Genomic DNA, 72,089 nt, shown 5'->3' on the forward strand with positions numbered 1-72,089 from the left:
CTTAGGGGAAGAAACCTTCATAGGGACATGACGGGAAGACAACCAGACCAAATCCCCAACCCGAAGCCGGGAACCAACACACCGACGACGGTTAGCAAAACGCTGAGCCCCCTCCTGAGACAACACCAAATTGTCAACAACATGAGCCCAAATTTGCTGCAACCTGTCAACCACAGAGTCCACCCCAGGACAATCAGAAGGCTCAACCTGCCCCGAAGAAAAACGAGGATGAAAACCAGAGTTACAAAAGAAGGGTGAAACCAATGTAGCAGAACTAGCCCGATTATTAAGGGCAAACTCGGCCAATGGCAAGAAAGCCACCCAATCATTCTGATCAGCAGACACAAAGCATCTCAAATAAGTTTCCAAAGTCTGATTAGTTCGCTTGGTTTGGCCATTTGTCTGAGGATGAAATGCGGAAGAAAAAGACAAATCAATGCCCAGCCTAGCACAAAAGGCCCGCCAAAACCTAGAAACAAACTGGGAACCTCTATTGGACACAATATTCTCCGGAATGCCATGCAAACGAACCACATGCTGAAAAAACAACGGAACCAAATCAGAAGAGGAAGGCAATTTAGGCAAAGGCACCAAATGAACCATCTTAGAAAACCGGTCACAAACCACCCAGATAACTGACATCCTCTGGGAAACCGGAAGATCCGAAATAAAATCCATAGAAATATGCGTCCAAGGCCTCTCAGGGACCGGCAAAGGCAAAAGCAACCCACTAGTGCGGGAACAGCAAGGCTTGGCCCGCGCACATGTCCCACAGGACTGCACAAAAGAATGCACATCCCGTGATAAAGAAGGCCACCAAAAGGACCTACCAACCAAATCTCTGGTACCAAAAATCCCAGGATGACCAGCTAAAACAGAACAATGAACCTCCGAAATCACTTTACTAGTCCATCTGTCAGGAACAAACAATTTCCCCACTGGACAGCGGTCAGGTTTATCAGCCTGAAATTCCTGAAGAACCCGTCGTAAATCAGGGGAGATGGCAGAAAGAATCACCCCTTCTTTCAGAATACCGACCGGCTCAAGAACCCCAGGAGAATCAGGCAAAAAACTCCTAGAGAGGGCATCAGCCTTAACATTCTTAGAACCCAGAAGATACGATACCACAAAATCAAAACGGGAGAAAAACAGGGACCATCGGGCCTGTCTAGGATTCAGCCGTTTGGCAGACTCAAGATAAATCAGATTCTTATGATCGGTCAAGACCACAATACGGTGCTTGTCCCCCTCAAGCCAATGTCGCCACTCCTCAAATGCCCACTTCATAGCCAACAACTCACGATTGCCGACATCATAATTGCGTTCCGCAGGCGAAAACTTTCGTGAAAAGAAGGCACACGGTTTCATCAAGGAACCATCAGAATTCCTCTGAGACAAAACGGCCCCTGCCCCTATCTCAGAAGCGTCCACCTCAACCTGAAAAGGAAGAGAAACATCTGGCTGACGCAACACAGGGGCAGAAGTAAATCGGCGTTTAAGCTCCTGAAAGGCAGAAACAGCCGCTGAGGACCAATTCGTCACATCAGCGCCTTTCTTTGTCAAATCGGTCAGGGGTTTAACCACACTAGAGAAGTTAGCAATGAAACGGCGATAAAAATTAGCAAAACCCAAAAATTTCTGAAGGCTCTTCACGGATGTGGGCTCAATCCAATCATGAATGGCCTGAACCTTAACCGGATCCATTTCTATAGATGAGGGAGAAAAAATGAAGCCCAAACAAGAAATCTTCTGTACTCCAAAGAGGCACTTAGACCCCAAACAAACAAGGCATTATCACGAAGGATCTGAAATACCATCCTGACTTGTTTCACATGAGACTCCCAATCATCTGAAAAAATCAAAATATCATCCAAATAAACAATCATGAATTTATCAAGATAATTCCGAAATATATCATGCACGAAGGACTGAAACACAGATGGAGCATTAGAGAGTCCGAATGGCATCACAAGGTATTCAAAATGGCCTTCGGGCGTATTAAACGCAGTTTTCCATTCGTCACCCTGCTTAATACGAACAAGTTTATATGCCCCTCGAAGGTCAGTCTTAGTAAACCAACTAGCCCCCTTAATCCTAGCAAACAGATCAGAAAGCAAAGGCAAAGGGTATTGGAATTTGACCGTGATCTTATTCAAGGGGTGATAATCAATACAGGGTCTCAAGGAGCCATCTTTTTTGGCAACAAAAAAAAAACCTGCTCCCAATGGTGAAGAAGATGGCCGAATATGCCCCTTCTCCAAGGACTCCTTAAAATAGCTCCGCATGGCGGTATGTTCTGGCACAGACAGGTTGAAAAGTCGGCCCTTAGGGAACTTACAGCCTGGAATCAAGTCAATAGCACAATCACAATCCCTATGCGGTGGAAGGGAACTGGACTTGGGCTCATTGAATACATCCTGGAAATCTGACAAAAACTCAGGAATAAAAGCCCCTCAATACTCCTCAAAGGAATAGGACTCTGCAAAGGCTGCAAGGGGAAACCACAACGCCTGGTAAATTCTAAGTTCATTAAATTTAGAGCGGCGCCTGAATCCACAAATGCCATGACAGAAAATGACGATAATGAGCAGATCAGGGTCCCAGATAACAGAAATTTAGGTTGTACAGTACTGATGGTAACAGAACTAGCGATTCTCTTAGTACGCTTAGGGCAATCAGAAATAACATGAGCAGAATCGCCGCAGTAAAAACACAACCTATTCTGACGTCTGAATCCTTGTCGTTCAGCTCTAGACACAATCCTATCACACTGCATAGGCTCAGGACTCCGCTCGGAAGACAATGCCATAGTGTGCACAACTCTGCGCTCGCGCAAGCGCCGATCAATCTGAATGGCCAGAGACATAGAATCACTCAGACCAGCAGACGTGGGGAACCCCACCATAACATCTTTAACGGATTCAGAAAGACCCTTTCTGAAGATTGCCGCCAAGGCATCCTCATTCCATTTAGTCAGTACAGACCATTTTCTAAACTTCTGGCAATATGATTCTGCCGCTTCTTGACCCTGAGACAGGGCCAACAAGGTCTTCTCAGCATGATCCACTGAATTAGGTTCGTCATACAATAACCCAAGCACCTGAAAAAAGTTGTCTACATTAAGCAACGCCGGATTCCCAGGTTCCAGGGCAAATGCCCAATCCTGGGGGTCACCACGCAGCAGAGATATAACAATTTTAACCTGCTGGATGGGATCACCAGAGGAACGTGGTTTCAAAGCAAAAAACAGTTTACAGTTATTTTTAAAGCTCAGAAATTTGGACCTATCCCCAAAAAACAAATCAGGAGTTGGAATTCTAGGCTCTAAAACCGGAGTCTGAACGATATAATCGGAAATACCCTGTACTCTAGCAGCAAGTTGATCCACACGAGAAGCCAATCCCTGAACATCCATATCAGCGCCGAACTCCTGAGCCACCCAGAGGTAAAGAGGGAAGGAAAAAAAAAACAAAAACAACACAACAGACTACAGAAAAAAAAATGGCTCAGCACTTTCCTTCCTTTCTTCTGAGATGCGGATAACTCATTGTTGGCCAGTTGTACTGTTATGAACTGGTGGCCTAGGAGCAGCATGAGATGTACTCTGGAGAAGGTGGTATCTGTACTGACCGCAGATCCTGAACTTAACACCGCAACTAGAAGTAGCCGTGGAATGTACCTGTCACTCCCTAGACATCTCGACACAGCCGGAGGACTAATTACCCCTAGAGATAGAAAGGGGAAAACTATCTTGCCTCAGAGAAAATCCCCCACAAAGGATAGACAGCCCCCCACAAATATTGACTGTGAGAAGAGAGGGAAATATCAGACGCAGACTGAAATCAGGATTTAGCAAAGGAGGCCAATTCTAGCTAAATAGAAAGAATAGGACAGAGTACTATGCGGTCAGTATTAAAACACTAGAAAATATCCACCACAGAAAATACAAAACTCCACAACTAACTAAAGGCATGGAGGGTATATCTGCATCTCCAGAGATACCAGCTTGGTTAAACCAATCCTTATACAGACCAAGCTGGACAAGACAAAACATGGAAGGTAACTAGAACGATCAGGCCCACAGCATGTGGACTGTAGAAAACAAGCCAGCACTTATCTTGGTTGAAATGATCAGCAAGAAAGAGAGACCAGGCAGGGAAGTGAATCCTCCAGGAAACAATGGACAACTGGCACTGACTAAAGGGTGAAGCAAGACTAAATAGCCCAGTCAAAATTGCAAAAAGTGAACACACCTGATCTGCGATTCAGAGACAGCAGCGCTACCACTTACAACCACCGGAGGGAGCCCAAGAGCAGAATTCACAACACTGTACTGTCAGAGTCTGTTCCAGGATCTGAATTCAGCCCTATCTGTGACTCCTTGTCAGTATCCGTTCTGCCCAAGGATCCAGAACCTGCACAGTCTGAACTGAATCCATATCCTGTCCTGCCAAGTGACTCAGATCCAAGTTCGTGTCAGCGTACCTGACCCTAGGGGTCCACAGCTGTAGTACAAGGAACTGCCTAGGAGTGGTACCTGGCGGGTACTTGCAACCCAAGCCTGACTCCACCATAAAGAGCTCCAGTGAACACCAGGTAGCCACTTAGCTATGCTCCTTCCTAGGTAACAACAGCCCTGTGGCATAGCGGGTCGAAGAACCACGTGCATCACCTGCAGGTGTGACAGGTTCTACAAAGCCCCAATCTCATATACAGAGCCCTGTTCTTGGGATAAATGGGGATCCCATAGCAACCGGTAGAATAACAGATCCCATACTACTCATGAAGGGCTCAGGTGATGATCCAGAGCACCAGTCAGTGAAGAGGGGAACTCTCTGACGCTGAACCTTGTTTTTAGGATGCTGAGCAGGATGGCACCACATGGCACCACAGATGCGGAGGGCTCAATTCAGGGCCAATTCTAGCTTTCCTACTGATTAAAGCAAAAATTTAAATGGCAGTCCTCCACACAGTGTAATATGCACCTGCAGTGTATAAACACAATTCTGCAATCGTTTTCTGTGATTTGATCTTTACAACGTTCTTCATGTTGTGAACAATAAACTGTCAACGTGAAATAAGATCTTGGGGTGTTTAAAAAGAGATATAAAATCCTGCAATCAGAATGTGATATTACCCTTCTATAAATCACGTGAAAGGCCACATCTGGAATATGGGATCCAGTTTTGAGCTACACATTTTAGTGATGCAGGTTGTTCCCCTTACAGGATCTTTAGCTTTGCTGATCATATGGATAATGATTAATATGACCCCCTCACATTGTGTCACACTCTATTAGAAGAGAGGGTTAATGTTACACAACTTCTATCAGAATATGATCGTTATTTTGGCTGTGAAGTTATGGATGCCTATTAGAACAATGGATGAAGTTAGAGCCAGAAGCATGTAGAGAAAGGCCTCAATCAGATGTCAGAGATTTTTCTCATATGCAAAAAGAAGAGTATTTTTTTTTATCAAAGTTTCATCAGAGTTCGCTCAGTGTGTTAGTTTTTATCACCATTATTTTATCAAGAATTTTTGAAAAAGGATAAAAGAAGATGTAGATTTCTCATATTTTCCCTATCAAACAATCTTTGAAAAGTGGAGATCACACACAGGACATTTCTGTGCGGCCCAATTTTTTTCACAGATCCATGGACTTGCATTGGTGAATGCAGGTAGAATTAGGCTACTTTCACACTAGTGTCGGTACGGGTCCGTCGCTATGCGTCGGCGCGACGTACCGCTGCACGTAGTGAAATTTATGCAAGACGTGGGTATCTGCTGCCCAGTTTAAAGTCCGGGGAGGAGGCGGCGGAGTTTCAGCGGCACATGCGAGGTAGAAAATGGCGGATGCGACCTACGAAAAAACGTTCACTTGAATATTTTTCGTGCCGACGGTCCGCCAAAACTCGACGCATCCAGTGCACGACGGACGTGACGTATGGCCATACGTCGCGATCCGTCGGCAATACAAGTCTATGGGAAAAAAACGCATCCTGCGGACACATTTGCAGGATCCATTTTTTTCCCAAAACGACGGATTGCGACGTACGTCACACGACGCTAGTGTCAAAGAGGCCTAGGGAGTCAGGAAAAAAAAAAGGCACAAAACTAGACAAAAAACCAGACACAAAGACAAAGATTAATTAAACATAATTTTAACAAAACCTTTGCAATCATAATGTTGCCACAAACATTATAAGACCCTTGGCGTGTCAACTGCGAAAAAAAAAACTGATCGAAGGCAGAACTTTTTCTATCATTTATTTTGTTTTTATTTGTAATCAGGTTATAGGTTTTATACACAGATATAGAATTATAGCGTTTTGTTTTATTAATAATTGCAAGATGACATTGAATGTTTCATACATAAGTAGTCTAGTTACATCTAACATCAAACAGTACAGTATAACAATACACTCCTGCTCGGAGGCAAGTGACCAACCTAAAAGGTAAATAGCAATGTTCCAGATAGGAATAAAAGAACAGTTGCCAAGCTTGCCACCATGGGGTATGCACCTGAAAAAGAAAAGATAATACTATAAGAGAAGATTATAAAGATATTCCACAAAATAAATAAATATATACATCACTATAATCTGAGTAGATATTCACATGGAAATGTTAATAGGATACACCAAACAAGTGTGAATGTGCAACTGTGTGTCAATAACTGCCTCCTGGACATCTGTCAAGTCAGCAGTCTTCCCCATGATTGTGGAGCCTACTGAAACAGACTAAGGGACCTTTTTAAATGCTTAGGAAGCCTTTGCAGGTGTTTTTTGTTAATTATTCTAAACTAGACTGTGGCCCGATTCTAATGCATCGGGTATTCTAGAATATGCATGTCCCCGTAGTATATGGACAATGATGATTCCAGAATTTGCGGCAGACTGTGCCCGTCGCTGATTGGTCAAGGCAACCTTTATGACATCATCGTCGCCATGGCAACCATTATGACATCTACGTCGATACTGTGCCCGTCGCTGATTGGTCGAGGCGAATTAGCGGCAGACTGTGCCCGTCGCTGATTGGTCGAGGCAACCTTTATGACATCATCGTCGCCATGCTGTGCCCGTCGCTGATTGGTTGAGGCCTGGCGGCCTCGACCAATCAGAGACGAGGGATTTCCATTATGACATCTACGTCGATACTGTGCCCGTCGCTGATTGGTCGAGGCGAATTAGCGGCAGACTGTGCCCGTCGCTGATTGGTCGAGGCAACCTTTATGACATCATCGTCGCCATGCTGTGCCCGTCGCTGATTGGTCGAGGCCTGGCGGCCTCGACCAATCAGAGACGAGGGATTTCCATTATGACATCTACGTCGATACTGTGCCCGTCGCTGATTGGTCGAGGCCCTGGCGGCCTCGACCAATCAGAGACGCGGGATTTCCAGGACAGACAGACAGAAAAACCCTTAGACAATTATATATATAGACTAGATTGTGGCCCGATTCTAACGCATCGGGTATTCTAGAATATGCATGTCCCTGTAGCATATGGACAATGATGATTCCAGAATTTGTGGCAGACTGTGCCCGTCGCTGATTGGTCGAGGCAACCTTTATGACATCATTGTCGCCATGGCAACCATTATGACATCTACGTCGATACTGTGCCCGTCGCTGATTGGTCGAGGCCTGGCTGCCTCGACCAATCAGAGACGCGGGATTTCCAGGACAGACAGACAGACAGACAGACAGACAGACAGACGGAAAAACCCTTAGACAATTATATATATAGATTACTGAGATAATGACTTTTGGGTTTTCATTGCCTGTAAGCCATAATCATCAACATTAACAGAAATAGACACATGAAATAGATCACTCTGTTTGCAATGACTCTATAGAATATATGAGTTTCACTTTTTGTATTGAAGATCTGAAATATATTAACTTTTTGATGATATTCTAATTTTGTGAGAAGCGCCTGTATATATGTACAATGTATATGTGAGCTTCTAATCAGTGCTGGGGGCATGGTTGGACACAGATATGATACTATTGAAACAACAGCACACAGCCTAATAAGTGACAGATCACTGAATTCAGTGTCCCAGCCCCCTGGTGTCCTCAGATTACATCACAAACACCTGGTGACAGATTCCCTTTAATATATTTGTGTTCAATAAATACATTTATCTATGCTGTTACCCTATTATTATATAGCAGTGTTCAAGCTGAAGTGTCTATACTATAGGAACATGGGAAGTAACAATAGTACAATGTTGCTGTGTTACATAGGTATAGCTACTGCATCTCACATTAGGTGATATCTCTGCACTGAAACTATACTGCCAAGACACATGGTTGCTGATTGAATTGTCTATAAATTAGTGGACAATTTGCAAAAATGTCAAATTTTCTTCAGCTGAAGACTTTGAAATTTCCAAAGAGCATGCAAACTACAGCAACATGTGCAGTCCAGGTGATGTGTTGCAGTACAGTGCTGAATGCAGAGAATAGGAAGAATCTGCTGGAAGCACCAGAACACAATACATATGAGGACCTTTGTTGCATAACAAGGATTCTCATGACAAAATCAAGAAGGGATTAATTCCCCACGTCCTTTTAATGTTGCGATCAATATTGATCATGGTTTTCAAAAGGTCAAATGGCTGAGATCAGAGATTTCTCTGATCTTCACCATTGGAGCAGGCCTAAGACTGTGTATTACAGTCATTGGTCGTGGTTGTGACGGCATAGGCTGACTACTGGAGTCCATGTGATCAGCATGACAGGTATGCATCTCATGGCATGGCAACTGCCTCCTATTTCTGATGAGTATTAGGCTAGGTTCACACTTATACTGTGCTCTCTGCTGAGCACTATGTTGGGGTTTCTTTTGGTGTTCCCAAAAAACAGGATTCTGATGGTAACCCTGACCGCTGTTCCCTTTTATGATGCCTCCGGAGTCACTATCGACACCATTTCATCTTGGCAGTATTCGTCTTTTTCAGACATGCACAAAAATGTGACCTAACACTTTTTTGTTCATGTGTGAAAAAGAAGAATACTGCCAGGACGGAATTCAATGTCCAAAGTGACTTTAATGGCTTCATTTAAATTAATAACTCAGGGTTCCTGTAGGAATGCTATTTTTTGGGAAATCGAACAGAAACCATGACATAGTGCTCAGCAGGGTGCGCTGCAGGAATGTGAATAGGTAAAGAAGTGGGCTGTCACCATATGATTCACAACCCATTTATTAGTCCTTGTGTGGAAAAATGTCAGTCCAAGCCACACAAAAGGAGCTACGGGTGATCACCCAGGGAAAATGTGAAAATAGATAATGTAGCGGAATAGAAAGAAAAGGGTCACACTCACCGGTGCATGAAATTCTTCTTTATTTCATTGACTTAACAGGTATCGGGGGGATAGAACACATCAAGGACGATGGCTATTTCTCACCAAATGGAGCTTCAACGAGTCCTTACAAGTGAATGCGACCCTTTCCTTTCTAATCTGCTGCATTATCGGTATGAATGTGAACCTTGCCTTGCAGTAGGACAGTGTTCCCCAACTCCGGTTCTCAAAAGCCACCAAATGGTCATATTTTCAGGATTTCCTTAGTATTGCCGAAGTGATTGAATTCTTGCCTTTCCAGGTGATGCAATTATCACCTGGGCAATACTAAGGAGATCCTGAAGACATGACCTGTTGGTGGCTCTTGAGGACCTGAGTTGGGCAACACTGCCTTAGGACGTATTGGAACCGTAAATATCAGACCATGGTAAATTTTTAGTATCAATGTTCTAATATGATTGTTGATCTTTATCTTTGTGGTTAGTAAAAAAGTGATGTTGATAACCCTGCCTAGAACGTCACTTTTTATGAAGGATACCAGCAGTACCACCACCATTGTTTATTGCTATATGCCTTTACGAAGGTGAATATTTTCCCAATAGACAAGTTGGAAAATTAATTTTCAGTACTTACCTGCTCCGCTGTTGAGAGTGGTAACATCTGCCAAAACAAGGAAATGTTTGTTAGAGAAAATAAAATGGGGTCATCTTCAATCTAGAACAGACATCTGAGACCACCGGACTGATTTTAGGAACATTTTCCGTGTAAGCCCCAGTAGTCCTTAAGCGCTAGTAGGGGCCCAACAATGAAAAGAAAAGGCAGACCCCAGTAATAGGTGTAACACAAGGTGTCGTGGGAAACAGGTACTACTAAAAGAAAAGAGTAAGGGGTCTCCCACCTCGAAGGAAATTAGAGATGACTGTAGACAATGGAAGAGGAGAGGTGGAACTTGAACATGGTCTTATATCAGTGTTCTCCAAATCCAGTCCTCAAGAGCCACCAACAGGTCATGTTTTCAGGATTTCCTTAGTATTGCACAGGTGATTGAATGCTTGTCTGTCCAGGTGATACAGTTATCACCTGTGCAATACTAAGGAAATCCTGAAAACATGACCTGTTGGGGGCTCTTGAGGACCGGAGTTGGGGAACAATGTCTTATATCATCAGATGAATTTTACTGTGTTAGGTGGATGTCTACTAGGTGCTTGCATTCAGTCTAACTTGCTTTCCACTGTCTGTTTTATGGTAAATCAGTCTTTACTAAAAGAGATGCTAAGACAGATTACAAGAAGTGCAGGGCAGGTCAATCATCATGAAAGGCAGGTTTTTAATCGGCTCATACACAGAATCTTTGCTTGCAGCTACAGGATTTCGCCTGTGTTAAATGTGAGTCAAACAATCCAGACTCTAGAGCAGGCGTGGGGAATCTTTTTTTTCTGCCAAGGGCCATTTGGATATTTATACCATCCTTCGGGGGCTGTACAAATATCATTCTAACTCCGCCCACAAAGAACATCTTGACGCTGGCACTGGTGTCACTCAGGACTAATCTTTCATTGCATGCGCCTCAGTGCTGAGTAGTGAACACTACAAGTGCATGCTCACAGAGCAAGAAAAAATTAAGGGCAGGCAGATATCAAAATATAGCTGCTCCGCCCCAAAGTTCTACGGTCCCCAGGAATATGGCTGGGGGCCAGATAAAAGGTAATCGAGGGTCATAAATGACCCACGGGTCGGAGGCTCTCCACCCCTGCTCTAGAGAATAAACTCTATAATGTCTCCTTTACCATTATTCTACTTTAGCTGCATCACTTTTATCATGTATATGTTACAGGCTCTCTCACCTTTGTATATTTGCTCACAGTTATGTGCAGTGTGCCAGTTTTGTAATACTTGCAGATGAGTGATTTCTCATAACTTATGACCTATTCAGCTTCCATAGCATTTTATTGGTGGAACAGGAGCCAATAGTATGGGTGGAAAGTATAGGGGGCATTACTACATGTTGGAGGCACAAAAGAAGCATTATCACAGGTTGGAGGCACAAGAGAGGGTGTATTATTACTGGTTGGAGGCACGGATAATTCATTATTACAGTTTGCAGGAACAGAGGGGGTATTATTATAAGTTGGGGGCACAGAGACATCTTTGTAGGCCTTCAGGGTCTTAACGGAGAACCGTCAGCGAGTGGGGGCGCCATGTCGAACTTAGGGTGCCAACCTCCGCTGTGAGGTAGGGTAAGTAAGGGAGAGATCACCCCCTCACCATATTAGCCTCTATCCTTTTTTAGTATTGTTTATATTGTTAAGATATACTATTTGGGCTGTTATTGTCTCCTGACCCTATAATATGGGTAATTTTACTTAGGAATATTAAAAGTTATATTTTAGGGTATATGTTTTGCTCTTTTTTGGTCTAAATGTAATTTAACCTCCGGTAATCATTTTGTTTGGTACAAGATTGAAGCCACTGAGGACACATTGTTACAGTTAAGAGGCATTTTTTTCAGGTTGGGGGCACAGAAGAGGAATTATTACTAATGGGATGCACAGAGGGGACATTATTACCAGTTGAAAAAACACAGGGGGCATTAGGTTGGAAAAAGAGAGGAGGTATTATTATAGGTTGATGTCATTGAGGAGACATTATTACAGTTGAGAGGAAAAGAGGAGTCATTGTTAGGGGTTGCAGGTACAGAGAAGGAATTATTAGTGATTGGGTGCAAAAAGGGGCATAATTATCAGTTGGAGGAACAGAGGGGGCATTATTGTAGGTTGGGCGCCCAGAAGAGGCATTGTTACAGGTTGGAGGAAAAGGGGAGGAATTATTACTGGTGTGATGCGCAAAGGGGGCATTATTACCGGTTGGACGAACAGAAGGGGCATTTTTGTATGTTGAGGCACAAAGGAGGCAATTTTACAGGTTGGAGGCGCAGAGAAAGCATTATTACTGGTGAGATATATGGAAGGGCATTATTACAGTTTAAGTAATAACATTAATAATAAAAAACAACAGTAGAGAAGAAGTATTTTTATAAATGTCGGCTTCTTATTGGCCAATGCATGTTGGGAAGTAAGGTAAACAAAGTGCCTGTATGTTGAGCGTGGGCAGACTGCTCACACTGCTCACTCCCTCACCATAGAGTGGATGACGGGAGAAATGTGACACCATGAGGGGGAGATAAACAGGGTAGGAGCAGAAACAGTTTGACATTGCCCCAAGTCAAGTTCTGAATGTTACCAATAACTTTTGTCTGTCACCTAAATTAAAAACACTATCTGCTAATAAAATATACAAACCTTGTCTAATTATAGGGCCCACAACCAAACGGGCATCAGAGGTAACGCTTTCAGAGGTGCTCACAGCTTTCGCACCAGCGCAAACCTAAAAAACAAAAACATTTGAAGCTAGCGTAAAAGCTGCAACAATCACTCATTTTATTCACAGATCAGGTTGTTGTTTTAGTATTTCATCAGTATTTTGAGGCCAAAGCCATGAATGACCCCAATAGAGAAGAAAAAAAGAAAAAAATATAATCAATTTGTGCCACTCCTAGTTTTTGGCTTAGAAATAATTTTCAAATATTGACAAAAATACTGATGTGTGTATATGGCCTAACATGAAGGGATGATCTCATTAAAGGGATTATCCAGGCAATATTCCACCTAATCTTACATTGGGCATGGAGTGATGTTAATGCACCCCGGGCTACATGGTTTCGAAGGCAAAAGTTGGACCGCTGTAGGACTTGGGCTTTTTCCAAAAAATAGGGTCCAAGTGCAATACTCATCGAGCAGCCATGCATGTATTTGCATCTCCAAAACCCGAAATTAGAGTGAGAGAGTATGACTGGGCAACCCTGTTTTTTCTCTAAATACAGACCCTGCAGGGGATTTGGTATTCCATGTAAGCCTGGTTTCAAAACACTCCCCCACAACGCGATGGGTTGTCATGGGATGACAAGATTGAAGACCAAGATTGCTGTGATCTTGGTCCTCCAATGAAGCCCAGCCTATAGGCTTCATAGGTGAATACCATTCTCAGTATATACTGCAGTATTGTGGCATAAAATACAAGTGATCGAATTTCTGAAAATTCAAGACCTGTAAGGTGACTAAAAAATTGTTACATACATTGAAGAATTACAGATCCATCAAGTTCAACCTTCCCAAAAAATTTTCATCACTTAAATAATAAAAAAAAATAGGAATAAAAAAGGTAAAAAAGAAATCTAGACAAGGAATTGCCATAATCATGCTGACCTGGAGAACCATGCTGCCGATTAGTTTTTATCACACAATGAACAATAAAAAAATTAAATAAAAAAAAAAATGGCGGAATTGCAGGTTTTTTATCACCATTTCCACCCACTTTGATTATTTGTCCATTTTCTGCTATATTGAATGGTACTTGAATAGTGTAATTAAAAAATAAGCCCTCATAAGGCTATATCAATGGAAAATTACAAAAATTTACGGCTCTGGAAAGTTAGGAAAATAAAAAAAGCGCAAAAAAATTAATTTGCCCAATGGGTTATAGAGTCCCACTTTTTTACAAATCTATTCTTTTGTCCCTTCAAATGTGAAAGTCACCTGTGAGATCTTCTCGCACATTTTTTTGTTGTTTCATGTAATTGATGCATAAACTAAAGTAGCGAGTAATAGCAATACTAAACTTACCGGTGCGCAGGTCTTATCACAGATATGAATATCACAATACAGATACACAACATTTGAATCCTTTAGATATCCAAAAAGCTGAACAGAAAATTGTGCATTCACAGATTCTCCATTTTTTATCACATTAATAGTAGAATCTTGCTTGCTGGGACAGCTGGAAGAAAAGAGCACGAGCCAATTTGGAGTCATTCAGGTATCAGTATAAGGCACAAATTCAGGGAGTTTAAGGGGTAAAATTTCTCCATGTGGAGAGCACCGAGTTGATGTATGGAGATTTATAGGCCATGCAATGTTCCTCTGGGAATTTAAGTATGCAACTGACCTCTCCTGAGAGGAAGAGGAACACTAGCACCACTTATTGGATGATGCAATCCTAAAAGTCAATATTGAACCTTGTCACATGACTTAGGACTTAAAGCCAAATCAGAAGCTCTATTTACAGGCACGTGTTTCGGGGTGTTTCCCCCTCATTAGTGCAAAGCAGGAGAGCTGATTTGACTGGGTGAGAAGTTTCTGATGGGGGGTCTATCTCCTTATAGAGAGTGCCAAGCAGTGTCAGGCTGGTCCATAAGAGCACCAGCCTACCCACTGACACACAAATGGGTGAATATACCCGATCAGTATCTAATTTTGGAGCTAATCACATTCCACTAAGATCTCTTTTCTGTGAGATGTCTCACAATTACCACATTAGATCTTATTGACAATGCTTCCATACTTACCAGCTAAAGTGTTGGTAACATAAAGATTTTTTAAGATCAGCCCACAAGTAACGCCTCTAAGAATCCCAAATTATATAAAACCACCCCTTTCTGGGAGATATTTATATAAACAAAATTTGCCTGGGTGTTTCTAAAGTTTTTGGGACAGTTCGTGGATCTAAGGGGTAAGGTTTCTCCTTGTGGAGAGTGACATGCCATGTCTGGCACACCAGTATGAGGAGACCTAAAGGCCTTGCATGCTCCTCTGGAAAATTAAATGTGCAAATTATCTCTTCAGAGAGGAAGAGGACTAGAACTCTAGTGCCAAGTATTGGAAGTACCTAGAAGGGACAATTTGTGCAATTTTGGAAGTGTTGTATCTATGTACGTCCTATATGTACAATGATGACAACGATAGGTAAAAGTAGACGTGCATATGATCGCTATGGGTGACGGAGAGTCCTCCGAATAATATCTTCTTATTGGGCCATAGAATCCCAGTCTGGCATATATAATCTATGGAAACCATTGTGACACATCAACAGAGAAGCCTCCTGTATACTAATGAAATACATGAAATACATACCTCTCCTTAATTATGTCGTATTTAGATGTGGCGTTCGCTGAGGCTGCGGCATAGCAATTTGTTATCTGCACTGCATATTGAGAAATGTCTCCGATTTTCAGCATAATTCCTATAAACAGATTGGTCTTAGATGTCAGCAGAACCTCAGATCCTTCATAGGGCGTTGTGTATGCTGAGTCTTTATAAAGAGCCATAGCCACCTCCAGCTTTCCTGTACCTTGAATTTCCACAATGACTGAGCTGTAACGATAAGTAAAGTCTGAGTTATGGCACTAGAATATTTGTTGGGTGACAGAGATACAACTTCAAATTCCTAGCCCAAATGCAAAAATTCTGTAACAAGTCCCTCATCTACCATTTATAAAATTGTCTTCTTGTGTGATAAAAGGGCCATTGGGCACCTTCACGCACCATGATCTGGGTGTCACCGCTATCTATACACCTGATTGTTTTACCCAGAATGGTTATGTCTGTATAATGATTTTTATGGGATGTGACAACATTTATAAAAGATTGCAGAGCAAAATCTCACAATGCAGAAAACCTATAGACAAAAGTGAGTTAAATGTTAGATGCCAAGTGTGAAAAGTTTTGGAATGATGGAAGACAGACATACAAGCGCATGGACAGATCAATTGGATTGACCACTGTGGTAGCTAACAGAAACAGCTACCACAATGAAAAAGATAAAGATTTGTGTACATATATATATATTGTATATACATATTTACCTTGCAAATGGATTCAGCGCTGTTTCGAGGGACAGCCGCATGTCTAGTGGATATGCACAGGAGTAGCTAATGCCGAGCACATCTTCTCCACCAAGTGATGAGTTTGTGTCCATGGACAGGAAAATGGTGTTTTTATAAGTTACATATGTGCTGTTTTTCTGTATAAAAAAACAAAAAACAATATTGGTATTTGATTTTTTGGGCCATTGGTTGCATAGTCCTCACAAGTAGAAATTAATTTGAGCTTACATGTGAATTCAGCAAATTGCAACATTCACCAGGAACCCAAATCCCATGCCCATACCCATCTGATATTCACTCTTCACGTATAAAAACAAATGCCGTACTTATACAAAAAACAGATTGCATATGGATGACAATACAGATGGAAAAATTGCCTGATTTTTCTGAATGAAAATTGGACTAATTTTTTTTAGACGGTTGTGTGTACGTAGCTTTACAGATGTGTATTCTCATGCAAATAAGTAGGGTTTAGTCTGCATCTAGTTACATTTCCCAAAGTGAAAAGCCATTGATCGACAATGAGGGTTAAAGGGTTTTTTTCTCAAGGTCTTGAATAAGTAAAATTGTTAAGTGATTGTAAAAACAAACAACTTTGCAATTTATTTTGTAAAAATTTTCTCTATTCTCAATTTTTTTGCATACCATTTACTGCTTAGGTTAGCAGCCACAGCTGCAGTTGATCAGTGGTGGCCAGGCTCCTCGGCAAGAAGCACAGTGCTTACAAGCTTATCAGAGTTTGGTCAGAGTGTGAGAATAGTGTGTTCTGATTATCTAGGATGAGGAGAAGATGGAGAAAAAGATTTCTCCATCTTCTCCATTCTGTGAGGCCGTGAAAATCGGACTGCATTCCCATGTCATCCGAATGTGTCCGATGTTTCCCACCCACTCATTGACTTGCAGGGCCAAGTGTGACCTGAATATTGGATCGAACTCAGTCATTTTCTTCCTTGGACAAACACTGTCCAAGGAAAAAAATTGAACATGTGCATGGCCCCATAGACTAACATTGGTCCGGGCACAATTCCATATTTTGTCGGATCACACTCAGACCAAAAATACGATTGTCTGCATCTGCTCTTAGATTTCAGTCATGGAGATAGACTTCAGATTTTAATGCTAATTTTTGAATAGAGCCTTAGACTCCATTGACTTCTGTGTTTTTTTCCAGATCTTTTTAGACTCCATTGATCTATGGGAGAGAGGCCATTCTGGAGACAGCCTGCACAGGTATCAAGAGAAAATAGTCATCGGGGTGAATAGTGTTGCGGTGTCAAGCAACCCCTGACAGGGGCCTATTTTCTATTTTTACTATGGACCCCTGTTTTGTGCCTACGTAACTATAGGGAAATTATGGAAATTCCAAATGTTGTCATTGTTCATCTAGCAAAGGACAAATATGCTGTTCATGCTAACATTTTATGCTTCATTCATCTCGACTTACCACCAGCTCATTTCCACAGACATTCTTCTTCAAGATTGATACCACAGTTATGATGTTTGTCAGGTTGAAATCATTGAATCCTCTGCAGGAGCTGTCTTTCAGATGGATGTTATTGGTGTCAAGTTTGAATTTTTTCAGATGACATTTCTGGAAGGAAGCTTTAATTTCCTGATTACCACACGTAAGCACTGGACGGATTTGATCTATAGCTGCAAGAGAGGACGCAACATAGGGTAAGTTCATGTGTCACATGATCCTCGTGCAAATCTGACACAGATATCATAGCAGAAGTCTGAGGTCCACATTTGGAATTAGATCTCAGATGGGCAGTTTTGAGGTGCCACGGATCCACTCTAGCAGTGCTATGAGTGTTGGGCTAATCTACTGACCAATACATCAAAGTGTTTACACTATAAATAGTCCCAACATATTTTCGAAATGCAGAGTTGCACAAAAATTTTGCAACTTTTTGTCATTTTCATGCCCGTTTCAAGCAACTTCGCCAAAACGAGTTAGCTTGCGAGAAGCCAAGTTGTAGTGTGGCTACACCTGCTCATCAGAATCAAGGAAGGTTATTGTCTTTCTAATGTCAGAAATGTTACTCTAGTCTCTGACTGGAGTAACATTACTGGTAAGTCGAGACACTTCACCGAAAAGATGCTTCAAATTCAATAATGAATTCGGTACATCTTATTCTTGCACCGCCTCTTCAAGACTGACATACAAAATGCTAGTCTTAATCAATCGCGCTAAGTTATTTTCCTGTGCCTGTAAATGGTGCAATCAAAATGGTTGTTATTCATTTAAATAGCTAATTTGCCTACTTACTACATTTTATAATGACCTTATGCAGAAACATTTGAAAACGATCACAATTACTCCAAAAAGTTAAGTTAAATATCTTGTAAAAATCTCCTACCTCCATTTCTACTGTCACTGCGTTGCTCTACTACTGAGATAGTAACATTTATTGCTTTTTGAACGCAGTATTTGAAATCTCAGCTTGCAGTTAAACTGGTTGTTTCTTTAGTTTTCTCTCGGGGGTATGCATTTTCACCCCTCCCAAACACTGCCAGTTACAGCTGAGAAGCTGATCTAGAGGTCTAGCCGTCTCAGGTGCTGTCGAAATGCAATTGACAACATTTGGTAGGGAGGATTGAATGCACACACCCCTAGAGAAGACTCTGAAGAAACACCTAATTGGTCTTCAAATAGAGATTTCACATACTGCGCTCCAAATTCAACAAATGTTAATATCTCTGTACTGGAACAACACAATTGAAAATGGAAAAGAGCTGCAAAATCAGTGAAACGCAAGGATTTTTATAAGGTGTGTAATTTTTTTGAGCAAGTGGACAGGTCTTCATTAAAGTGTTTTGAGTATTACGATAATATCTCAAGATCTATTCTTTACGCGTATAGCTTCTTTGAACATACCTGAAACTAAAACATCATTTTTACAGTAGCAGCTGTAACGTCCACCAACTGCTTTACATTCTTCATCATCAGCGCAGGAACAAGATTCGGGGACCGTGGTTGGATCTAAAAAAAATTGAAAAAATGTTTATGCTGTAAGCAGGCATTAGCTACTAGTAATATTTCACTGTGCTTTAGTGTGTGATCATAAAAGTGTACGCAATATAAGTTCATTTATTCCATATATTTCACCTATTTCAGCCATTTTGACAGCACTGTAAATTGATTTTATTTTTTTCTATCATGTATAAACCAAATGTCACTGCACATTCTATCTATGATATGAGAGACAACTTGGATACAACTACTCTGACCTTTGCCTACCCTGACTGATGTAAGTCATCCATATTTCTTTATACAGTCTTATATATGTAATGGATTTGATGATTTTGCAAATATATGTAATTCTTTTTTTTATCACATGATGCTAATGGAAGTCCATCATGGAAGCTGTGAACAGCCACACATCTTTTTGCTATGGCCACTGGAGGGGTATTAAATGGCACTCATTTGAAGGGAATCTGTCACCAGTTTTTGCGAACTCTTCTCAGAGCAGCATAATGTAGGAAAAGAGACTCTGATTCCAGTGATGTATCACTCAGTCTACTTGGTGCAGCGGTTCTGACACAGAGTTTTTAGATGTAGCATGCAGCAGAGCTCAGAGATCTAATCACACCCACACCACAGCTCTCTGTGTACATTTTCTATTGACAGTGAGGAAGGGGCGTGGTTGGACTAGAGCTCCTGTGTCCTGTAGTCCAGGCAGTGATAATCTTCTGTTGCTAAAACCTTTATTGTATGGAAACAACAACACACAGCCTAATAAGTGACACATCCCTGAATTCAGTTTCTCAGCTGCTACTTCGTGCTGTCCTCAGATTACATAGCAACAACCTGCTGACGGATTCCCTTTATATAAAATATATTGTCGGTCCAGTTAAGTGCTCCAGAGCAGTAGCAACACTATCAAAAGGAAAATGTCAAGACTAAGGCATATGACAAAAAACAACCCCTTTATGTTGATTTATGTAAGAAAAAAATCCCACTTGTTACACATTTAGGTGGTATCCCAAGTACACTGTAAATGTTATAGTAGATTTACTTTCTTACCTGTACAATATCCTGAATAGTACATAGGAGGCCAACTGAATTTATATACATGAAATCCTCCAGGACATGCCTTAACCATCACATTTGAGCTCCACTGGCAGCAAACGCCACTATCCGAAGTGCAAACTGTGCGATTCACAATTCCATCGGCGGGTTCTGGATGGGTCCCGTTCAACCACATGGGGTACCTGGTGTAACAATTTCCATAGGAAGGACAATATTCTGCCATGCGGATTCCGCCACTGCCCATGAAACGATACCATCCATTTAGGTAGTAGTCAGACCGTCCATAATAGTAGTAGTAGTAGTAATAGTAATAGTAATCATAGTATGATGTGCTCCTGGAAGGTTCATTCAAGGTGGTATAACTGAAGCATGGATCGGAACAGGTATGGGACCCACCCGAATTAACACATTCTCTACCAAACCCACAAACATCTCTTGAACATTCATCTAATTCACATTTATATCCATCTCCATAATATCCTGCTGGACAATAGCACGAATAAGACCCATAGGTATTGTTACATATTGCATGTGGGTCGCAGTTATTCAGCTCCCGTGCAGAACATTCATCTACATCAGCACAAGTTTTATGTTCCCATGTGTAGCCACTTGGACAGATACAGTAGTATGAGCCATATGTGTTGATGCAGGTACCAAGGGAACATGGATTTGGCCATCGGTAATAGTCACATTCATCAGTATCATAACATGAAAATCCGTCTCCACCGAATCCTTCTTTACAGATACAAGTGTAGTCAAGTAAATCCTTTTGACAAATAGCGTTGCTGTCACATCTGGAGCAAAATGCTGAAATAAAAACGTATGTTCACATTTACAAATTAGAAGTTACATTTGCTTTATATTCTATACAGATCCATCATTTACTTAATAGAAATCTAAAAAAAATGAAGATAATGTTTTATTCAAAATAGTTTTATCTTTTTTCTTGGATTATAAAAACAGTTTTTGACGCCTATACTCATTCAGCAGAATGGAGATGAAATGCAATACCAAATACAACCTGTTGACTAGAGTGGCGCAGTTCATAGAAAAAAACAAAAGCATACCTTTTTATTTTTATCTATAAAAAAAAAACACTGTAGGATAAAACCCAATAAATATAAATGCCAATTTTCACTGTGCCTACCACAGGTAAAACATAATTTGAAGTTAATTTCTTTAGACTTTTCCAGTCACTATTACCATATGACACCATAGTTTAGTAGATCGAGGTATAGGAAAACTGTAATTTACCCAGTTGTACAAGACTACCGTCTAGAGCTAACGACAATTAATTTGGTGCCAAGAATTGGACCTCCACAGATCTGATAAGATGACCTATCATGAAGATAAAGCATCAGTTACAAAAAAAATTGGAATCCCTTTAATGCATGCTAGTTTATATATTAACTTTAGTGTGTAAGATCCTAGACTCTTTACAAAGGCACATTAGTACACAGCATTCCCTTTAGCACAGTGAGATGGAGGATAGGAGGGGGTTTGCTGAGGGAGATGATCCCTGTGACACAATTCCTTCCAGTACTTATCTTCCTGCTCCTGATAGACTTTATTTCCTAGCAGTTCAGGGGTTAGCCTAGCTTCACTCTTTAATGGAATCCTGTGTCCCTATGGTTCACTTGTCTGAACTTTTGTGAGAGACAGATCACAGACCACTCATCCCTTTGGCTGCTGCCAGAATTGTAGACAAGTTCCCCACAACCCCCCTGGGGCTCTGCTAACCACTCCATGTCTCCTGTGACTGTATTAGCCCCTCTAGTTGCTGGATGCTTTTGAAGCAACAGCACTCAGCACTACTTCTGCATGTCACATAAAAGCTTTGGTAATGTCAAAGTGGTTCAAAAATTGTCATTTTTTTAAGGAGCAGCAATAGGTATGGTGTTTGGTAAATTAAGCAGCAATAGCTTTCTAACAAGCTTTCAAAAATTATCCCTTTTTTAGGAGCACCAATAGGTTTGTTATTTGAAATGTGAAGAATCAATGGATTTTCAACAAGCCCGCCACATAATCCTTTTTGGAAATTAGAAACAGTTTTGCTGTTTGAAAATTTAACAAACAGTGGCTTTTCTTTTTTCTTAAAGCTGTGCAAAAATAGGTTTTTTTTAGGAGTAGTGTCCTAGCAGCAGTATGGCTATAGAACATGAGGAACAGGCAAGAGATACGTGTCTGCTGCTCAAAACATTGACCTAATAGGCCATGAAAGACATATACTGTCCCTATCCATAACTGCTGTTACGTAGGGCCATACACATTGAGCTCAAAGTCAAGTTTAGAGAGCTGCTGATGTTCTCCTGCATGTGATAGTAGTGCAGGCACCCGACCAAAATCGAATTGTCACATGAGGATGACAAGAGTGTATGGACGTTTACATATAACCAGTTATGGATATTTCAAAGTGTGACAAAGATGGAAGAGGAGCAGGAGGAAGAGTATGACAAGCAGTGGATGATAACATGACACTTACCAGGTACTACTTGAGGATTCTGTCTGGCTACCAGAAACTACACTAGGAGGAACTTCCACTTAACTGTTGTGAATTCTGTTTTTGGGCTCCCTCTGGTGGCTACTTGTGGTACTGCTGACTTGTGGCTTGGGTTCCCAGTGCACCTGTTTTCATCAGGCAATTGGGAGTTTCCTACTTAGGCTGGCTTCTCAGTTATTCTAGTGCCGGCAGTCAATGTTACCAGAGCTCTCCTGTTGCTTGCTACCTGCTCCAAGTCTGCAATTCAGCTAAGTTGAATCTTTGGCATTTGAACGTTTGTTTTTTGTCCAGCATGCATTTATGTTTCTTGTGCTGTTGGAAGCTCTAGTGAGCTGAAATTGCCACTCCGGTGTCATGAGTTGATAACGGAGCTAAGGTAATTTCAGGATGGCTACTTAGGGTTTTTAGGTAACCGTGAAGTCCTCTTTTGTATTTTTCTGCTATCTAGTTAGAGGGCCTCACTGTGCTGAATCTATATTCATACTGCGTTTGTGTTTTCCTCTTACCTAACCGTCATTATATGTGGGGGGCTACTATGACTTTTGGGGTTTCCCTGGAGGCAAGCCAGGTCTGTGTATTCCTCTGATAGGGGTAGTTAGATCTCCGGCTGGCGCAAGGTGTCTAGAAACAACGTAGGAACACCCCCTGGCTACTATTAGTTGCGTGGTAGGTTCAGCATCGCGGTTACCTTAGTTTCCATCTTCCTAGAGCTAGTCCGTTTTTTCCCTGTTCCCTTGCCATTGGGAATCATGACAGTGATGTGTGTGCTCGGGCCAAGCCTTGCTGTCCTCGGGCTAGTGGATTGTTGTTGTCCTTGCCTATTCCAAAGAGGCCGTGGACGCACATCTCTATGGACTTTATCTCGGATCTTCCGGTGTCTCAGAAGATGTCCGTCATTTGGGTGGTGTGTGACCATTTTTCTAAGATGGTTCATTTGGTACCCTTGCCCAAATTGCCTTCTTCATCGGAGTTGGTTCCCTTATTTTTTCAGAATGTGGTTCGTCTACATGGTATCCCGGAAAACATCGTTTCTGACAGGGGATCTCAATTTGTGTCTAGGTTTTGGCGAGCGTTCTGTGCCAGGATGGGCATTGATTTGTCTTTTTCATCTGCGTTCCACCCTCAAACTAATGGCCAGACGGAGCGAACTAATCAGACCTTGGAGACTTATTTAAGGTGTTTTGTGTCTACTGATCAGGATGATTGGGTCGCCTTTTTGCCGTTGGCCGAGTTTGCCCTCAATAATCGGGCCAGTTCTGCTACTCTGGTTTCTCCTTTCTTTTGCAATTCAGGGTTTCACCCTCGTTTTTCATCTGGCCAGGTGGAATCTTCGGATTGTCCTGGAGTGGACACTGTGGTGGATAGACTGCACCAGATTTGGAGTCATGTGGTGGACAATTTGAAGTTGTCTCAGGAGAAGACTCAGCAGTTTGCTAATCGTCATCGTCGTGAGGGTCATCGTCTCCGTGTTGGGGACTTGGTGTGGTTGTCTTCTCGTTTTGTCCCTATGAAGGTCTCTTCTCCTAAGTTTAAACCTCGGTTTATAGGTCCGTATAAGATTTTGGAGATTCTTAATCCTGTATCTTTTCGTTTGGACCTACCAGCATCTTTCACCATTCATAATGTCTTCCATCGGTCGTTGTTGCGGAGGTATGAGGTGCCGGTTGTTCCTTCTGTTGAGCCTCCTGCTCCTGTGCTGGTGGAGGGTGAATTGGAGTATGTTGTGGAGAAGATTTTGGACTCTCGCATTTCCAGACGGAGACTTCAATATTTGGTTAAATGGAAGGGATACGGTCAGGAAGATAATTCTTGGGTGACTGCCTCTGATGTTCATGCCTCTGATTTGGTCCGCGCCTTTCATAGGGCGCATCCAGATCGCCCTGGTGGTTCTCATGAGGGTTCGGTGCCCACTCCTTAAGGGGGGGTACTGTTGTGAATTCTGTTTTTGGGCTCCCTCTGGTGGCTACTTGTGGTACTGCTGACTTGTGGCTTGGGTTCCCAGTGCACCTGTTTTCATCAGGCAATTGGGAGTTTCCTACTTAGGCTGGCTTCTCAGTTATTCTAGTGCCGGCAGTCAATGTTACCAGAGCTCTCCTGTTGCTTGCTACCTGCTCCAAGTCTGCAATTCAGCTAAGTTGAATCTTTGGCATTTGAACGTTTGTTTTTTGTCCAGCATGCATTTATGTTTCTTGTGCTGTTGGAAGCTCTAGTGAGCTGAAATTGCCACTCCAGTGTCATGAGGTGATAACGGAGCTAAGGTAATTTCAGGATGGCTACTTAGGGTTTTTAGGTAACCGTGAAGTCCTCTTTTGTATTTTTCTGCTATCTAGTTAGAGGGCCTCACTGTGCTGAATCTATATTCATACTGCGTTTGTGTTTTCCTCTTACCTAACCGTCATTATATGTGGGGGGCTACTATGACTTTTGGGGTTTCCCTGGAGGCAAGCCAGGTCTGTGTATTCCTCTGATAGGGGTAGTTAGATCTCCGGCTGGCGCGAGGTGTCTAGACACAACGTAGGAACACCCCCTGGCTACTATTAGTTGCGTGGTAGGTTCAGCATCGCGGTTACCTTAGTTTCCATCTTCCTAGAGCTAGTCCGTTTTTTCCCTGTTCCCTTGCCATTGGGAATCATGACACTTAACCCCTTGAAGGAATCTCCCCAGCACTATACCTCTAGTTGTCCACCACATCGCAATGCTTCAAAAAGACTCAGGATTGGGTGGAAACGTTGCTTGCTGCTATCTTCCAAACCATCAATCTCTATTATATTGCTAGTGTGGTGACTATTGTAAATACAACTTTTCACTTTTGCATTCACCTATGAGTGCGACTGTTCTTCCTATTGTCACAATGTCTACCAGAAAGACAAGCATGAAGAGAAGGGGTAGGAGAACAGTTTGCTGACAGTTGACCATATACACATATTGCAGGTCTGATAATTTTCACAACCTGAACAGGTGATACGGCTTTATGTGCTGATGGAAAAGCTGTAGTTACTATTTTATTTGTGTCGGCATGTCCACTGCTCCTTTTCCTGCTGCAGACTCTGCCCACTGCAAAACTTTGTCAGTCAAAAATGTGAAAAAAAATTCCCTCATCTGAGATACCTTCAAGAATGACCATCACAATGAGGACTTTATCAGCAGTTGTTGGATCACCAGCTCACAAGCTGTTTGCAGAAGAAGCAGATCTGCCCATTTGTCAGTTCCACTTTTTATTGCCTATACCACCACCCACATCCTATAATGACATCACTACCTCATCACCCTGATCTTGTTCAAAGTACTGTTGACCACACAATCATCAGAATCATATGTGACTTGGTTGACAGTTGACTCAATGTGGGAAATGAGCTCCTTGCTTCCCATGCCTGATTCCCACCTCTAAATGTGCCTTGTTTCACAGTGCCAATACAATCAGAACTGCCACTGCAAGTGCCTTTACCACCACGGCTGACAAAGCCACAAACTCAACTAGGCATTTAACTTGTGTCCTCCATTTCCTCCACTCCATCTTATCAGAATACAAAGACTCACTATTCATCTCGTCCAATTAATTAATCGACTGTAAGAAGTTGTTCTTGTGAGATTTTACTTAGCCCTTGGAGTGCTGTGAGCTATGGGACTAAAGTCTATAAAAGATAAATGTGGCATCGATATAATTAAAATTTTGGAATGCAAAAAATTAACTGTTATGATAATAGAAAAGGTGGACTGTACAGAGCACTGATTCAAACTGATGATGTCACTGTCAGAAGTAACATTTTCCATCAGTAAGTGACAGAAGTGATGTGCCATATGTCCCATAATTTTCTCCATTTCCCCAACCTCACTCTAATATGTTAGTTGAAGGCAAAATACTCCAATTGTGATTTGCATTTGGCAGTACTATTGTCCGGATGACTGGTCCTAGTGGTAGTGAACCTACTGATTGGGGCGCCTACGTTCATATTGATAGATGCAGTTACCTTACATTTTTTACTGCACTGTTACTGTTTTCAACCATAATTTCCCACTTCCAAAAAAGGACTGAAAAAGAAATGCTAAGTACACGTCTAAAAAGTCAGCAGCCGAAGCAGTCTGCTGTGTTGGAGTGGCACATACAGATGTCAAGTTTAACTACTAAAACAGGTGTGCAAAAAAACAGTGACATACACTTTGTTAGGCAGAGAGTCGTAGTTAAAGGATTTGTCGGGACCTAGGGTTTTTTCATATTCGGCTAAGAACTTACAGGCAGGTAGTCACTAAATATCTGTGTTTTCTGCCTGATAACCATCTCGGCGGGCTCAGAACAGGTCATTGAGCATTCCTGACAGTGATTCTCCTTCTTCCGCTGTCTCCACTTTGACTAAGCAGTATTCTCTTTTGCTCTGCTTTGTTGATGGGGTGTCATTGCCGATGTCATGCTGATTGACAGTCACCTCCCCGCTGCCTTACTGCGGGGAACCGACTGTCAATAAGCATGAAGTCAGTGTTGACACCTCGTCACCAGACCAGACTTGAAGAAATAGCGCAGCTCTATTGATGTGAGTTTAAAAGAATTGTGGGAATCTTCGCCTGAGCTGGCAGAGATCATTGCTGGTCGGCGCACTTAGTAACTACATGCCCATAAGTTCTTAGCGCTATACAAAAAAAAGTTTCAAGTCCCAGATAACCCTTTTGAATGTGTGGATTTTTGGTTTGTATGTTTTAAAACAATTGTCCCCATACAAAAAAAGACTTAAAAAGAAATAAAGAATCTTAGTACAGTAGTTTGTGACACACATTCTTTGCCCGGCAAACACTGTTTGGATTTTTAGTTATTTTTTTCTATTAATTATAATTATTACCTCGAGTTAATGTTCAGTTCTTTATGACTGTCTTTCTCTATTTTGCTCTAGAACAGGACTTCTGGCTACATCCAGGCATCAGAGATCACGGCGTGATGTAAGGTCGCAAGGCCTCATTATGCCACGACATGTGCCGCATCGGCATAGCACGCAGGGATGCCCGAGGCGCGGTTTTGGTTGGAAGTCACATTCTATAGTGAAAAGACCTGAAATGAAGTGCCTGTCGACGGAAAGAAGAGGCGTGGAGGTCTGGACGGCAGCACCAAGCAGCAGGGATGGCTTTACAGGTCAATGGAGAGGTGAGTATTATTTTTAGGGCTGTTTTTTTACATCTTATGTTAATCATGGTTTGGAGTCTGAAGAAACCACAGAACATAATAAGGAGCATTCAATTTGCGGGGAATAACTTTAAATTGAATTACCGGGTTGATTCTGCAAATTCAAATTTTGACAATCCATTAGTTTCTATGGATGATGTCTACCAGTATGGTCACTTATTTAAGTTAAGAAGGGATGGTTGTGTGTTCTGATGATGTACCACCACTGCTTCATTTCCCTGCTTTTTATAGGAAAAGATAGTTGCAATAAAAGGATCCATTGGCCCTAAAGCTTCTTCAAATTAGCTATACAGGGGTTAAATAACAAATACCATTTTGGGTGGTTATAGCCTATAAATGTAAAACAAAGTATACTTACATGATTCATTGAACTTGTTACCTTTAAATAAAGCGAAAATAAAACGTCAAAATAGCAAATAGCAGAAATGACCTGAAAGAATTTACAGTTGAGCTAATGAAGTGAGAAAATCGATGTATTAGTATTAAGAAATGAATCGTCAATTTATATATTTATAAAGGTCTTTGCAGAAAAGAATTTATTAAGCCGAATAACTAAAGCAATGCGATAGTGCTGGATCCTTCCCACTGTCTAAATTTGTAGAGCTAAGCCCAGAAGAGGTAAATCAGATAGAATTAGGATCTCATAAAAAAAGCACTCATTGTCATGTCTGATGGGCATACACAAATTGGCCAATTTGAGCGCTAAGTAGCTTCATTTTATAAATACAGTCTATATGGTAGTAATCCAGTTTAAAATAATAAATTCCTTGTACACCATATATCTTGGTGTACACAGCGTACAGTACTGCTATATTCTTCTTTATGTATATTTTGGAGCCACAGAAGCTTGCACCTGTTCATATTTGCTTCATTCTATCGGGGGTGTTGGTAAATTTTTGTTTCTTTGCAGCACACATTAAAAGGTGGTGACTACCTGCAAAGCTGATTGAGGACTCCTCCCATAAATCTAAATCTGTTTTGATTTATCATTGGATCCTACCTGCTCTTTACATTTATAGTCTTTGAAACAGGAGAAGTAATTCAAAGTTAAGTTCCCATCAAAGAAAAGAACGCTGCTGTCGCCGATAGGCAAACAAAATTGGCCAACTTGTGCTCTAACTACCTTATAAGCTTAGTCTATATGGTAGTAATATATCCTAGGGCACTTAGTGTGCTGAACTCTTTGGTAAGATAGACAGATAGATAATAGATAGATAGACAGATTCAATTTTTATATCTTACTTACCCAAACTACTATTATCTGAAAAAGAAAAACAAATAGAAAATTATTAGAATTACTAATCATTTGTACTTTTTGAACAGTTTTTACTACTACTCATACTTAGGGGATCTGTCACCAGGTTTTCCCCATATAAAGTATGGCCACCACCACCATTAGGATATTTTTTACAGCATGCTGGAATACTGTAGAAAAGTCCCCAGTATAGTCTGCAGATCCCAAAAAAAGAGCTTTTATTATACTTACAGACTGAGCTGTTCGATGGACGTTTATGGTCTTGCTCTCATCACCGCCATCCTTTCCTGCTTTGCATAGATGGTGCTGCATCCTACATCATCCACACAGTGTCCGCATCGTGCTTTCGCACAGTCTCAGCCTTCTCTGGAATACCGAGGGCAGAGCAAAGAACTGTAGTGCGCATTGGCCAGCTTTACTTCTGAGTAGTGTTGAGCATTCCGATACCGCAAGTATCAGGTATCGGCCGATACTTGCGGTATCGGAATTCCGATACCGAGATCCGATACTTTTGTGGTATCGGGAATCGGTATCGGGATTAATATCAATGTATAAAAGAAAGAATTAAAATAAAAAATAGGGATATACTCACCTCTCCGGCGGCCCCTGGACTTTACCGCCGTAACCGGGAGCCGTTGTACCTAAGAATGCGCACTTGAAGGGCCTTAGATGACGTCACGGCGCTCTGATTGGTCCGTAGCGGTCACGTGACCGCTACGCGACCAATCACAAAGCCTTGACGTCACCTAAGGTCTTTCAAGCGCTTGAAAGACCTTAGGTGACGTCACGGCTTTGTGATTGGTCGCGTAGCGGTCACGCAACCGCTACGCGACCAATCAGAAGCTGCGGACATCTTCTAAGGTATTTCAAGCACTTGAAAGACCTTAGGTGACGTCACGGCTTTGTGATTGGTCGCGTAGCGGTCACGCGACCGCTACGGACCAATCAGAGCGCCGTGACGTCATCTAAGGCCCTTCAAGCGCGCATTCTTAGGTACAACGGCTCCCGGTTACGGCGGTAAAGTCCAGGGCGCGTCAGAGGGTGAGTATATCCCTATTTTTTATTTTAATTCTTTCTTTTACACATTGATATGGATCCCAGGGCCTGAAGGAGAGGAAACTCTTCTTCAGACCCTGGGAACCATACAGGATACCGTCCGATACTTGGTGTCCCATTGACTTGTATTGGTATCGGGTATCGGTATCGGATTAGATCCGATACTTTGCCGGTATCAGCCGATACTTTCCGATACCGATACTTTCAAGTATCGGACGGTATCGCTCAACACTACTTCTGAGCCATTGGCGCTCTTTGGCCTTTTCCGGCACATGCACATTACAGTACTGTGCTTTTCCATCGGCAGGGCAGAGAGAGGTGTGCCTGTGCAAGAGCGCGATGGGGGACACTGCATGGATGACCCAAGGCATATCCACATGAAGCAGAGAAGGAGGACAGTGAATATATGAAGATAGTAGGCACTGGATTAAGACCAGAGATGGCCCATCAGCCTGAATCCCGCCCCACCATCTGTGAGCATAATAAACTCTTTTTTAGGGATCTGCAGACAGGATAGGGGATTATTTTACTACATTCTAGTATGCTGTAAAAAAGGCGATAATATTGGTGGCCGCACATTACATGGGTGCGGGGAAAACCTTGTGACAGGTTCCCTTTAAAGTAAACAGGACAAATCTGTATACCTAGCACTAACGCTATTAAAGGAGTTGTCCACTACTTGGACAATCGCTTCTCAATCACTATATTTCCCCCATTTATACACAGTACTAGTGCAGACGCCGTTCCAGCGATGGCGAGTCTAGTACCAAGGGCTTGTTTGACATTGTTGTGTCACATGAGCCCCTGTGGCCAATCAGCAGCCACTTCACTCTCACCACTTTTGGACAAAACTGATATTCGGAGGAAGTCAGAGCAGGTGTGAGTATCATTAGAGAGAAGCGAGAATGAAGCTGCCGCTGATTGACTGCAGGGCTCACTAGACATAACGACATCACGTGAGCCCTGGAGACATGGCGCTGTCATTGGAGGTGAGTACAGACTTTTTATTTTATTTTACATGGGGAAATATAGGGATTGAGGAGGGGTTGTTTGGGTAGTGGGCAACCCTTTTATATGTACAGAGGCTACAGAACTCCGCAGCTGATCGATGGTGGGAGGAGGTGTGCTGAAAGTTGGACTCTAAATCATTGATATTAAAATCACAAATAAACTCTTCTCCATCTATATTATAGAATATAGAATTTTTAAATCAGAAGAAAAACATAGATTTGTTTTGATTATGTTGTTAGAAAGTTCTAATTATTAGAAAATGACACCATTGTTTGCTTGTCAATATAAGTCCTGGCAAAATGTCATTAATTTTTAAAATTAATTTCTAAAATGAACATATACTCTACAAAAATCAGATGAAGCTTTACCTTTATACCCTTCAATACGTATTGAAGAACTTTCTGCACTGCCTTCAAATATCCATAGTCCAGGAACAGGATTTTCCAAGTAAAATACTGAGCCCCAAGATTCTGAAAAGAAGGTTGTAACATCTGCCAAACTGCCTAAAAAAGAAATCGTAACTCTTTAAATCTAGATATGATCAACAGCGTGTAACAAATCATATAGGTGTCAGCAGGTGAGTTTCAGTTGTGCAATACGTGACTTTTTTTTTTACTAAGATTCAGATATTTTTTCTGGAATACATTAAAAAAGAAGACTTAGTCAATGGGTTAACTATGAAAGGAGTTTTTGAGATTTAGCACAATTGTTCAATAGTATGACAAATGGTAAAAATGTAAGGATTGTTCTAAAATAAACAAAATAATTACTGGAATCAACTATATGTACCACAGCTCATTGCTAGGTTTGGTATCATATGCATAGAGCTATTCTTTTTTGGATCCATATTAAATTACAGGTACAGTAAGGTGTCATGTTATTCTATGGATGTCCTTTCACTTCTATAAAAACCTGTTCAGTTTAAATTACATGAAGCTTTATGTAGAGTCACAATAGTTGGTGGCGAACAGAATGTTGTCTGAGTTTTGTGGGTTTACATTAGTGATGATGGCGCACTAAAATGATCGAGTGCTCGGTACTCGAATCGAGCAGGTCGGACAATTGGACGGGCTTGATGCAAGCACTGAGTAAAATGGAAGTCAATAGGAAACTGGAAACATTTTTCCAGAAAACCCTAACAAGAAAGCTGATGAGGCAGGAAAATCTCTGAGGTGGATGTGAACAGCGCTCAAATGTAAAGGAAACAGCATGGGGAAGACGCCTGGATGCATCTCTGACTCTCAGCTCGCTGCTGAGAGCAATGTTGTCAGAGTATTTTGCCAGCTTTACGGACTAACAATAAAATACACACAACTGAAGAGAAAATGGATTTTACAGGAAAAAAATGTTTAGGAAAAATTCCTTCCTTTACAATGACTTGTATGTAAGGCAAAATTAAAAAGAGAGAACCCCCAACCGCCTCCATTCCTTAACAGCCGGGCCATCTCTCATCGTATTTTATCTATCGCCCATGACTACAGTAAGTGATATAATAGAGGGGAAAAAAATTACACCCACCAGTATAATTTTTATATTTTATTACCTTACCTGGGCATGTGCTGTGAGTAGTGTTGAGCGATACCGTCCGATACTTGAAAGTATCGGTATTGGAAAGTATCGGCCGATACCGGCAAAGTATCGGATCCAATCCGATACCGATACCCGATACCAATACAAGTCAATGGGACTCAGGTATCGGACGGTATTCCTGATGGTTCCCAGGGTCTGAAGGAGAGGAAACTCTCCTTCAGGCCCTGGGAACCATATTAATGTGTAAAAGAAAGAATTAAAATAAAAAATATCGCTATACTCACCTGTCCGACGCAGCCTGAACCTCAGCGAGGGAACCGGCAGCGTTGTTTGTTTAAAATTCGCGCTTTTACTTGGTTACGTGAGGTCCCGGCTTGTGATTGGTCAGGGCGGCCATGTTGCCGGGACGCGGACCAATCACAGCAAGCCGTGACGAAATTACGTCACGGCTTGCTGTGATTGGTCCGCGTCCCGGCAACATGGCCGCCATTAACCAATCACAAGCCGTGACGTCACGGGAGGCTGGACATGCGCGTATTTTGAAAAGCGCGCGTGTCCAGCCTCAAGTGACGTCCCGGCTTGTGATTGGTTAATGGCGGCCATGTTGCCGGGACGTCACTGGAGGCTGGACACGCGCGCTTTTCAAAATACGCGCATGTCCAGCCTCCCGTGACGTCACGGCTTGTGATTGGTTAATGGCGGCCATGTTGCCGGGACGCGGACCAATCACAGCAAGCCGTGACGTAATTTCGTCACGGCTTGCTGTGATTGGTCCGCGTCCCGGCAACATGGCCGCCCTGACCAATCACAAGCCGTGACGTCACGGGAGGCTGGACACGCGCGCTTTTCAAAATACGCGCATGTCCAGCCTCCCGTGACGTCCCGGCTTGTGATTGGTTAATGGCGGCCATGTTGCCGGGACGTCACTGGAGGCTGGACACGCGCGCTTTTCAAAATACACGCATGTCCAGCCTCCCGTGACGTCACGGCTTGTGATTGGTTAATGGCGGCCATGTTGCCGGGACGCGGACCAATCACAGCAAGCCGTGACGTAATTTCGTCACGGCTTGCTGTGATTGGTCCGCGTCCCGGCAACATGGCCGCCCTGACCAATCACAAGCCGGGACTTCACGTAACCAAGTAAAAGCGCGAAATTTAAACAAACAACGCTGCCGGTTCCCTCGCTGAGGTCCAGGCTGCGTCGGACAGGTGAGTATAGCGATATTTTTTATTTTAATTCTCTTTTTTACACATTATTACATTAATGTTGTTGCGATACCCGATACCCGATACCACAAAAGTATCGGATCTCGGTATCGGAAATTCCGATACAGCAAGTATCGGCCGATACCCGATACTTGCAGTATCGGAATGCTCAACACTAGCTGTGAGTAACATAGTTGGACACATCCTGTTTAATTTATGAAGAAGGGGCTCTGAAACTCACAAAGCCTATGCAGACAATATAAGAACTGCCAAAAATTAGAAGGAAGAGGGATTCTGATACAACCTGTATTAGACATAAAGGAGGGCCCCCTTCACATTCTGTTAAAATTGTATAAAGCCTATACACTAAGCTCAAGGACTGCCAAAAATTAGGAGGAGGGACTGCAATGCACCTTGGAAGGCATGTAGAGGAAGGCCTCAGAAAACATTTTTTCCCCACCATTTTTAAGAAGTTGGACTCCTAGACTGATAAATCCTATGCACTATGTGCAAGGCCTGGAAAACATTAACCGCTGGGGGGCATATACTGTATATATATATATATATATATATATATATATATATATATATATATATATATATATAGTAGAAGTAGGCCTCATACACATCCTGTAAAAAATTATGAAGGAGGACATCATAAACCTACTGGAAAAAGAGATAGGGTCTCATAATGACCCTATAAAAATTTTAATTGAGGGCTGCCATATGACCCTATATTTGAATTGGCATTATCTTCCACTGCTGTCATTTGATGGGGATAAGAAGTCTGGGTCAATCTAGGCTTTGCTTATTTTGATAAGAGTCAGCTTGTCAGCATTTTCAGATGACAGATGTGCCTATTAGTTATTATGCCCCCAGTGGCACTAAAAACTCTCTCTGACAAAACTCTAGTGGCAGGGCAGGCCAGCTCCTTCAAATGATAGAGGAATAGTTAATTTCACATGTCCAGGTTGGATATCCAATAGTTGTAAAGCACAGAGGAATCACCAAAGATGCTGGTATGATTGGCTAGGTACTCCTTCACCATGTTTAAAAACTTTTCCCTGCTTGTCAGACTACCCTGCGCATCAGGGCCTGAGAGGGTCTAATGAAACTGTCCCAGACCTATGATAATGTTCCCATGCCTCTTTTGGACTTGGCGTGTGTTTCCCTCATCTCTCCCTCTTGGTTGCCCAATGATCTATGACCATCAGAGTTCTCAGATTTGATTTTTTTTACTAATTGCTCGACTAGGGCCTTCAGGTATTGCACCATTTTAGCTGCCCTCTCCGCTGCAGGAAGGAGAGATGGAAAGTTCTCCTTGTGGCGTGGGTCGAGAAGAGTGAACAACCAATAATCAGTGTTGATCAAAATGTGAATAATGCAAGGGTCACTGGAAAGGCAGCCAGACATAAAGTTAGCCATGTGTGCCAAACAAGACTTCCCTGTCCTCATCAGGAGGAGACTTTCCATCTCGTCATCTTCAGCCAATCCACTCTGAACAGACAGTCTGAAGCTGGTGTGGGTAGTACCCTTCTGTAGGAGCTGCAATGGGAAGAGGAGTTCAGTGCTCAGTGAACTAATCCCGCCAACCTCTATTCATTGGTTTTTGCAGTTCTCCTGCTCCTGTTTATTGGCTGAGTGTGGTAGAGACTGGGAGCTCAGCAAGAGATCTGGATCTGGTGAGTTTATGTCAGAGACATATGCAAATTAGCCATGTTGGCCTGGAACAAATGTCTCCCTGCCCAGCCACCAGTGACACAGAGCTGACTCCTAAAAGTTTCAAAGTGAAGGACAGCATCCAATCCAGGTGAAGATCATAAACACTTTATTGTGCCATAGGTGCAACGTTTCAACCTCAAAGGGTCTTTGTCAAGCATACATAACAATCAAAATGGCGGCCTTAAATAGGAAGTGGTCAACCACCACCCAAAAGGTCCGCCCATAAAATCTACATACAAATCAGTAGGTGATTTTAATTACAAGAAAAAACATATAAACAGTGAAACACATACAATTAAAAACATTTTGTGATATCAGTAAGAAACCCCATTGTTGATAATTCTATTCACGATCATATTAATGGACACATGTATTCAATTCAAAACATAAACAAACGGAGCTGGCTGTCAAACCTCAACCTATCAGAATATACGTAGGTACCGACGAACCACCAATCACTGCGCTTGTATCTCAATCCCTAATACCCTCACCTATCAGCACCTATAGTATAGAAGGACCAATCGTGTGCCCCAATACATGCCCAGGATTCATGCAACAGAGCCAATCCAGGCATAATATCCATGTCACTCGTGCCACCCACAAAGCCTGCTACCCGTGACAGCTAATACACACATGACTCACCGGATGGAGTAAAAGACCCATTGTCTTGTGCGCATGCCCGCCGGCCCCATAGCAATGCTGCACGTAAACAACATGCAGCGCCGTCATGGCCCGCCGAAGGACACGCCCACACATCCCCCGGCGACACAGCAGAGGCCACCCAGGCTCTGTGCTTGCTCATAATGAACCGCCGGCCACATGACATACTGCCCGTGATAACCGATGTCTCGGCTCGCGTCCATGGCAACGCCGCACGCAGCGATGTCATGACCAGCCGAAGGACACGCCCACCAGCATCACCGCAGAGACAATCCAGGCTTTATGCTTACTTACGAGTAAGCATAAAGCCTGGATTGACTCTGCGGTGACGCTGGTGGGCATGTCCTTCGGCTGGTCATGACGACGCTGCATGCGGCGTTGCCATGGACGCGAGCCGAGACATCGGTTATCACGGGCAGTATGTCATGTGGCCTGCGGTTCATTATGAGCAAGCACAGAGCTGCATGTTGTTTACGTGCAGCGTTGCTATGGGGCCGGCGGGCATGCTGTTGTGAACACTGTTTTTGGGCTCCCTCTTGTGGTCACAAGTGATACTGTGTGAGTTCTATCTTTGGGCTCCCTCTGGTGATCGTTTTGTCATTCTGCAGGTTGTGGCTGGTATCAGCTGTCTCGTTATCTGCTAGTTGGTTTCCTATTTAGCTCACCTGGACTTTCAGTCCTTGCCTGCTGTCAATGTTTTCAGTGCACTTCTGATTCCTTCTGACTTCAGTCTCTTCAGGAGAAGCTAAGTTTCTGTTGCTCATTTTTTGATCTTCAGTGTTCATTATGTTTCTGGGTTTATTACCTGTCCTTGTCCAGCTTGCTAATATGTGATTTTCTCGCTTGCTGGTAGCTCTAGGGGGCTGAGTTACTCCCCTCACACCGTTAGTTGGTGTGGGGGTTCTTGTATTCTCAGTGTGGATTTTTGTATAGGGTTTTCTACTGACCGCACAGTTTCCTATCTGTCTTCTGATTTCTAGTATTAGTGGGCCTCATTTGCTGAATCTGTTTTCATCTCTACGTTTGTGTTTTCCCCTTACCTCACTGTTATTATCTGTTGGGGGCTTACTATATATTTGGGGTTATTTCTCTGAGGCAAGTGAGGTCTTACTTTCTTCTCTCTAGGGGTAGCTAGTTTCTCAGGCTGCGTCGAGACGTCTAGTAATTTAGGCACGTTCACCGGCTACCTTTAGTGTGTTTGGTTAGGATCAGAATTGCGGTCAGTCCAGTTACCACCTCCCTAGAGCTTGTTCATGTTCAGTTACTTAGCTCGTCCTTTCTGTGATCCTCAGCCACTAAGGATCATAACAGCATGCGCACGAGACAATGGGTCTTTTACTCCATCCGGTGAGTCATGTGTGTATTAGCTGTCACGGGTAGCAGGCTTTGTGGGCGGCACGAGTGACATGGATATTATGCCTGGATTGGCTCTGTTGCACGTATCCTGGGCATGTATTGGGGCACACGATTGGTCCTTCTATACTATAGGTGCTGATAGGTGAGGGTATTAGGGATTGAGATACAAGCGCAGTGATTGGTGGTTTGTCGGTACCTACGTATATTCTGATAGGTTGAGGTTTGACAGCCAGCTCCATTTGTTTATGTTTTGAATTGAATACATGTGTCCATTAATATGATCGTGAATAGAATTATCAACAATGGGGTTTCTTACTGATATCACAAAATGTTTTTAATTGTATGTGTTTCACTGTTTATATGTTTTTTCTTGTAATTAAAATCACCTACTGATTTGTATGTAGATTTTATGGGCGGACCTTTTGGGTGGTGGTTGACCACTTCCTATTTAAGGCCGCCATTTTGATTGTTATGTATGCTTGACAAAGACCCTTTGAGGTTAAAACGTTGCACATATGGCACAATAAAGTGTTTATGATCTTCACCTGGATTGGATGCTGTCCTTCACTTTGAAACTTTTGGTATGTACTTCTCCATTTGGATCCTGTGGAGTTAGGACGGGCAACCATTTTTTCTACAGTGGTGCTGTCAGCCGCCATTTTGTTGTTGATACAGAGCTGACTCCTATGACTGGGATGCCAGTACTGATACAGCTGATTGAACTGAGCTGTCCAATTAGATGATGGGAGAGATGTCTCTGTACAGTCACAGCGCATGCTGTAAATACACTTGAAATATACCTGGAATCATCCCTATTCCTCACAGCTGATTGAACAGCTCAGTCCAATTAGCATTCTCACAGGCCTGCGCTGTACTACCTATCAAATTCTGTTTGGGAAGCAGAATGTAGGGAAGAGGGCCTGCTGGAATCTGGGTGTAACATCAGTTCTGATGTTACGTCTTGTCTCTGAACAGAAAAACTGTACATGGGGGGGGTGTTGTGAATTCCGTTCTTGGACTCCCTCCTGTGGTCATGAATGGTACTTCAGTGAGTTCGGTCCTTGGACTCCCTCTGGTGGCTTTGAGTGGTACTGCTGATCCTTGAGGTTGGCTTTCCCAGCTGCCCTCGTTTATCGCTAGGCTGGCTTCTCTATTTAACTCCACTGAGATCGTTACCTCATGCCAGCTGTCAATGTATCAGTACTGGTTCAGATCTCTCTTGGATTTCTCTGGTGACCTGGCTGTTTCAGCAGAAGCTAAGTCACTGCTAGCTCATTTATTGTTCATTGTGTTCTGAATATATTTCTTAGTACATGCTAAGTTCTGTCCAGCTTGCTTTCATGATATTTCCTTGCTAGCTGGAAGCTCTGGGGGTGCAGGGTTGCACCTCCACACCGTGAGTCGGTGTGGAGGGCTTTTTGCACATTCTGCGGGGTTTTTGTAGTTTTTTTTGTGCTGACCGCATAGATCCCTTTACTATCCTCTGCCTATCTAGTGAAGACTGGCCTCCTTTGCTAATACCTGTTTCATTCCTGTGTTTGTGACTTTCCTCTTAACTCACCGTCAATATTTGTGGGGGCTGCCTTTTCCTTTTGGGAATTTCTCTGAGGCAAGGTAAGGCTTATTTCCTATCTTTAGGGGTAGTTAGCTCTTAGGCATTGAAGAGGTGTCTAGGGAGAGTTAGGTATGCTCCACGGCTATTTCTAGTGTTTGTGTGATAGGATTAGGGTTTGCGGTCAGCAGAGCTCCCACTCCCCAGAGCTCGTCCCGATTTCCAGTTTAACCATCAGGTCTTTCTGGGTGCTCCTAACCACCAGGCCATCATAACAGGGGTGGCCAAGTCCTCCAGAATTCGGAGTGAGGCAGATCACATGCCAAGTTTGGTATCTAGGCAATGATACAGGATGCTGACAATTAGTTTATTACAAACTGTAAGAATTATGCTCCCTAGGTCCAAACAGAAATCATACATAAAGTCCGAAAAATCATTTTAATGTTGGGTTTATGATTCATTTTGCCTTATCCATGTGCCTTGTGTACCTTCGTTGGTACATCAAAGATGGCAATCCTATGCTAAGACAAGAACTCCTAATTATCTCTGTCAGTAAGCAATGCAAAGGTTTGATATTCATTTCTGATGAGATGACCTGTGTGATACAGTTGGAGCATAACATTTTAAAATTACAATTATTTTATATGATATCAAAAAAATCCTTACCAGATGGGTTATAAAGATTCACTGAGTAGTTGGAACCAGATGCTGATATAATGAGTGATGTTAATTCACTTGGTACTGAGAAACTATAATTATAGTATCCCAAATTCTCCACAGAAACCAGACGTGATGTACTGTTAACTGGAATTTTCAGAAAGAAGTTGAGCAGGTCCGCAATCTAGTGAAAAAGATGAGAATGGTATGCAGTAAAATGCAAGGCTCTCTGGCCCCAATGTAAAATCTGTAGCAGAATTCCCCATCTACCATGTGCCAATTATAAGATATGTACTTATGTAGCCGAGTGGCCAAAGTGCTCTTATTGGGTTCTTGTCAACATGAAAATGCAGTCCAATCTACTTTCACAATTATGTAATGCAGGCAAAGCTGAAAAGATTTATATATAGTTTAGGAATAAAATATTCCGCATAACCAAGTATGAAGACAGAAAGTACCGTATTTATTATGATTTGTTTTTAAAAAGCGCCATCATATTCTGCAGCACTTTACAGATATTAGGGCTCAAAGTCTAAATTTCCTATCAGTCTTTGAAGTGTGGGAGGTAAATTGAAGAACCTGGAGTAAACCCACAGAAACACGGCGAGAACATAGAAAGTGCTTGCAGATGTTGTCTTTGGAGACAATTGAACGTGGGATATCGATGCTGTAAAGTAACAGTGCTAACCACTGTGCTGGTGAGTGGTAGCTCACATAACTACTGCCTATGTTTTTTATGCATTCATACCCCAATTTGTGTCCACTCTTAGGCAGGAGCTGTGTGCTACACATTATTCAAGACATTTTTTACCAATTAGTGGGGGGTCTCAAAACCTGCCCCCCACCAAACGGCTTGCAATTAAAAGAACATAAAAAAATTACTTGCTCTTAATGGAAAGTTCATGCCAATAATCTGATTTACCTTTTCCTATTTTGGTACTTACATTAGTGGTTGGATAGTAAACTTGAAAAACATGGCCGTAACTGCGGGAAGCAATTTCTTTATAAACTTGGAATTCATACAAACTTGTATCGCCACAAGAGCTAGCGAAAATAAAGACCTGAGTGAGGAACATAAAGCAGTAGAAATAGTTTAAGTGAAAACTGTACATAAGAAAGTCACCTACAATCCCAATTTGCGTTCCCAATTTTGTGTAAAGGACAGGACACATGAAAAAACATAAGAGAAAGTTTATGAAAAAGTATAAAAAAATGCATCACATAAATGACATTGGTCATATCATAAAACATGGTACAATAAGTATGATATTCTTATAGTACTTTTCTGAATCTCTTACCTTAACTTGCAAAGAATCTAATAGAGAGAAAATTTGGTTGACTACATATAAGTCACCACTATCCTTGGCCGACGCATCTGTCACCAACACAACAAATGAACCAAACGGGCTGGATTGTAGGGCCGTCAGTAAGCCCAACATTGCAAATTCTGGACAATCACCCCCGTCATGGGCATAAAGGTAATAAAGGGCATTGAAAAACTCTGTAGAGGAGCAGGTAACATGAAGGGGTCCAACACCTGAAGAAAAAGATCATAATTAGAACTGAGCGAATTTTGCAAAATTCGGTTCTGTTTACGATCGAGGGTGAATATTAATTTTGCAATATTCGCCAAACACAGCCTAACGTCATTGGCAAGAATGGGAGTAGAAATAAATTAATATGTTCGGAATCAATAGTCAAACGTAAATTTGTCACGATTAGGGTACCAATATGGCTAGAAAATGGCAAATTCAGATTTGGGGACCGATTCCGAACATATTCGCTCAACATGTGGCATTCTTATAACTAGATGGTGGGAAAATTTATTTCACCCTATCTGATCACCATTACCTATAGTTAAGAATGGAAAATGACCACCTTGTTTCCACCATATCACACAGTTAAAGCATCGTAACCCTTTAAGGACCAGGGAATTTTTCAGCTTCTACTTACAAGAGCCATAACTATCTTATTTTAACATCAACATTGACACATGAGGTCATTTTTTGTGTGTGACAACTTGTAGTTTTGATGGCACCATTCAATTTACCATATAATGTACTGAAAATCGTGTAATGAAATGGTGAAAAAAAATTCTTCATTGTTATTTGGGTTTTGATTTTATAACATTCATTGGGTAATAATAAGGACCTGGAAAAATGATTGTCCCATTACGGTGATACCAAATATGAATCGATTTTTTTCTATTTTACTGATAAAAACAATTCAGAATATTGGAATATTTATTTTTTTGCTTTGTGCCGACATTTTCGGAGACCCATAACATTTTAGTTTTTTGTTTACAGGGCGGACTGATTGCCTGTTTTTAGAGCGGTAAGCTATCAATTTTATTCCTACCAATTTTGTGTACATTCGGTGCTTATAATTAATTTTTTAGCAGGATGATAAAAAACCTGCAATTCTGGTGTTTGATTTTTTTCTTTTCACTTTACAATATTTACAGATTGGGTGAGTGAATTTTATAATTTAATAGATTGGACTTTTATGAAAGCAGCGATATCAAATGTGTATTTTTTATTCTTTTAACTTATTTACTTTTAATGGGGGGGGAATGATGTGATTTGAGCGTTTATATTAAATAAAACAAATTGTATTTTTGAAAACTTTTTCTTTATTTTTTACATTAATTTTTAGCCCCTTTTTGTTCATACTATATCCTGCAATGCAACGATATTTCAGTGTAGAGTAAAAATCTCAGCATCCTGTTGAACTCAACTTATGACTGAGCCTCAAAGGAGGACTGAGATTATAGCAATGAGGGTCTTCAGCAAGCAATCAAAAAGGAGGAGGAAGCACTGTGCAAAAAATTGAGCTGGAGTGACGGAGCCATCAGATCTACAAAACGTTTACAGGCTCACGTGCGTATCAATTAAAAAACTGATTTCTTAGTAATGGAGGAACGGGCTCGCCATGTAAAAGTATTGTTGGACTTGTCTTTGAAAAAATAAAATGTGCATATAAATAGTTTTGGGCATTAATTCCTGCTTAAAGATTCCCTTTAGATGCGAAAGTATGGGACTGGGATACTGGTGCTTAAATTGGTCTTAGGGTATATAAACATCATAGTAGGGGGTCCACCTTGGCAGAGTACAAATGGTGCAGGGCTTGTCACTTCACTGGGTTTATGACATTTAATAATTTTACCATGAGCTTGGTAAGTCCCTGCGAAGAAATGTTTTTTTTTTTTAATTTTTTAAGTAAACAAAAACGTGTATGCACACAAACAATTGTCTAGTGTTTAAAGGGGAAGTCAAGGTTTTTCCTCCTGGTTCTGGTGTGTGTGTATTAAAATGAGTTGTCTGATCATTTAATCTCCTGTTTGCTCTGCTTGGCTTTTCCCGATGACTGCATGGTAAGCCATTAGAGGCAACAAATGACAACTTTGTCCCATAAAAAAAAAATATTTGTGGCATAGACTGGAGAGGAAAGTGGTGCCCTTTGCCGCCATTTTCCGAGACCTGGAATGTTTTCATTTTTACGTTGATGGAGCTGTGTGAGGTCTTCTTTTTTTGTGTGGTGAGTTGACGTCATGGATACCATTTTGGGCTACATGTGAGATTTGATAATTTTTTATTACATTTTTTTAAGGTGATATGGTGACCAAAAAAGTGCCTTTCTGTCAATTCAATTTTTTTTCTCCTTATGGAATTTACCACTTGGGTTAAAGCCCCACTCTAGCAAGTTTTTTTTCCCCCAGCACTGGAGTGGTGCTTCTATTGTCCCTGACCCTAGTATTATACTTACCAGCCACCGCCTTCACCTTTTTTCAGCTCCGCTCCATTCACAAGGTGCCCTCTTGTGACCACAGTGTCTAACTGGCTGGAATTCAGAAGTTACGTCACAAGCTCTCAACATAAATCCATGAGAGCCAGAACCAGACTATCACAGACTTGTATTGAGTTGTAAGCCCCGGCTTGCTCCAACAACACTGGAGTGATCCGGCAGGTCACAAACTGATGGAGACCGGTTAAAAAGGTGGCGATAGAAGGTGAAGATGGCGATGGGTAAGTATAAGACCGGGGGAAGGGATCTTAGATTAAAAGCACCACTCCAGCACTGTAATTAAAAAAAACACTGGAGTGGAACTTTAATTAATTTAGGATTTTGATAGTCTAGACTTTTATGGATACAGTGATAATACATTTGTTTATTTTTTAATTTTTTTCCTATGCTTATTTTTATTGAAAGGAAAGATTCAGACACTCAAACTTTTGTATCTTCTTATTTTTTTAAAAACTTTTCTTTTACCTCTCTTAGGGGTCTTAAACTTGCAATCAATTGACAGTTTGTTATATTACACAATTACTTGGTATTGCAGTATATAGGAATGATTGTGGCCTCATATAAAACCCAGGCTGTTCTTCATTTGAGCACCACTATGAAAGTCACAGAGCCTTCAGCAGACTCATGGCTGTCATACCAATGCTTCAAATCCTGCGAGTTTGTCATGGGGGGGATGATGAGTTCTTGCAAAATGCAGCACCTCCTGGACTGTACATTTTAAATTCGGCTATGAGAGATTGATTAATTTGCTGCTCTTAGAGGCCGATGCAGCGTCTGTTCTGTTAGATGTATGCTCAGCAGCTTAGCCCGCATCATACATGGGGACCTGACATAGGACATACCAGCACGCTCAATATTGGAGGATAATCTATATTAGAGAGGTGAGCAAGAAGATTTACAGGACCCTGCTTCAACGGCCACATTAGTGGTCAACCAAAGCCCTGTGAACCTTATAAGTCGTGAACCTCTTTTGATTAAGTTGGCCGCGGCAACATCATGCGTGTGTCAACACACAACATAATGATGTCATGGGGATTACTAATCAGAAGAAGCAACGGGGTTGTCACAAGTAGTAGGCAATTTGTACTATTTTGTTCTGGCGCACCCAATAACTACCGACAATAACTACCGATGTGACCACTGCCCAACAGTCCTCCTGTTTTGGTTCCACTCTAGTAAGATTCTATTGACTTTTAAGATTGAATCAATCAATGGATACATGATTTTTGTTTCCGTATTTAAGCTCTGTTCAAATCTCATTTTAGGGCTACTCAGGTGCATATGCAGAAGAAATCTAACAATATACTGTATGCGCTAAACAAGCATGTACCCAGTGAAAAAAAACCTCATAGGCTTTGCTTGCCTAAACATGAATGAAAAACATATAACATTGCCTGCCTGATAGATGCCAAAAACAAATTGGCATTTGTTGGATCTATAGAGATCTAGGAAATGATCTCCAAGCACGTATATAAGAATTACCAAACATGGTGTGAACAGAGACAAACGTTACTCTCACTGTCATGAAATTAACAACACCACATAAACTGTAGGGTATCAAAGAGAATCTGAGTTATCTTCCAGGCACGACCCTCCCCAAAGCCTGGAAGGGGTAATTTACATAAAGTGATGAAAGATGATTTACCAATAACAAGACATCTGATATGAGACGCACAGGTAGGACTTTCTTTAATCAGTCTATAACCTGTATGCCCATATTAATAGTTTAGGTCAAATGTGGAAACAGATTCTCTTTAAGGATAAATTACTTACTTGGATCATTAAATTCCATGAGTGTGTATTGTCGTGTCACATTGGCAGATGATGCTGCAAGACGAGTGGAAAGAAACCTGGCAATGTCTTGAAACTGATATAGATAGGAAGACATTGAACCAGTTGTGTCCATAGCCACAGTAAATGATGGGAAAACTAGAAATAGAGAATTAAGAATGTTATCTGAAGGCAATGTAGGCCATTCAATCTAGCAAAAAGACTTTCAGTATTTAAATTTTACCATTACCAATGATAAGAAAAAACAGGACCTCCAGCACTATGCTGAATCCTAAAATATTTTGGTCTTATCCTCTAATTTTAGAATGTTTGAATTAATTTGATGGCTTAAAAGTGGGATAGTAATGATCATGGCAGGTGCCATTAGGTCACTCCAGTTGGTGGGAATCCATGAGTTGTGATCACCATTGGTTGATAGAATGTGGGATTCCAAAATATTCTACAGGTTCAATGGAATCTTATAAAGTGTCATCATTTTTAGCTGGAAAAGTTACAGCTAAAATCCAAAAGGAGCACAGAATTTCTAGTGACTAATAGGACTTTCAAGTGATGTGCCTCCCCGTTACATTTCCTTATATATCTATAAGATATGTATTTTGGCTTGAAAATAAATAAAATATATAATCCCCTCCAAAAACAGACTCTTTATTTCTCAACGCAAGGACCTCAAGGTTCTTGAAATCTGTCGATAAACATTCTGATAACCTGTTTCATAGATTTATCTGTTTCTGGTCCAGGACAACAGAGTAAAATTTGTCAGAAGACGTTTATGTTACTACTGTATACAGTAATGCAGGATATTTCTTGAATGAAAAAGTAGCAGACAACCTCTTTAAGTAATGGAAACAAGTGTTTGATTCACTAATGGGCCTAAATACATTTGTGTCTGATAACAGAAGCTTTTAACACTCTCACTTTTTTAAACCCAACTATAATTACCGTAATAAATAATTGTCCACTTTTATAATCCTTTTTTATATGATGGGATCCCAAAATTGTCTATAAGGTGTGAAGGAAACCAGCAAGAAGTGTGTTTTACTTTTCTGTAGTTCCATCATGGATGAAATGAAGAATGAATGGTAATCATTAAAGGGTTTTTTCATAACCAGAAATTGGTAAAATTGCAAAGTGCTCGTAAAGATAAGCAACTTACCACTTATTAAAAATCTGCTCAAGATAGTAGTAATTTTTTATTTTAAATTGTGCTGCTCTGCAGATATGGCTGGTCTTCTAGACTGGAAGAACATGCTTGCAAGCTTGCTTTGAAGCTGGCCGGATTGCTGGATCTGGCCAGCTTCACTGTCCCATATGCTTATCTGGTGCTACCAAAGTTGCCTTTTCTTCCAGAATGGAAGCGTGCGCAGTTCAGGCTATCAGGTCAGCCATGCCGCTGGTCCCAACGATCAATCATTAAAAGCAAACTTCTCCCTTGCCAGCAGGAAACCGCGAGGCAGAGAAGCAGTGTGCTCCAGAAGAAAGAAGATGAAAGAATAACTTTTAAAATCAATTGACTAAGTAATGCAAACAAGTATTTGGTTCACCAGGCTGTCACTGTACCTACTGTTAACCCCAACCTTTATAACACCTTATTAATGTATTGGAAAAATTGGTTTTCTAAACAAGAAAATCCCTTTATGTAAATAAAAATGGGTGGAATAGGTTGAATTGTGATTTTTTTCTTTATCATGTAAAATATGAAAATCTTTTTATAGTATTCATTCACGATATGGTATGTTTAGTAATCTTTTTCAATATCTTTTTTCTATCTTATCTTAACATGTATCTAGTAATTCTGTACCTGTTTCTCCATCATCGCAAGATATATTAGAAGTGCTGCTGCTACCGATGACAGTATAATAATAACCTGAAAAGAAAAAGAAACACTTAGTGGAAGACCTAGAAGATAACCGTAGGTCAAAGCCAGGGCCGTATTTGCCACTAGGCACTCGAGGGCACGTGCCTAGGGCGGGGCGATGCGGGGGGGGGGGGGCGGCACCTGAGCAGGGTGTCTTTTTTGTTTTGTTTTTTTTTTGTTATACAGTCCGGTCCGGCGTGGTCACCTTAAGACAGCACATAACCCCCCCCCGTCGCCGCTTATGCCTCCTTGCTGGCACAGCCCCCATCGAAGACGTGACTGTCTGTCTCATACTCACCTCACCTGCTCCAGCGGTGCCGGCTGGTCTGCTCTCAGCGACTACACGACTGCAGCTCGTCCTGTGTGAGCGCCGCGGTCACATGGTGCCGCCTCATTAAGGTGATGAATATGCATGCATATTCATCACCTTAAATGAGCATTACCACCTGACCGCAGGGACAGAGCGAGGTTGAGGATTCCGTTCTTCTGCTGCGCAGTGTGTGAGGTGACTCAGGTGAGTATGATGACAGCCAGGGAGGACGGGGGGAGCCGGGGAGGATGTAGGAGGTCCGCGGTGGACGGGGAGCCATGATACAGGATGGGACTGGGAGCGTTGGGGAGCCGGCGATGAGCCACGCATACAGCCAGCCAGGCCCAGGACGGGAGATGAGCCACGCATACGGCGGGGGAGATGAGCCACGCATACGGGGGGGAGATGAGCCACGCATACGGGGGGGGAGATGAGCCACGCATACGGGGGGAGATGAGCCACGCATATGGGGGGATGAGCCACGCATACGGGGGGGAGATGAGCCACGCATATGGGGGGGAGATGAGCCACGCATACGGGGGAGGGAGATCAGCCACGCATACAGAGGGGGAGGAGATGAGCCATTGCCTGAGGCCACCTACGCAGATGCAAGGAAGGGGCGATCAGCCACGCATACAGGGGGGGATGGGAGATGAGCCAGTGCCTGAGCCTGCCATGCATGGGAGGGGGAGATGAGCCACGCATACAGGGGGGGTGGGAGACGAGCCAGTTCCTGAGCCAGCCATGCATACAGGGAGGGGGAGATGAGCCATGCATGGGGGGGATGGGAGATGAGCCAGTGCCTGAGCCACCCATGCATACAGGGAGGGGGGATGAGCCACCTATGCATGCAGGGAGGGGGAGATGAGCCATGCATACATGATGGGAGGGGGGGTGGGCCAGGGGGGAGATGAGCCACGCATACGGGGGGGAGATGAGCCACGCATACGGGGGGAGATGAGCCACGCATACGGGGGGGATGAGCCACGCATGCGGGGGGGAGATGAGCCACGCATATGGGGGGGGAGATGAGCCACGCATACGGGGGAGGGAGACCAGCCACGCATACAGAGGGGGATGGGAGATGAGCCAGTGCCTGAGCCTGCCATGCATGGGAGGGGGAGATGAGCCACGCATACAGGGGGGGATGGGAGATGAGCCAGTGCCTGAGCCAGCCATGCATGGGAGGGGGAGATGAGCCACGCATACAGGGGGGGATGGGAGATGAGCCAGTGCCTGAGCCAGCCATGCATGGGAGGGGGAGATGAGCCACGCATACAGGGGGGAGATGGGAGATGAGCCAGTGCCTGAGCCAGCCATGCATGGGAGGGGGAGATGAGCCACGCATACAGGGGGGGTGGGAGATGAGCCAGTTCCTGAGCCAGCCATGCATACAGGGAGGGGGAGATGAGCCACGCATGGGGGGATGGGAGATGAGCCAGTGCCTGAGCCACCCATGCATACAGGGAGGGGGGGATGAGCCACCTATGCATGCAGGGAGGGGGAGATGAGCCATGCATACATGATGGGAGGGGGGGTGGGCCATTATACAGTATGCATGGAGCATCATATGTGGTCATTGTACAGTATTAAGCATCATATGTGGCCATTATACAGTACTGAGCATCATGTGTGGCCATTATACAGTATGAAGCATCATGTGTGGCCTTTATACAGTATGGAGCACTGTGTGGCCATTATACAGTATGGAGCATCTTGTGTGGCCATTATACAGTATGCATGGAGCATCATATGTGGCCATTATACAGTATTGAGCATCATATGTGGCCATTATACAGTATGGAGCATCATGTGTGGCCATTATACAGTATGGAGCATCATGTGTGGTCATTATACAGTATGGAGCATCATGTGTGGCCATTATACAGTATGGAGCATCATGTGTGGCCATTATACAGTATGGAGCATCATGTGTGGCCATTATACAGTATGGAGCACTGTGGCCATATTGTTTCGTTTATAATTGTATATAAAACAGTGTGATCAGCAGTGCTAAATGGCTGTGGTTGGGACGTGGATATGGGTGTGACTAGTTGTGAAATGGGTGTGGTCAGAGGCGTGGCCTAAAAATTGCCGCGGCGTGCGTAGCGCGCCGCACACTTTATACCTTCTTCCCTTCTTCAAAAGTTGGGAGGTATGGTACCGCATTTGCCAGATCATGGCAAGTGCCGCAAATCCCATAGGGAATGAATGAGGCCGAACGCAGTGTTGCTGTAAGTGATCCGTTACGCGGCACATGCAGAAAAACTTCCGGATCTGCTGCAAAAGGCGACTTTAACATCAGCGATTCTTGCTAAAGTCACTGCCGATAGTGTCATACTCACCAAAGGGGGATGCAGCACTAAAAGTGCCTAGGGCAGCAGAAACCCTAAATACGGCCCTGGTCAAAGCAAAAATCAAACTAGGTCCTCTATTATGGAAGTAGATTTTGCCATTTGGACAAAGAGGCCTATTGTTTGTCTCCTGCACCACAAACCTTTCATGACCCATGAATTAATATTTAACCCTTTCATTTCAGCAGTTACTATTAGTCCAGGTTCAGATGGGTTTATGAAAAATCATCACATCTTTATATAGAAAATTAGGTTGACTTTCACCAATATTGTCATCCAGGCGCCATCAATGGGCCGATATATTACGCCCGTGTGGCATCCATATTTATACATTAAGATTTTAAATTGTACACCATCAATACAGTTTCCTAGTGCTAGGGTTGGCGGAACACACCGAGTATATATGTATATTGAGTAGTAGGTGCGTTCGCAACCCGGGGTCTACCGTGCAGAACCTGCTGCTAGTAAAAGACAGTACTATATGGTGGTATAAGTGAACTCTGTTACTTCACAGGTTCGCTTGAGAAAGACAACGCTGTGCTCTGTTAACCTCACAGAGGAACAGATACCTAATAGAGCCGACAGTTGTCATGCAGTCAGCATAGCACCCACAAAACTCCTCACCAGAGGTGCCGGTATTCTAGGGGCTTATTTCATCAAACCCTGAATCCACATGCACAAACTCCTCACCAGAGGTGCCGGTATTCTAGGGGCTTATTTCAGCCGAACTCTGACCACATGCAAGCAGGACCACACTGGCGCTGAGCTCATAACTTAGGTTAACACTAGCGCATGGCCGTGCGGCCATGCAAACCTTTTATAGCTGCAGCAACTTCAGGACCTTCCTAGAGGACCAATGGGAGCTGCTGCAGTACCTGAGCATGTGACCCCCGACCTCCAATGGGAGGTCTTACCCTGGGCATGCTCAAAAGAGGAAAAGCAGGACTTAGACCCAGAGACGTCTTCTCGCCGCTGACCAGTACTTATTACAATGGCTGAGCCTGGAAAGGCAGCACTAATCATCTGCACAGTATCAGGCTGAGTCAGATGCTGGGACCGACGTCTCTGCTGAGCAGGCTCCACTGTGGCTGTAGAAGAATGAGAGACTGCAGTGGAAATGGTTCAAGATTCCCCCTGTGCAGAGGCAGGAACTCGACCCCTAACACCTAGGTTGACAATGGAAACGTAATAAGGATCGAAAGAAAAGAATAGTGAATGCTACAATTTTTTCCGAATGGACACTTTGATAGCAAATGAGATGGAACCTACAAGGGCGAACCCCATCTTTCCAGGGTCCAAGGAGCAACTGCAAAAGATGCCTCCATGGCACTCAAAGCTACCTATTAGAATAGTCCTGGCACACTTTCATAATTTTTATATTTATATCAATAAATTGAGGTTGTTTTATTTTAATTGTAACTTATTAATGTGCTTGTCATTTTTTTATTCGGAATATAGCATATCCTGGAGAATAAAAATGTGGAGAGAAGGGAGACAAATGAGAATTAAAAGAATATTTCACACTCACTTTAGAGCTATGGTATGATATTTTTTATCATCTAGTTGTTGATATATATGGGAATAATGAATCCATAATATTTAATACTAGCTGTTTCCAGCCAGCTAACGCTCAGCACGCTCATTGCTATCTAATTAACGCTGCTGGTGATTAAACTAAAGTAAATAATGACAACATTCAATAGCGCTTACGCAGGTGGTAAATTAACTTAAAATGAAGTTAATAACAATAGTAATCATTAAAATTCTGAATAATACTAATAATACATAATATGGAGGGATGGAGCCTCGTGTGGTAATGTGTGGGGACGGAGCCTCATGTGGTAATGTGTGGGGATGAAGCCTTGTGTGGTAATGTGTGGGGACAGCCTCGTGTAATAATGTGTGGGGACGGAACCTCATGTGGTAATGTGTGGGGACGGAGCCTCATGTGGTAATGTGTGGGGACGGAGCCTCATGAGGTAATGTGTGGGGACGGAGCCTCGTGTAATAATGTGTGGGGACGGAGCCTCGTGTGGTAATGTGTGGGATGGAGCCTCGTGTGGTAATGTGTGGGACGGAGCCTCGTGTGATAATGTGCGTGTGGTAATGTGGGGGGAAGGAGCCTCATGTGGTAATGTGTGGGGACGGAGCCTCGTGTGGTAATGTGTGGGGACGGAGCCTCGTGTGGTAATGTGGGGGGTGGGATTATGTGTGGTAATGTGGTGGGGGGCGGGATTATATGTGGTAATGTGGTGTATGGCGGGATTATCTGTGGTAATGTGGTGGGGGGGCGGGATTATGTGTGATGATGTGGTGGAGGGGAAGGATTATGTGTGGTGATGTGGTGGGGGGCGGGATTATGTGTGGTAATGTGGTGGGGGGCGGGATTATGTGTGGTAATGTGGTGGGGGGCAGGATTATGTGTGGTGATGTGGTGGGGGGCAGAATTATGTGTGGTCATGTGGTGGGGGCGGGATTATGTGTGGTGATGTGGTAGGGGGCGGGATTATGTGTGGTGATGTGGTAGGGGGCGGGATTATGTGTGGTGATGTGGTGGGGGTGGGATTATGTGTGGTCATGGGGGGGTGGGATTATGTGTGGTGATGTGGTGGGGGGCGGGATTATATGTGGTGGGGGGCGGAATTATGTGTGGTGATGTGGTGGGGAGGCAGGAATATGTGTGGTGATGTGGTGGGGGGCGGGATTATGTGTAGTGATGTGGTGGGAGGCAGGATTATGTGTGGTAATGGTGTGGTGATGTGGTGTGGGAGGCGGGATCATGTGTGGTGATGTGGTGGGGGGCAAAATTAGGTGTGGTGATGTGGTGGGGGGCGGGAAAATGTGTGGTGATGTGGTGAAGGGCAGGATTATGTTTGGTGATGTGGTGGGGGGCGTAAATATGTGTGGTGATGTGGTGGGGGGCAGGATTATGTGTGGTGATGTGGTGGGGGGCTGGATTATGTGTGGTAATGGTGTGGGGGGCAGGATTATGTGTGGTGATGTGGTGGGGGCACAATTATATGTGGTGATGTGGTGGGGGTGTGGGATTATGTGTGGTGATGTGGTGGGGGGTGGGATTATGTGTGGTGATGTGGTGGGGGGCGGGATTATGAGTGGTGATGTGGAGGGGCGGGATTATGTGTGGTGGGGGGTGGGATTTAGGTGTGATGATGTGGTGAGGGGGGGCGGGAAAATGTGTGGCAATGTGATGGGGGCAGGATTATGTGTGGCAATGTGGTGGGGGGCAGGATTATGTGTGGTGATTTGGTGGGGGGCGGGATTATGTGTGATGTGGTGGGGGCAGGATTATGTGTGGTGATGTGGTGGGGGGTGGGATTATGTGTGGTGATGTGGTGGGGGGCGGGATTATGAGTGGTGATGTGGAGGGGCGGGATTATGTGTGGTGGGGGGTGGGATTATGTGTGGTGATGTGGTGTGGGGGGCGGGATCATGTGTGGTAATGTGGGGGCGGGATTATGTGTGGTAATGTGGTGGGGGTAGAATTAGGTGTTGTGATGTGGTGGGGGTGGGAAAATGTGTGGTGATGTGGTGAGGGGCAGGATTATGTGTGGTGATATGGTGGGGGGCAGGAATGTGTGGTGATGTGGTGGGGGGGCAGGATTATGTGTGGTGATGTGGCAGGGGGCGGGATTATGTGTGGTAATGGTGTGGGGGGGTGGATTATGTGTGGTGATGTGGTGGGGGGGTGGGATTATGTGTGGTGATGTGGTGGGGGGGCGGAATTAGGTGTGATGATGTGGTGGGGGCGTGAAAATGTGTGGCAATGTGGTGGGGGGCAGGATTATGTGTGGTGATGTGGGGGCAGGATTATGTGTGGTGATGTGGTGAATGGCAGGATTATGTGTGGTGATGTGGTGGGGGGGCGGGATTATGTGTGGTGATGTGGTGGGGGGGCAGGATTATGTGTGGTGATGCGGTGGGGGCAGGATTATGTGTGGTGATGTGGAGGGGCGGGATTATGTGTGGTGGGGGGTGGAATTATGTGTGGTGATGTGGTGTGGGGGGCGGGATTATGTGTGGTAATGTGGGGGCGGGATTATGTGTGGTAATGTGGTGGGGGTGGAATTAGGTGTTGTGATGTGGTGGGGGTGGGAAAATGTGTGGTGATGTGGTGGGGGGCAGGATTATGTGTGGTGATATGGTGGGGGGCAGGAATGTGTGGTGATGTGGTGGGGGGGCAGGATTATGTGTGGTGATGTGGCAGGGGGCGGGATTATGTGTGGTAATGGTGTGGGGGGTGGATTATATGTGGTGATGTGGTGGGGGGGTGGGATTATGTGTGGTGATGTGGTGGGGGGCTGGATTATGTGTGTTAAAGGTGTGGGGGGCGGGATTATGTGAGGTGATGTGATGGGGCAGAATTATGTTTGGTGATGTGGTGGGGGGCGGGATTATGTGTGGTGATGTGGTGGGGGCGTGAAAATGTGTGGCAATGTGGTGGGGGGCAGGATTATGTGTGGTGATGTGGTGGGGGCAGGATTATGTGTGGTGATGTGGTGAATGGCAGGATTATGTGTGGTGATGTGGGGGGGCGGGATTATGTGTGGTGATGTGGTGGGGGGGCAGGATTATGTGTGGTGATGCGGTGGGGGCAGGATTATGTGTGGTGATGTGGTGGGGGGCGGGATTATGTGTGGTGATGTGGTGGGGGGGCGGGATTATGAGATGATGTTGTGGAGGGGCGGGATTTTGTGTGGTGATGTGGTGGGGGGATTATGTGTGGTGATGTGGTGGGAGGGCGGGATTATGTGTGGTGGGGGCGGGATTATGTGTGGTGATGTGGTGGGGGGCGGGAATATGTGTGGTGATGTGGTGGGGGGCAGGATTATGTGTGGTGATGTGGTGGGGGGCGTTATTATGTGTGGTGATGTGGTTGGGGGCGGGAATATGTGTGGTGATGTGGGGGGGCAGGATTATGTGTGGTGATGTGGTGGGGGGCGTTATTATTTGTGGTGATGTGGTGGGAGGCGGGATTATGTGTGGTAATGTGGTGGGGGGCAGGATTATGTGTGGTAATGTGGTGGGGGGGCAGGATTATATGTGGTAATGTGGTGGGGGGCGGGATTATGTGTGGTAATGTGGTGGGGGGCAGGATTATGTGGTGATGTGGTGGGGGCAGAATTATGTGTGGTCATGTGGTGGGGGGTGGGATTATGTGTGGTGATGTTGTGAGGGGCGGGATTATGTGTGGTGATGTGGTGAGGGGCGGAATTATGTGTGGTGATGTGGTAGGGGGCGGGATTATGTGTGGTGATGTGGTGGGGGCGGGATTATGTGTGGTGATGTGGTGGGAAGGCGGATTATGTGTGGTGGGGGGCGGGATTATGTGTGGTGATGTGGTGGGGGTGGGAATATGTGTGGTGATGTGGTGGGGGGAAGGATTATCTGTGGTGATGTGGTGGGGGGCGGGATTATGTGTGGTGATGTGGTGAGGGGCGGGATTATGTGTGGTGATGTGGTGAGGGGCGGAATTATGTGTGGTGATGTGGTAGGGGGCGGGATTATGTGTGGTGATGTGGTGGGAAGGCGGATTATGTGTGGTGGGGGGCGGGATTATGTGTGGTGATGTGGTGGGGGTGGGAATATGTGTGGTGATGTGGTGGGGGGAAGGATTATCTGTGGTGATGTGGTGGGGGGCGGGATTATGTGTGGTGATGTGGTGAGGGGCGGGATTATGTGTGGTGATGTGGTGAGGGGCGGAATTATGTGTGGTGATGTGGTAGGGGGCGGGATTATGTGCGGTGATGTGGTGGGAAGGCGGATTATGTGTGGTGGGGGGCGGGATTATGTGTGGTGATGTGGTGGGGGTGGGAATATGTGTGGTGATGTGGTGGGGGGAAGGATTATGTGTGGTGATGTAGTGGGGGGCGGGATTATGTGTGGTAATGGTGTGGGGGGGCGGGATTATGTGTGGTGATGTGGTGTGGGGCGGGATTATGCGTGGCAATGGTGTTGGGGGCGAGATTATGTGTGGTGATGTGGTGGGGGTGGGATTATGTGTGGTGATGTGTGGTGATGTGGTGGGGGGCAGGATCATGTGTGGTGGTGATGTGGTGGGGGGGCGGAATTAGGTGTGGTGATGTGGTGGGGGGGTGGGATTATGTGTGGTGATGTGGTGGGGGGCATTATGTGTGGTGATGTGGAAGGGGGCAGGATTATGTGTGGTGATGTGGTGGGAGGTGGGATTATGTGTGGTAATGATGTCAGGGGCGGGATTATGTGTGGTGATGTGGTGGGGGCGGGATTATGTGTGGTGATGTGTGGTGATGTGATGGTGGGCGGTATCATGTGTGGTGATGTGGTGGGGGGTGGGATTATGTGTGGTGATGTGATGGGGGTGGGATTATGTGTGGTGATGTGGTGGGGGGCGTTATTATATGTGCTGATGTGGAAGGGGGCAGGATTATGTGTGGTGATGTGGTGGGGGGTGGGATTATGTGTGGTGATGTGGAGGGGGGCGGGATTATGTGTGGTGATGTGGTGGGGGGCGGGATTATGTGTGGTGATGTGTGGTGATGTGGTGTGGGGGGCGGGATCATGTTTGGTAATGTGGGGACGGCATTATGTGTGGTAATGTGGTGAGGGCGGAATTTGGTGTGGTGATGTGGTGGGGGTTGGGAAAATGTGTGGTGATGTGGTGGGGGGCAGGATTATGTGTGGTGATATGGTGGGGGGCAGGAATATGTGGTGATGTGGTGGGGGGTGTTATTATGTGTGGTGATGTGGTGGGGGCGGGATTATGTGTGGTGATGTGGTGGGGGGCGGGATTATGTGTGGTGATGTGGTGGGGGGGCGAGATTATGTGTAGTGATGTTGGGGGGGTGGAATTATGTGTGGTGATGTGGTGGTGGGGGTGGGATTATGTGTGATGATTTTTATGTGGTGATGTGGTGGCGGAATTATGTGTGGTGATGTGGTGGGGGGCAGGATTATCTGTGGTGATGTGGTGGGGGGCGGGATTATGTGTGGTAATGTGGTGGGGCACGGGATTATCTGTGGTAATGTGGTGGGGGGCGGGATTATGTGTGGTAATGTGTTGGGGCGGGATTATGTGTGGTAATGTGGTGGGGGCGGGATTATATGTGGTGATGTGGTGAGCGGGATTATGTGTGGTGATGTGGTGGGCGGGCGGGATTATGTGTGGCGATGTGGTGGGGGGCGGGATTATGTGTGGTGATGTGGTGGGGGGCGGGATTATGTGTGGTGATGTGGTGGGGGGCGGGATTATGTGTGGTGAGGGCAGGATTATGTGTGGTGATGTGGTGGGCGGGATTATGTGTGGTGATGTGGTGGGGGCAGGATTGTGTGTGGTAATGTGATGGGGCGGGATTGTGTGTGGTTAATGGGTGGAGGGCGGGATTGTGTGTGGTAATGGGTGGGGGCGGGATTATGTGTGGTGATGTGGTGCGGGGCGGAGCGACTTGCAGGGGGCGGGAATAGCGAGTAAGCACGATATATATATAGATAGGGAACAACAGGGAAGACCCCGCAGGACAGTAAATACCATCTTAAACTGTGACATCTATTTATTTAACATAAGGAGATAGATCCATCTGTCACCCGATAACCCCACACAATGCAATTTAGGTTAGCCAAAAAGTAACAATGGCAGTCTGGTGCCTTACAATACCCCCCTCCAGACTGTTAATAGCTTGTCATTGCCTGATATAATGATCCTCTGTTTACTGCCATCAAGCAATAATGTTTTGACAAATACATTTCAGTAGTTTATATTTTGAAGTCTCTCGGGCAAATTTAAAAAAATCTAATAAATTATTAAAAAAAAAATATCCACAATAAAAAAAGAAAATTCCTTGCAAAAATGTAAAAAAAATACACATTGTAAAAAAACCCACACTTTACAGATTGTAACGACCTGTATAACAAGTCTCCATGTTGACAGAAAAGAAAAAAGTTAAGACTTTTGGAATTGATAGGCATTAATATTATGTTTTATTTATATTTTTTTAGTTATAAGATCCAGGCGCTACATGAAGGCAGATAAAGGTTCAGACATTTGCAGTTTTTATTGCCTTGATCTATAAATTCCTATATTTAATTAATGGTTCGGAAAAGTCCATCATAGAAATTTTACAGCTTCTCTGCAAAGCATATAAAATTTCCCTTCTACTTACTTAATTAGATTTACAACTTTCTTTTGAGTTTATTTTTACCTTTATGAATATTATAGTTTTTTATTTAATTTATATTCTACATTAATCTATATTTATTTATATCCATTTACCTGTCTATATTTCTATAAAACAGTAGCTGTAAATTCAAAAGACCTTACAAAGTTGGTATTTAGTGCACTATTACTGTCAAATAAAAGGTAAAAAGTCAGAGAAAAAATAATATTTAATTAACAGATATAATCAGTTTGGCCATTTTGGCATACTTACTACTGGTGGTTCTTGTATATGGTGGAGATGTTGTGTATTCTTCTTTTACTGTTGTAAGCGGCCATGCTGTCCATCCTGACACACATGTGCATAACATCAGAAGTAGACCTACCATGTGATACTTCATGATCATGTTTAGCCAACACTAGATGTCTTGTGTGAAAGAAGTAGCGATATTTATATGTTTGGCTGCACCTACCGATCCACTCAGAACTTGCAAAACCACATAATTAACTAGTTATAGGAAGTAGTTCTAAGAAAATGTTCTACATACTGTATATGGTATATCAGCTATTAGTGCACACAATATAGAGGAAATTCAGATTTATTTGTCTACACTACTGAAAGAACTACAGCAAAAAAACAAAACCTACTTCTTTTTTTTAAGACCTAGGATTGCACTATTGCTGACTCAGCCATCAAGATTTTCTTGAATTCTATGACTTTCAATATGACTGCAGGAGAGCAGTAGCAATCATAAGGTTAATAAATTATAGCATTACACAGTGCATAAATATAATTTTTACACAGAGAAATCCACATTTTTCTTATATGTAACTGAGGTGTTAAAGGGAACCTGTCACCCCCAAAATTGAAGGTGAGATAAGCCCACCGGCATCAGGGGCTTATCTACAGTATTCTGTAATGCTGTAGATAAGCCCCCGATGTATCCTGAAAGATGAGAAAAAGAGGTTAGATTATACTCACCCAGGGGCGGTCTGATCCGATGGGTGTCTCAGGTCCGGTCCGGGGCCTCCCATCTTCTTACGATGACATCCTCTTCTTGTCTTCATGCTGCGGCTCCGGCGCAGGCGTACTTTGTCTGTCCTGTTGAAGGCAGAGCAAAGTACTGCAGTGCGCAGGCGCCGGGCATCTCTGACCTTTCCTGGCACCTGCGCACTGCAGTTCTTTGCTCTGCCCTCAACAGGACAGACAAAGTACGCCTGTGTCGGAGCCGCAGCATGAAGACAAGAAGAGGGCATCATCATAAGAAGATGGGAGGCCCCGGACCAGACCGCGACGCCTATCGGACCGGACCGCAGCGGGACCGTCCCTGGGTGAGTATAATCTAACCTCTATTTCTCATCTTTCAGGATACATCGGGGGCTTATCTACAGCATTACAGAATGCTGTAGATAAGCCCCTGATGCCGGTGGCTTAGCTCACCTTCCATTTTGGGGGTGACAGGTTCCCTTTAAGATCTATGGCCCAGACACAGATCTCCCTGGGAATCTGCCACCAGAACTTTTTTAGATAGGAAGGAGCATGGCCAGTGTGCTGTGTAATGGCGGCGCTCTCCTCTCCTGAACTCACTGCAGAGCTGTGTGTGATTATGACTGACACATCTGCAAGTTCCTCTCAATGTTTCACCTTCTATCTCACAGGCTGACATGGTTCCAATACAGCTGAGCTGTGAAAGCTGCAGCAAATGTGTTTGTTATGAGACAAAGTTCAGTTCTACAGTTCTGTGAAGGTTAGATGTCTCACACTGGTAACACCCATATTTATTTAAAATAAGCTTTCGAGACAGATTTTCATACAGATAAGTGTCCGGCCCATAGCCTGAAACAGCTAATTTTCATATAATAAAAACATGGATTTCCCTGAAATAAATCATCAAATCTCAAAAATCAAGGTATCATTTCATTCTGCTTCCTATGACTTACATGCCCATATAAATGGCTTAGGAAGGCAGATCCTACTGACAGATCCCCTTTAACTCCTTAACGATCAGAGGTATTTCAGTTTTTGAATTTCTATTTTTTGCTCCCCTTCTTCTCAGAGCCATAACTTCTTTTATTTTTCCATCAATATGACCATGTGAGGACTTGTTTTTTGCTTTGTACTTTTGAACGACACCATTGGTTTTAACATATCATGTACTGAATAATGGGAAAAAAATTCCATGTGTGGTGAAATTGCAAAAAAAGTGCAATTCCACAGTTGTTTTTTTTTACCATGCTCACTAAACTGCTGCTCACTATATAATGAGTGGTGAAATTAAGCCGAGTGTTGGATCAAAACCGGCAATGGAAGTCTATGGGTCAGTCAAAAAATTGGACAGATCTTGGATGTAATCCGTGTTCTGTCTGTGATAAATTGGAGAAAGGTGGATAAACTTTCTTTTTTTCCTCTTCAGTGAAAAAAAAAACTGACGAAGCTCTGTCCAAAGACTGATGAAAATCACGGATGAAACTCAGTCCTTTTTTCTCACAGATACAAAAAACTGACGTCTGAAAGAAGCCTCAGACGCAACAAAAACTTATCTCTTCAGGGAGGCCTACATCCTGCATTCAACCCTTTGCCACCTCACTGTCACTTGAGCAGTTGCAACCCTCCGACCAACTGCCATCTTCCCCATTACTATGAAGAATGTAATTCTTCAAGGGCAAGGTTCTTTCCTTGACTAGAACAATCTGTCGCTGTTAGTTCATTTATTTGTATTTTTTATTACATGTGTGCAAACCTTCTTCACTTGTACCCACATCCAGGAGTTCATGGTGCTTTAAGAAAATAATACAAATAGTGATGATAATATTACTAATAGTTTAATTTATGACAGAAGTACTGTATTTTGTCTTATTGTTTCTGCACCTGGTATCATTCAATAATTATATGTTGGGAATTTACCACTTTTATTTTTACAGTTTTAGAAAGGATTGTTGGGATTGATGTGTTTTGAAAGAAGGCCAACCCTGAGCATACATTACATTTTATTGTATTTCTTAGGCTCTTTGCCTTGAAGGTATTGCTGTATGCAAATCAGTTAGGTTTTCCATCTTTGTAAGTATCAGGAAGTGCTGAAATCAATAAAAGAAAAAAAAAATAAGAAAAAACCAGAACAGACCACTTCTTTTTGCAATGTTCAGCTATTGTCAGAGTCATCTTTTGTTACCCGCCTTGCAGGGACTCTGTTGAAAGGTAAAAGGGGGACTGGCAAAAAGAGACCAGGCTGATATTGAAAAAAGTTGACAAATGTTCCAAATGCCGTAAAAAATGCCCTGTGCCCTTGGAAAGTACGATTGTTTTTCGGAAAAGGAGGAGTAAGGAGATACAAAAGTTTTTATACTTCTTTGCAAAGCTGTGACAGTAAAAAAAGCTGCATTCAAAGTGAAGGTCAATTTTGTAGCTTTTTTTAGCTGCGTTTTTTGGTGCGCATATGTTTATTCCACCTTGGAATTTTCCATTTTTGCACTATCGATTTTTGCTCCGCTTCTTTCCAGAGCCATAACTTTTTTTATTTTTTCAGTCAATATATCCATATATGGGCTTGTTTTTTTGCAGGACAAGTTGTACTTTTGAATGACATCATTGATTTTACCATATAGTGTACTGGAAAATGGGAAAAAAAATTCAAAGTGTGGTGAAATTGCAAAAAAAGTGCAATTCCACAATTTTTTTTTCTTTACCATGTTCCCTACCTGCTAAAACTGACCTGTCAGTATGATTCTTCAGGTTGTTACGAGTTTGTAGACACCAAACATGTAAAGACCCTTTTTTATTTAAGTGGTAAAAAACGAAATCCAAAGTTTGCAAAAAAAAAGCACGATTTTGCAAAACCTGTAGCATCTCCATTTTTTGGGATCTGGGGCCAGACGAGGGCTTATTTTTTGCTCGCCAACCTGAAGTTCTTTTTGATACCATTTTAAAGCAGATAGACTGTTTGTTCCAGTGACCAAAAAAATTTAATTCTGGAGTTTTGATTTTTTATTCTTGGTACACTGTTTACCGATTGGATTATTTTCTTTAATACCGTATTTTAATAGATCGGGCAATTTTGAACTTGGCGATACCAAATATGTGTATTTTTCATTGTTTTATTTTAAATGTGGCAAAAGGAGGGTGATTTTAAAGTTTTGATTTTTTTTTCTTATATTTTTAAAAACATTATTTTTCTACTTATTACTTGCTTCAATAGTACCCATACGAGACTTGGAGCTGCGATCTTCTGAAGGGTTTCAGGTCTGTTATGTGTAGCAGAAATGATCAGCTGTTATGAACACTGGTCACTGGCCGGTATTTATAGCAGATCAGCAATGACAAGTACAGGGGTCTTCTGTAGTTGTCATACCCACCCATCGGCGCCCCGCAATCATGTGACAGGGCGCCAATGGGTGGGGTTTGTGACACGCTTCCAGCTCAATCATGTTAAATACGGCAGTCAGAGATTGACAGATGCATGTAACATGTTAACAGCTGCAGGTGGATCATGATTCCACCCATGGCTGTTAGGGGCACACATGACAGCTGATCAAATCAGCTGTCTTGTGCCAGAAAATATGCTGGCTCAGCGCTGGTGACACAACCCATGACTAGTGAGGAGCGAACTTGCTCGGATAAGGTGTTATCTGAGTATCTCGGGCGTGCTCGTATATAATGTTCCAGTCCCTGTGGCTACATGATTTGCAACCGTTAGACAGCCTCAACACATGCGAGGATTGATTGTTAGGCGTTATCCGAGCCCGTTCGCTCATCACTGCCTATGATGTATATATACTTCATGGGTCGTGAAGGGTTTAATAAAGCTAGTTTTATTCACCAAAAACCTGTTTGCCTCACTTTTGCACCGTCTCATTGCTTTATACTGTATGTGTGGAAAAACGCTGCAAAAATACTGAAAGAATTGACACCTACAGGTTTCAAAAACGTTGCAGTGCCCAAATTCAGGCAGAAAAAAAAAGAAGCATGTGCGTGAGATCTCTGAAATCTCATAGCTTTTGCTGATACTGTAAAAAGCAGGTTGTTATTTTCATAAAAATTACTATTATGAAAAAGCTGTGCGTGGTAAATTCAGTGATACAATTTAGGGTCAGAACATGGCCTGCATCTGTCAAAACTTCAAAGCTGGGAGGAAAAAACGAAAGTGAAAGAACAAAAAACTCGTCTTGGTGGAAAGGGGTTAAGTTTGCACCTTTTCTACGAAAATAGTAAAAGTATTTTATTAAGCATTCTTTAAAAGGGAAGGCAGCATTGAAAGAATAGTTTTGCATGCAGTCAAGGTTGTCCACTTTTATACAAGCATGGCGTGTAATGCACAAGGTCACTATAGGTAAGACAGATGAACTAGTATCAGATAGCTGGCACATATGTATGTATGTATTAAACCAGCGCTTATGTGATACCGGGGTCTTTGGCTCCTCCAGGACTATTGTTACAATACATTTAAAATTAAAGGGGTAGTCTCAAATTGTGTCTTGAGTAGCTAGCTCAGAGCTATGCAGTCTCTCCTTATTTCCTGGTTGCCTGGGGGGGGGGGGTGCTCCTCCTTGAGTGACAGTTCTGGTGAGCAGGTTTATTCAGCTACTTTGCAAATAATATATTTTACTGAAATATTCTACTGTTATTGCCTTAGAGTCATAGACTGTTTGAGTTGGAAGGGACCTACAGGGTCATCATGTCCAACACTGCTCAATGCAGTATTGTGCTGACTCCTAATATTAGATCAGTACAGTCTCTCCTATGAGCAGGTAATAGGATGCAGGTGCAGGAGTCACTAACCCATCACAGACAGATGTCTGTCCAGCCTCTATTTGAAGACTTCCATTGAAGGAGAACTCACCACTCGTGGCAGCCTGTTCCACTCATTGATCACCCTCACTGTCAAAAGTTTTTTATAATATCTAATCTGTTTCTTCTCTCTTTCAGTATCATTCCATTGCTTCTCGTGTTTCCGTATACAAATCAGAATAATGATGATATTCTACACTGGAACATCATTTCAGATGTTTGTAGACAGCTATTAGGTCTCCTCTCAGTCTTCTTTTTTGCAAGCTAAATATTCCCAAATCCTGTAACAGTTTCTCGTAGGACATACTTTGCAGTCCGCTCATCATCCTGGTAGCTCTTCTTTGAACTTGCTCCAGTTTTTCAATGTCTTTTTTAATATCTGTGACCCAGAACTGGACACAGTATTCTAAATGAGGTCTGACCAATATAGGGACTCCATTTTCCCTTCTCCAATCTCCTGCAGCCTCCCCTGTTCCCCATGACTTTTCAAAGATTATAGTGGTTCTGCAATTTCCTCTTCTTTTTCTTTCAGTACCCTAGGATGTAATTAATCTGGACCAGGAGATTTAAATTCATTTACATTAGCTAAGTGTTCCCTCACCATCTCTCTGTTTATAGATAGCGTGGATTATTTTATTCCTTCGATAGCACCGTGAAGATTTGTTGCTGCTACATTTGCTTCCTTAGAGAACACAGATGCTTTTAAATAGGAATTTAAAAGTTTGGCCTTCTCAACATCATTTTTGACCACTTCATCCTTTTCATCCAGTAAAAATCCTATAGCATCTTTGACTTTTTTCTTGCTTTTGACATACCCCCCAAATCCATTTTTACTGCTTTTTGGTCTCCCTTGCAAGCCTCACTTCATTACTGGCTTTAGCTCTTCTAACACTTGCCCTGCATTCTCTGCAGACAGCATTATAGTCTTCTTTAGATATGCCCCCTCTTTCCATTTATTATACATTTCTTTTTTTCCTTTTTAACAAGTGTTTAAGTTCTGTGTCCATCCATCCTGGTTTCTTTAAATGCTTCCAATTCTTCCTTCTTTTGGGATTGTCACTAATTGTGCATTTAGAATTTCATTTAGCAAAATCTCCCATTTAGCCTTTTTCTCTTATGTAGAATGATGTCACTGTGATATCCAACTATAAATAAACTCTACACATTGCAAAGATTGATCATTTAGTCGTGTTCCCTGCCATCTAGAGAATTCTTATGTAATCATTAAGGAAACAGACTAAGGAGGGCATTACTGCAGGATGGAAATTCCCAACATTTTGGCGCAGCACAAGGCTGTGCTAACATTTTGCGACTTTTGATGTTCTCGCATAATTTTCGTCCAGCTCCGACAAAGTGGGCAGAGCTGGGCCAGGAAGGGAGCGTGGCGACATCATTCATTTAGAGGAATGTGCCTTAATGAATCAAAAGTATCTGACTCCAGCAAGTGTTCTTATCAAGATCGGCAAGAAAATCACTGGTCTTCATGAATTGGGGCCATAGCATTTATAGTTTGCAATCAGAATTAGCTTCAGAATTACATGGACCCTTGGATGATAAACTCACAGTGTGCCGGCCCGTCTTATGCTTCGACTTTCATCAATATACTATGCAACAATAATGCAAAACTGATAATTTCGTCAAAGTTTTTGCAGCATTACTTTGATGTGATTTTTTTTTCAAAAAAACACCAAAAGAAAAATTATTGCCACAAATATTTCTATTTAAACCTTTTACTTAAGGAATATGTGATTGTTGTACTCTTTCAGATCACCAGAAAACGTTATTTTTTTTTCGCTTTTTCACATTCATGCCCATAACAGCCATCAAGGGTATCATGTAACTTTAATTAGTACATTTTTGAAGTCTACAGCATCGATGACATCTGATGAGTGACGTGTGCTTCTGTCCACTTTGCCACAAATCCTACATTAAGATTTCTGGCAAAAGGTATGCAATAGCATGAGCTGTGGCGTTGTGCCCCATCCTGTGCCAACTCTGCCCATTTTGGCAGAGTTCAGGCAAAACTGAAGGGTAAACACCAAAAGTCACAATTTTTGCAAAAACTCCATGTTGCGTCACAAAATTGCAACTTTTCAAAGACATTTATGGCAAAAATTCCGTCGTAATCACTTTGATGAATCAGAGCATATTTTTATGAATATTTATAAATATATATTCTCTGCTTTAATTCCTGCTCATATTTCACGCACTTCCAGGATTACAGATACAAGTTTTTTACTTTCTTTTAAAGGGATTCTGTAAGCACAAAAATAACTGTTTTTTGCCAATGCTTGGTTTGAGCAGTCATTTTGAGCTGTCAGTCTCCCGCTAAGGCCGACTGAAGTTTGCATATGGAAACTTTGCAGACATGAGTGACCCCAAGTGCAGCTAAGTATGCTCTTCCAAATATCGGACAAGAGCTGCCTGCCATTTATATGCCCCATTCAAGCAGGTAAATCGGACCAAAATATTGCTTGCTGCAATTTTTCTCATGGACAGAGGGAAAAAATGTTCATCTGAACAGAGCCCAATTGAATAACATGGGTCTGTCCGATCAAGGATCCGCTAGCACGCTCGTCTGCATGAACCCTAAGGATCAGTAGAATTGTACTGGATTAATTAAGGGACCGTGAAGAGTTTTTCTGAAATTAGTTCATTTTTTTTCTCATAATTAGGAAGTGGTTAGAGAAAAATTTTGGATGTCAACCAAGTGCGAAGCTTTAGGAGTGTGAACTATGTTGTCAAACGTGTACATAGTCTTTAATTTAATCTTCAGTTGTGTCCAAGATCGTGAGATCTAATTTGCCGAGCATTACCATACTAAAACTATAGAATAAAGAAGTGAAAACGGTGCAATAACATACAAATTTATTATATTTACTTTATGATTTGAAAATCAACCTTTTTGTATACTTTAGACATATAAATATAATTTTACGTATCCGTCGTTTCAGAATTTTATTACAGAATAGATGTGAAAAGTGTTCACAGAATTATGCTATTGATGAGCATGAGTCCTAACATGGCGACGAGGCTGAGGCCAGAAGCTTTGCCTAAAAACAAATAAAAGAAAAAATATTTATACAGAGGAAATTATAGCACATAAAGTTTTATTGTTTATAGAATCAAGAATAATTTTGTAGATTCACAACCTTGTGTATAATCAAATGAATATACACATTTCACCCAAAATAACATAATTTATTCCTAATCTCCATTTTTACTGTAAAGGGAATCTGTCAGCAAGTTTTTTGCTATGTAATCTGACAGCGGTATGATGTAGAAGCATAGGCCCTGATTCCAGCGATGAATCACTTAGTATGCTAGGTGCAGCAGTTGTGATAGAATCACAGTTTTCTTTGCTGCAGATTTAGCAGAGCTCGGAATTTTCAGCCCGGTGTAACCCCGCCCCCACCACTGATTGGCAGCTTTCTGTGTACAATGTATATTTACAGAAAGCTACCAATCAGTGGCGGGGGTGGGCTTGGACTAAGAGGCACGAGATGCCTAGTCCTGAAGTGATTATCTCCTGCTAATAAAACTATGATTGTATTGAAACAGTAATAAACAGTTCAGTAAGTAACACTTCGCTGGAATCAGCCTTGCCCTTAGATCATGCTGCTGTCAGATTACATAGGAAAAACATGCTGACAGATTACCTTAAATCCTACACTGTTTTATATTATTAATATTAAGAAATACTTAAAAACGTTGCACCATATTTCTCCTCTTTTTAACTGTTTTTTGTCTGGCCGTAAGACAACTGGCTGTAGCAAGAGTCTCATCCCATCCCCTGCTTGTTTATGTGTTGGTAGAAGAAATCGGGAACGATCTATTTCTCGAATTTGTAAAAAGTGGGCAAAAAGGAGAAAATATTTTTAAATGAAAAAAATAAGCATTGACCCTTGCGTCTTTCTCCCTATAGCATTGCTATTTCATTGTTTCCCATTGATGATTACATTCCAGCCAATGGCCTCAACGATCGTGTATTATATATACAAACATCATTGTTAAATTCTGTGATTGGCTGCAGGGGTCACATCATTTGTTGACATGAGATCATCACTTCTGGTACCAATCAATATAATTAAAATATAACTTTTTTATTTTATAATAGTTCATAGTCCCGAAAAAAACGAATAAATCCCATTGTTCACTGACGAAAATTTTTATAAGTCTAATTCAGAAATATGCAGACTGAGAAGCATCTCCATCCCTGTTCATCTCTCGTTTTCTTTTACCTTTCCATTTTATATTTAGGTTTTCTATAAAGAAATTAAATGAAGAAACTTACCAACACTACCTGTTTGATCTTCTGGGGAAAAAAAGACAGACATATAGTTTAAGATAATGTTGTCTTGGCTGACAAAGCAGGTCTTAGTAAATCGTGTTTATTTATTCATAGAATTGAGAACAATTTCGAGCTACAATAAAATGTCCAAATACAGAACAATATACACTCACCGGCCACTTTATTAGGTACACCATGCTAGTAACGGGTTGGACCCCCTTTTGCCTTCAGAACTGCCTCAATTCTTCGTGGCATAGATTCAACAAGGTGCTGGAAGCATTCCTCAGAGATTTTGGTCCATATTGACATGATGGCATCACATAGTTGCCGCAGATTTGTCGGCTGCACATCCCAAAGATGCTCCATACAAGGCAGGATGGATCCATGCTTTCATGTTGTTTACGCCAAATTCTGACCCTACCATCCGAATGTCGCAGCAGAAATCGAGACTCATCAGACCAAGCAACGTTTTTCCAATCTTCTACTGTCCAATTTCGATGAGCTTGTACAAATTGTAGCCTCAGTTTCCTGTTCTTAGCTGAAAGGAGTGGTACCCAGGGGCGTAACTACCGCGGTCGCAGCGGTCGCCATTGCGACCGGGCCCCGCAGGTCAGGGGCCCCGGGCCGGCAGGTCTGAGCAGGGCCAGGCTGGCCATCGGGCACTTCTGGCAAATGCCAGAAGAGCCGATGCCAGTAGTGGGCCGCTGCACTGTTCCTCCCCCGGAACCCCCCCCAGTGCCGCCGCCGCCGCCGCATTTAACTATACCGGCGTCTATGACACCGGTATAGTTCAATGCAATGATGGGAGGAGAGAGCGTCACCTGACGCTTCCTCTCCCATCATTCCCCGCTCTGCCTCTGACAGTACACTGCGGGTGCGCGATGACGTCATATCATCGCGCACCTGCAGTGTCCTGGGCAGACTTCAGCCGCCAGGAGCAGCGCGGGCAAAAGGAAAGGTGAGGAGAGTTTTTTTTTTTTTTTTCTTTTTAACCGGACTGTGGGGCCATTATCGGGGGGGGGGGGGGGGGATGAGATGAGATGTGGGCTGTGCTCTATATATCCCTGTGCGGGCTCTGCTGTATATACCCCTGTGGGGACTCTGCTGTATATATCCCTGTGCGGGCTCTGCTGTATATATCCCTGTGCGGGCTCTGCTGTATATACCACTGTGCGGGCTCTGCTGTATATACCACTGTGCGGGCTCTGCTGTATATACCACTGTGCGGGCTCTGCTGTATATAACACTGTGCGGGCTGTGCTCTATATACCACTGTGCGGGCTCTGCTGTATATACCACTGTGCGGGCTGTGCTCTATATACCACTGTGCGGGCTGTGCTCTATATACCACTGTGCGGGCTGTGCTCTATATACCACTGTGCGGGCTGTGCTCTATATACCACTGCGGGCTGTGCTCTATATACCACTGTGCGGGCTCTGCTGTATATACCACTGTGCGGGCTCTGCTGTATATACCACTGTGCGGGCTGTGCTGTATATACCACTGTGCGGGCTGTGCTGTATATACCACTGTGCGGGCTGTGCTGTATATACCACTGTGCGGGCTCTGCTGTATATACCACTGTGCGGGCTGTGCTGGATATACCACTGTGAGGGCTGTGCTGTATATACCCCCTGTGCTGGCTGTGCTGTATATACCCCTGTGCGGGCTGTGCTGTATATACCCCTGTGCGGGCTGTGCTGTATATACCCCTGTGCGGGCTGTGCTGTATATACCCCTGTGCGGGCTGTGCTGTATATACCCCTGTGCGGGCTGTGCTGTATATACCCCTGTGCGGGCTGTGCTGTATATACCACTGTGCGGGCTGTGCTGGATATACCACTGTGCGGTCTGTGCTGGATATACCACTGTGCGGTCTGTGCTGGATATACCACTGTGAGGGCTGTGCTGGATATACCACTGTGCGGGCTGTGCTGGATATACCACTGTGCGGGCTGTGCTGGATATACCACTGTGCGGTCTGTGCTGGATATACCACTGTGAGGGCTGTGCTCTATATACCCCCTGTGCTGGCTGTGCTGTATATACCCCTGTGCGGGCTGTGCTGTATATACCCCTGTGCGGGCTGTGCTGTATATACCCCTGTGCGGGCTGTGCTGGATATACCACTGTGAGGGCTGTGCTGGATATACCACTGTGCGGTCTGTGCTGGATATACCACTGTGCGGTCTGTGCTGGATATACCACTGTGCGGTCTGTGCTGGATATACCACTGTGCGGTCTGTGCTGGATATACCACTGTGCGGGCTGTGCTGGATATACCACTGTGCGGTCTGTGCTGGATATACCACTGTGCGGTCTGTGCTGGATATACCACTGTGCGGTCTGTGCTGGATATACCACTGTGCGGGCTGTGCTGGATATACCACTGTGCGGGCTGTGCTGGATATACCACTGTGTGGGCTGTGCTGGCACCCAACACCATGTTGCAGTGCAGGAGATTCCTGCAACAGTCCGAGGCGTATCTAGGGGAAGCGGGGTGGGGGGGTTGTGGGGGCGGGGGAAGGTGGGGGGGGGGTAGGGGGGGGGTAGGGGGGGCCCCATTTGGAAGTTCGCACCGGGGCCCATAACTTTGTAGTTACGCCACTGGTGGTACCCGTGTGGTCTTCTGCTGCTGTAGCCCATCTGCCTCAAAGTTCGACGCACTGTGCGTTCAGAGATGCTCTTAGGCCTACCTTGGTTGTAACGGGTGGCGATTTGAGTCACTGTTGCCTTTCTATCAGCTCGAACCAGTCTGCCCATTCTCCTCTGACCTCAGGCATCAACAAGGCATTTCCGCCCACAGAACTGCCGCTCACTGGATTTTTTTTCTTTTTCGGACCATTCTCAGTAAACCCTAGAGATGGTTGTGCGTGAAAATCCCAGTAGATCAGCAGTTTCTGAAATACTCAGACCAGCCCTTCTGGCACCAACAACCATGCCACGTTCAAAGGCACTCAAATCACCTTTCTTCCCCATACTGATGCTCGGTTTGAACTGCAGGAGATTGTCTTGACCATGTCTACATGCCTAAATGCACTGAGTTGCCGCCATGTGATTGGCTGATTAGAAATTAAGTGTTAACAAGAAGTTGGACAGGTGTACCTAATAAAGTGGCCAGTGAGTGTAAATGAAGGTGTAATGTAGTAGTGAAATGTACAGTAGTAAAACCCATCTACGGTATATTAATTTTTTTTTTAATTCTGTAAAAAGTAATATGAATATAAAAATAGTATTCTAAAGTGTTGATGATGTTGAAATCAATAATAAACTAAGCTATTCGTAAACATTTCGGGGCAAAAAAGATCATTTTAATTAATTCAAATAAATCTCGTCATTTACCTGGCAAAGCTTTGTTGCCTAAGCTGTGTATCTAAACATTGGTTAAGCATGAGTCATTGGTTTCCCCCCCCTCTTAAAACTCAGCATTGGCAGCACATGCCGTGCCGGTCTTGACACCGACCCAACTATGCCCATAGGTAATATACAATCTACTATACTTTAGGTAAAATAAATACTTTCATAATCTTACCAATTATGTAAGATAAATTGGCAATTGAAGATAGAAAAGTCATAACGCACTAAACTTATTTATTGTTATCCTTGAGAACACTTACAAAGAAACACAACTTGTCACTAGGGAAAGTTTTAAATACTTTCACCAAGACAGATTTTAGGTTGGCAACGTCTTGGCAACCAGAACATTTTGCTCACCAGCCCCATGAAAATTACGTCCCTGATCCATTTACAAGATACTATATTGAAGTAGTGAAATGTAGATTAATAAACTCACCATTGTTATCGTTTTCAGTTTCTGTAATAAAAAGAAATAATTAAAGTTAATAAAAAGTTATTTTTATACAAATTGGATTAGTCATCATCATTTATACAGGTGAAGCTTTATCAGTAACTATTATCGACATGTACGTTACTATTTCCATGTAGCAAAAACTTTTGAGTGAACATCTGAATTTCACTAAGATCGTTAGTGTCCTACCCAATTTTTTATAAGT

General features: G+C 43.1%; 2 protein-coding genes across 3 annotated transcripts in view; both read right to left on the reverse strand.

Moving 5' to 3' along the window:
- Window positions 1-6,243: 6,243 nt before the first annotated feature.
- On the reverse strand, window positions 6,244-58,431 carry LOC143785925 (uromodulin-like). Its single transcript, XM_077275069.1, has 18 exons — window positions 58,277-58,431; window positions 47,133-47,198; window positions 45,317-45,472; window positions 41,038-41,276; window positions 40,684-40,800; window positions 39,749-39,923; window positions 31,425-31,559; window positions 28,981-28,995; window positions 28,093-28,113; window positions 20,062-20,874; window positions 18,913-19,017; window positions 17,476-17,684; window positions 16,011-16,168; window positions 15,280-15,519; window positions 13,993-14,146; window positions 12,613-12,697; window positions 9,947-9,973; window positions 6,244-6,522 (listed from the first exon to the last, which is right to left on the reverse strand). Exons 1-18 carry the CDS (start codon window positions 58,407-58,409, stop codon window positions 6,449-6,451), a joined length of 2,922 nt encoding a protein of 973 aa, XP_077131184.1. The 5' UTR covers window positions 58,410-58,431; the 3' UTR covers window positions 6,244-6,448.
- An 8,204-nt stretch (window positions 58,432-66,635) lies between these two features.
- Window positions 66,636-72,089, reverse strand: part of LOC143785927 (uromodulin-like) — a 23,637-nt gene continuing 18,183 nt past the window's right edge. Inside the window, exons 9-11 of one of the 2 annotated variants that reach the window (XM_077275071.1) lie at window positions 71,870-71,890; window positions 68,079-68,096; window positions 66,636-66,837 (exon numbers count right to left, since the gene is read on the reverse strand). In XM_077275071.1, the coding sequence (XP_077131186.1) occupies window positions 66,770-66,837; window positions 68,079-68,096; window positions 71,870-71,890 (107 nt within the window). In that variant the 3' untranslated portion in view covers window positions 66,636-66,769. Of the gene's footprint in view, window positions 66,838-68,078; window positions 68,100-71,869; window positions 71,891-72,089 lie in introns of both variants that reach the window. The other variant, XM_077275070.1, reaches the window with a different exon arrangement.

This window comes from Ranitomeya variabilis, chromosome 7, assembly GCF_051348905.1.
Source record: "Ranitomeya variabilis isolate aRanVar5 chromosome 7, aRanVar5.hap1, whole genome shotgun sequence".
Lineage (NCBI taxonomy): Eukaryota > Metazoa > Chordata > Amphibia > Anura > Dendrobatidae > Ranitomeya > Ranitomeya variabilis.

Bases quoted from the DNA above. Each gene is read 5' to 3' on its own strand.
- LOC143785925 (XM_077275069.1), bottom strand. From the start codon at position 58,409: ATGATCATGAAGTATCACATGGTAGGTCTACTTCTGATGTTATGCACA. The intron at 9,974-12,612 runs GTTTGTATATTT...TTGTTTTGGCAG, and splicing joins GGGCCCTATAATTAGACAAG to ATGTTACCACTCTCAACAGC. The intron at 6,523-9,946 runs GTAAGTACTGAA...TTTCTTTTTCAG, and splicing joins CACTCTCAACAGCGGAGCAG to GTGCATACCCCATGGTGGCA.